This window comes from Muntiacus reevesi, chromosome 14 (assembly GCF_963930625.1).
Source record: "Muntiacus reevesi chromosome 14, mMunRee1.1, whole genome shotgun sequence".
NCBI lineage: Eukaryota > Metazoa > Chordata > Mammalia > Artiodactyla > Cervidae > Muntiacus > Muntiacus reevesi.
The window spans coordinates 31,181,031-31,253,119 of record NC_089262.1 but is presented as its reverse complement, the minus strand read 5'-3'; the positions used below and the strand labels follow the sequence as shown (position 1 = coordinate 31,253,119).

General features: G+C 41.7%; 1 protein-coding gene across 1 annotated transcript; it reads right to left on the bottom strand.

Moving 5' to 3' along the window:
- Window positions 1-22,186: 22,186 nt before the first annotated feature.
- On the bottom strand, window positions 22,187-59,808 carry LOC136146414 (sperm flagellar protein 2-like). The gene is made up of 7 exons (XM_065905300.1): window positions 59,715-59,808; window positions 58,432-58,614; window positions 51,593-51,685; window positions 44,475-44,654; window positions 36,702-36,941; window positions 36,387-36,509; window positions 22,187-22,753 (listed from the first exon to the last, which is right to left on the bottom strand). The coding sequence occupies exons 1-7, from the start codon at window positions 59,733-59,735 to the stop codon at window positions 22,187-22,189; spliced, it is 1,407 nt and encodes a 468-aa protein (XP_065761372.1). The 5' UTR covers window positions 59,736-59,808.
- Between the last annotated feature and the right edge of the window lie 12,281 nt (window positions 59,809-72,089).

The following is a 72,089-nucleotide window of genomic DNA, read 5'->3' as shown; positions in this document are numbered from 1 at the left end:
GAAGAACACATGTAGTAGTATCTTTCTCCACCTGTGGGACATGGAGTAGGCATCCCATCTTGGGATGAATGGATTCTAAATGACCTATCAGATGAGTGGACTTAGATCTAGACAGGGCAGAGCTTGCACTTGGTCTCTAGAGAAAGAAAACTTTAAGGCTCATATCAGGGCCATTTTCTCTAATTTCCAATTTTGGATCCCAAGAGACTCCAAAGAGAATCAGAAGTCTAAAACCAAGGTTCCAAATCTGTGTACTCCATGAATCTCCTAAAACTTGAAGTGGCAAAAGGTCTTTTCTTTTGCTAGAATCTCAAAGGTGTGAGTGATACAAAACTTTAAATTCCCCCACAGTGACCCAGAGGGGAACTCCATACTGAAGCAGTTGACCTGTCATCACGGGGACCCTGGGCTGTGAGAGGCTGGGCAGCCACGTCTGAGACTTGATTTGGGCTTCTGTGTACTGAGATCCTGCAGGATCCTGGCTGGTTCTTTCCCCTCCATCTTGGCAGGTGAAGGGAGGTAGGGACAAGAGTGCAACTCACGCATTGAGTGCGTGTGCTGGTCCTACCTTCCCTACTCAGGAGAGATGGCAGAAGACAGCCCTTTCTTATTCCAGCCCCATGACTGGAGGGAGGTTAGCCTTGCTCCTGGGGAAGCTTCTCACCATTTTCTCCTTTGTAAATGCTGCCTGTGCCTTTTCCAAAGCAACTGTCTTCCTCTCTACAAGCAGTATAAACTGTTCCCCAACTCTGCTCAAGTCCTGTGCTTCCTTAGCTACACTCTCTTCTCTGCCAGAAGCAGAAGGGAGGGAATTCCTCTCTGTTAAATGTAGAATAATAAAGTAACAGGGGCAGGCAGGGAACTAGTTTATATCAGTGCATATCTTGTACTTGTTTTTTCACTCAAAGGACTCTTTGCTTTGCCAGCTCTTTATGGGAATCTGAATTTTGCCTACACTGATCATTTTAGAGTGCCTTCCCCAAAAGAAAAGAATCTATTTTAAGTAGCATGCAGGTCACTGTGAGCAGTGTTTTGTGCCCACATTTGCAGCGTGCCCTTAAAGGACTTAGGAACCACCAGAATTTGTGGGAGGGAAGGGGTGGAGGCTGAGCCAGTATGCTGTGGGTCTAGCTCCAGTCTGGTGGTGTTTCGGAACTATTAATCACTGTCCTTCCCTACCCCTGTGCATGAGTTTTACTTCCTTTTTTTTTCTTCCTCTCATCCTCCACTTCTCATGCAAGAGCCAGGCACTCTGAACACTTGACTTGAGGAAGAAAGATGCCAGTTGAAAGCACTGATGAGAAAAATCTTCCAGGCATTTGAATTTCAAAAATCTGGAGACTTGGAGGTAGTTAAAGAGAAGAGTGGCATAAGTAGGGTGACAAAAGAAAGGTTTATCAACTTCTCTATAATACCATTCCATCCATTCCTCAGACTAGAAAAGGATTCATTTGGAGAGAAGTGAATGGAGAGAGGATGGGAAAAGATGGCAGATTCCTAGGCCAAGAGGGAGAATCTAGAGGGGATCAGATAGCAAGTGATGGGGCCCAGGGATGCAAAGTATCCACCTTTATCTAGAGCCTCCTTACCAGGAGCGCCAGACCTCCATCTCTCCACTCTGGGGTCTCCGCACACCACATAACTCAGAGCTCTGCCATCTGTCGTTCCCATGGGTCCAATGAAGAGTCTACTTCAACATAGCAGGTGGTCTGATTTTTCTCCCAAAAAAGTTTCAGGAAGTTGCAAAGTCCCAAGAAGAAGAAAAGTACAACCTTGGACATTGAAAAGAGACTAGAAATAGGGAAAAGAGAATCCCCCTCTAGTAAAGGGAACCCTTTTACAGTATTGGTTGGAATATAAATGGATACAGCCACTATGGAGAACAGTATGGAGGTTCCATAAAAAACTAAAAATAGAGCAGCCATATGATTCAGCAATTCTACTTCTGAGCATATAGCAGAGAAAACCATAATTCAAAGAAATACTTGCACCCCAATGTTCATTGCAGCACCATTTACAATAGATAGGACATGGAAGCAACCTAAATGTCCATCAACAGAGGAATGGGTAAAGAAGATAATGTACATGTACAATGGAATATTAATTAGCCACAAAAAGGAATGAAATTGTGTCATTTGCAGAGATGTGGATGGACCTAGAGACTCTCATACAGAGTGAAGTAAGTCAGAAAGAGAAATATTAACACATTTATGTGGAATCTAGAAAAATGGTATAGATGAACTTACTTGCAAAGCAAAAATAGAGACACAGACATAGAAAACAAATGTATGGATACCAAGGAGGGAAGAGGGGTGGGATGAATTGGGATACTGGGATTGACATGTATACATTACAATGAAAAATAGATTACTAATGAGAACCTACTGTGCTGCAGAGGAAACTCCACCCAGTGCTCTGTGGTGACTAACTGGGAAAGAAATAAAAAAAGAGGGAATATATGTATACATACAGCTGATTCTCTTTGCTGTAAGCAGAAACATACACAGCATTGTCATGGAACTATTCTACAATACAAGAAGAAAAGAAAGTCTCCCTCTTTTATCCTCACCATGAACCTATACTTGAAGAACTGACAAAAATAATGTCAGAGTGCTCTGAGACAGAATGGTAACCTTCCTCCTGCACAAAAGACTGTTTCATAGTATAGTTCTCTGTGTAGGATCTTGTTTGAAAAATAAAGGAGTTCCACTGCTTAGAATTTAAAAATCTCTGAGTTCTAGTAAATAGCGCACATGCTTGGAATCATGCTTGGGTTCTGATTCTGTCCCTGGCAGTCCTGTCTACCTGCACTTGCCTAATCTGCAAAATGGGACATTAGTATCTGATTCTGAGGGTTGCTCTGTTGTTGAAGCACATGGTTCCCTGCCTGTCACACAAGTATTCCGTGCATATAAGTTTTCCTCACCATCTGCTTTAGTCAAGAAGGTAACAAATGTGGCAAATGATACTGTAAAATGTTAAACCATGTGTCTCTTCCCCATTAACTTAAAAAAAAAGCTTTTTAATTTATATTTGAGTATAACTGATTAACAATGTTTTGATCATTTCAGGTGGATAGCAAAGGGACTCAGTCATACATATACATGTATACATTCTCCCCCGATCCAGGCTGCCACATGACCTTGAGCAGAGATCTCTGTGCCATACAGTAGGACCTTTTTGGTTATCCATTTTAAATATGTCAGTGTGTACATGTTGATTCCCAGCTCCCTAACTGTCTCATCCCCCCATTCTTCCCTGACAACCATAAGTTTGTTCTCTAAGTCTGTGAGTCTGTTTCTGTTCTGCAGATAATTTCATTTGCATCATTTCTTTTTAGATTCTGCATGTAAGGGATGTCATACAATATTTCTTCCTCTCTGTCTGACTTTACTCAGTATGACAATCTCCAGGTCCACCCATGTTGCAGCAAATGGCATCATTTCATTCTTTTTAATGTTTGATTAATATTCCAAGGTATGTATGTATCACATGTTCTTTACCCATTCATCTGTTGATGGACATTTAGGTTGCTTTCATGTCTTGGTTATTGTCAATAGTGCTGCAATGAACACTTTCTCAATTAAATTTTAGCCCTTCCTCCCACAGTTCTCTAATGCCCCAAGTGAAAATTGTGATACTAGAAAATAGAGACTTTAAATTCCTGGTTTTCCATTTCATAAGCCACATTCCGTAAGACAAGAAAGATTTGCAACAATTGTTTGTCAGGCAAGACACTTCTCCCTTCCCTCCCTCATCCTAAGCCAATCCACTTCTCTCTCTCTCAACTAAATACAGGGACTCTAACTGGAAAGGGGGAGGAGAAAAGACCGGAATATAGAGAGTTGCATGCTGATGAACATTTATGAGAAGAAGTCTAGAATCCCAACACCTCCCTGCACTGGGCAATAAGTCCAAGGAGAAGGAGAAGCAAGCTTGGGGGATGTAAGAGTAGAGGGAACCTATGCTCCAATTCTCACTTGCATGCTGGAATTTGGACCACCCATAGGTTTCCCTAAACCATCAGGGTGTTGGGGAAGAGAGTAGAGATGGGTGCCAAGGGTGCTAATGCAGAGAGGCTCGAGCTTATCTCAGAGTCTCTGTGTGTCCCAAAGTCCCAGGAAGAGCCTGAGATTTCTCTCAGTGTTTCTGACAGCTCTGTGGATATGACACTGAGATGCTCTGGGGTGAGGGACTATTGTCAACAGATTTCATAAGCATGGAAGTGTTGGGGACCAGGTAGGATCTCAGACACCTCTGCAGATGCCACTGGGAGAGATAATCTGCATGATATCTGGGTAAAATAACACATTCTAGAGGATTCCAGAAAGGGGAAAGACACTTTTGAAGGCCCATGGGCTCAAGGGCTAATCCTCTGATGACATGACAATCCAAAACTATCAATGTCAAACCCCAGACAAAACTAAAAGTCAGCCATAGAAGAAGAGCAGGGAAAAGAGAAAATCCCAAATGAATCATTGCAGCTGAACGGTAGAATTTCAAAACTGGAAGTGGGACACGATGTGTTTAGGAGACTGTTTACATGGATCCTTTCTTACTAGAGAGAAGTAAAATAAAGGAAGTCTAAGTTTAAATGCTTGTCTAAAGAATTGGCTTCAGCAAATCAAAGTGGAACTCCTTTAATTGCTGCAAGAAAACGATTTTGGATGTTACCTGAAATTGTTTTGGTTCAGTGAGACCTGGCAAGCAAGAGATTCCTGATGAGTTCCGCTGAGCATTGTATGCTGTGCCAATTCTACTGCAACTTGTCTTTGTTTGTATCCATGTGGAGTTACAAAGAATGCTTTGATATTCAAGAGATGTTTATTTTTGTAACTCAATTTTGTTTTTTTTCTTACTTTTCTCTGTAGTTTTAAGTTTAAAAGTCTTACACTCTTTTTTTTGTTGTTGCTGTTCTTATTTTTATTCCAAAATATTTTAATGTTTTTGATGGTCTTGTGCATCAAAGACTCATCTGCTTAATTTCCTTTTCATATTGTTAATTGCTTAATTGTAAAAATATAATTGCTTTCAGAATATTGATTGAATATCCTGCAATCTCTTTGAACTCATTAGCTATTATAGTTAATTTTTTTCTTGTGGATTTATAAAGATTTGATAATACAAAATCATATCATTGATATATAGGTGGTTTTACTTTTCTCTTTCTAGTCTGGAATACTGTTATTTCTTTTGTTTTACTAATTGCCTCTGTTAAAATCTCCAGTACAATGCTGAATAGAACTGAAGAGAGTGGACATCCTTGTTTTGTTCCCAACTATAGATAGAAAGCATTCAGTCTTACATCATTATGCATGACCTTAATTACAGCTTTTTCATAAATAATCTTTATCAGGTTGAGTAATTTTCTTCTGATTGCTACTTTGTTGAGTACTTTAATCATGAAAGCAAGTTGTGCTTTGTCAAATGCTTTTTTTAAAAAAAGTTATTGAGGTGATTATGTGTGTTTTGTCTTTTATTTTACTAATATGATTTATTATTTTTATTAATTTTTAGATGTTAAACTAAACTTGCATTCCTTGATCATGGCCCAATTATGGGGCTGGATTCAAGTTTCCTAGTATTTTGCTAAGGAATTTTGCATACATATTCATACAAAACATTGTCTGTAGTTTTCTTGCAATGTGTTTGTTTGGTTTTGGTATAGGGTAATACTGGCATCATAGAATAAATTGAAAAATCTTCCATCCTCTTCTGTTTTGGGGGAATAGTTTGTGAGGAGTTAGCACTAAATCTTTAAATGTTTGGTAGAATTTATCAGTGAAGCCTTAAATTTACCATTTAAGACTGGGCTTTTCATTGTGTGAAGTTTTAAAATTACTAATTCAATCTCTTATATAGGGTTATTCAGATTTTCTATTTCTCCTTGAGTCAGTTTTGGTATTTTGCATCTTTCTAGGAATTTGTCCACCATCTACATTGTCTAATTTATTGGCATACAGTTGTTGACAGCATTCCCCTTATGATTCTTTTCATTGTTGTAAGATCAGTAGTGATGTCTCTGATTTCATTCCTGATTTTAGTAATTTGAATTTTTCCTGGTCTAGTTAAAAGTCTGTGTAAATTTTGTTGATCTTGTCAAATGTTTTTCTAATTTACCATATCTATATATTTTAAGAGAATAGTTGAGAGGAGAAAAGAGGAGAGGATATTCTGTAAAGTTCCATTCTCATATTGACTAGGTAAAGTATTACTAACGAGAGAGTCACAGTTTAATATTCTAGTCTGATTAGCTAGAATCACAGCACAAATACAGGAAGAGATGAGTCATAGTTAAGATGATGTGATTTGAAGAATTATATATTGTTCATGGGACTCCAATGAGAATGACTGAAAATCTCTCCTTTCACATTAAGTGATAGAGCTCACAGAGGTTCATGGAGAATGGGGGCCTCTCTTCTTTCAAACTGCATTTTATTTCATGGTGGCCACAAGCGTGCTGGAAAGCATACTGGACTGATAGGCCCCTGATGTGTTCTCTTTGGGCCTGAGAAATTGGACAGGATTAGTGTGTGGTTGAGAGAATGGTGACTGGTTCTCCAGGGCTTGGGTCACAGGCATGGTGATGCCATGCGGCTGAGAACCAGGTGTTAGTATTGGTGGACAGCTGACTTGCTCTGTTTTACTTTAAAAAATAAATGGCTGCTGTGTGTATAGGAGAAAACATGGGCATGGATGTGGAGAACTTAAGCAGCTGGAGAAGAGAAGGGGATGAGTGATGAAGGACAGAGACACATTGAGCTGATGTGACAACCACCATATGGCAGAGACCTTTGGATTAATTGAGAATCTTAGGCTATGCTATGGCATTTTGTAGCATATAATAGCTCTGCTCCAAATTCCTAATAAATCTTCAGTAAAATTTATTTTTTATATTCTTTTTTTCAAATTATTTTGCCATTTAGATTATTACAGAATATTGAGCAGACTTCCCTGTGCTGTAGAGTGGATCCTTGTTGGGTATCTATTTTACATATAGCAATGTGTACATGTTGATATCAAACTCCCAGTCTATCCCTCCCCCCACCTTCCCCCACTGATAACCATAAGTTCATTCTCAAAGTCTGTGAGTCTTTTCTTCTTTTGTAGATAAATTCATTTGTATCACTTTTTAAAAAAAGATTCTTCTTATAAATGATACCATATGACATCTTTCATATGATTTGTCTTTCTCTGTCTGACTTACTTCACTTTTACTGTGGTGTGTGAGTGTGTGTGCATGCAGTGCCACGAGGTTTAGACTGGCTGGCAGGAACAAAGTTATGAAAGTATTTGATGGCTTTTACAGAGTTCTACGCCTCTGTGGAGGTCCTCAGCAGACCTGGGAAGAGTATAGCGCCAGCACCACCTGCTTCCTCTGTAATTAGTACAGGTCCCCTATTAGTTTTTTTGATATACTGGAACTCCTTTTACAACGTGAAGAGCAAATTTCATTCTTAAGAGCTTTTGACTGAAAAACAAGGAAGTAGATGATCTCCAAAGTCATTGCCGTAGAGTTACAGAAAAAATGTGAACACCTTAAAGAAAGAAATCAGAAGATACATCTGAACTTTTGAATTTTCTAGCACTTTTGTTATTAGCAATAGTAAGGGAGAAACAGAGGGGGGCAGTGAACACTCAAGAGAGACAATCTAAAGTCTTAAAGAGGTGAGATTTATTTCTGTAATTTATTTATCCTGTGCCTCCATTCTTTGGACTCCCTTCTTGTCTAGTTGAAGCTTTGACACTGCCTACATCTTCCCATCTGCCTTCTTTTGCATCTTGTTATTCAACATGAAACTCAGGAGGCACAGCAGTATCAATAATCTGATAAACTGATCCAACAAGGTAAAACTAAGCTGTCTGCTCTTCTTTTGACTGGAGTGTTTAATACGTTCTGTCCTAGGCTGTGTGCAAAGAGAGGGAACCGACTGTAATAACAACCTTGTATAACAGGTGCTTCCCATAACTGACTCTTCAGATTAACCAATGGTTTTTGCAAACACATACTGTAAATCCATACACTCCTCTATAAACACATACTTGGGGCACACTGACCACTCCAGAAATCCTACTTTGATCAGCAGAGCTGTTTATTTACTGAAGATAAATTGTATTTGTCTGCCACCTTGTTTGTGTCAGATGTACTTCTTGTAATTACACAGATTAGTTAGAATGTTACATAAACTGATGAACTATTAATGTAATATACAAACAGTTACTTCTAGGAAGACACATTCGGATTATTTGAAAAAGAACTTAATTCATCCATTGCATTGAAATATTTCGGTCAAGTTAGGTGTGAGACAACTAATAATGATCTCAAGGAAAATTCATAAACATTTAACCATATTCTTCACTCAGTTTCACAAGTAGCATTAGTGTATTAGTCCATTTAAAAGAAATATAAACTCGAAATTATTGGATGAAGCCTTGGGTGTGTACGTGGAAAACAACACTGATCTCCAATAGTGAAACTGCACAACTCAGATTGGGTCTTGAACCCACTGCCTTTTAACTGAAGTCACACACCTGGTCTCAGGACTTAAGGAAGCTCAAATTCTTTATGTCTCATCACAGAAAGAATTCAGCTAGAGATAAAGTGATAGGTAAGAAGTAGATTTATTTAGAGAGATACACATTCCACAGACAGAATGTGATCTGTCTCAAAAGGCAAGACAGCCTTGGAAGAAACACACTCCATAGACAGAGTGTGGGCCATCTCAGAAAGTGAGAGGCCCCCAAATATGGGTGGTTACTTTTTAATGGACTGGGTAATTTCATAGGCTAATGAGTGGGAGAATTATCCCAACTATTTTGGAGAAGAGGTAGGGATTTCCAGGAATTGGGCCACCACCCACTTTTTGGTCTTTCATAGGTAGCCTTGGAACTGTCATGGTGATGGGGGGTTGTGTGTCATTTAGCTCAGTAAAGTATTACAGTGAGTGTGTAATGAGTCTCAGGGGTTCGTGGAAGTAGAATCTCCTGCAATCTTGGACCTGGTTGGTTCTAACCAGTTTATGTTGTATCCTCAATGGGTGTGTCAAACTTTTAAAAGCTGTGCTCTGTCTTCTTCCCTCCTGTTTCAGTAAGAGGACATATACAAAAGAATAAAAAAACTTATAGTCTTTATATCAAGATATTGGTCTTATATCAAGATATTGGTAAATGGATACATATTAATTTAACTAAAAAAAAAGATTAGATTATGGGTTTTAAGTGATTCTACTCTCTATTATTTTTGAAACTGAACAGGACACTAGGGGTACCTTTTGGGTACAAATCCTTGTCTCATTTCTTGTTTGTAGGAACTAGTCTCTTTCAGCCTCTGAGAATTTTGCTGAGTTCCAAAGGGCAGATTCAAACAGCTTCTAATTAGGATAGTGAGGGGGTGCAAAAACAAAGGAGGAACAGTCAAGGAAAAAAAGAAAAAGAGCAGAGTCCTGATTCCTTCTCAAGGAATATGCGTAACAGTATATCCTTGAATGTATCCAAAGTGTATCTATAGGAGCAGTATATATTTGAATGTATCCAAAGTATATTTATAGAAACAATATATCTTTGAATGTACCCAAAGTATGGCCATAGGAACAGTATATCTTTGAATATATCCAAAGTATATCTATAGGAACTAAGGCCCTTACCTAGGTGGAGGATGGTAATTACATGCTGAGACCCTAGACTGGTTGGAACCAGAAAGCTGATGGTTGAGATTTCTGGAACACCTCCCTGTTATTTCACCACCAACCAACCAGAAGAAAGTCATGTCCCACGCAGCTCTCACCTCAAATTTTTCCTATACAAATTTTTCCCCTAAAACCATCAGAGTTCAGGTTTTTTGAGCAAAAGCCACCCATTCTCTTTGCTTGACCCTGCAATAAGCCTTTCTCTGCTCTAACCTCTAACATTTCAGTTTGTTTAGCCTCTCTGTGTGTCAGGTACACAAACTTGCCTCTGATAACAGATGCAACATTTAAGCATTGCCTCCTAGTGAACCTGACCCCACAATGCTGGAGGAGACTGGTAGCTGGGGAAGAAGGAACAAAGTTGCTCAGTGTCTGGAATGATTTTAGAAAATCATCTTTGACAGAAGGAGGGTATGGATTAAGCAGTCTTCACGATGGTCCACATTTATTTCAACACTTCATGGTAGACAAGTATTTCCTACATTTATCTTTTCTTCTTATATGAGTTTTTATTTGCTTCTCACTTGGCAAAATAGAGATGTTTTTGTATTGTCATACTGTTAGTTTTTATGAATGTAAATAGAGTTTTTTTTCCCCTTTAGTGTTCCCATCAATTTTTGTTCTCTGTTGCACAGAACATTTTCTCCTTTTTGGTCCTCGATGTGGTAATTCATCACCATTTTTCACATTCACAGAGAAATGGGATCCAAGAGTTTATTTCACTATGTTCACAGTTATAGTTATTTGGAAACTTTAAATTTCTTCACTTGGAAAATTTAATAAAAAATTTAATTAGTGAAAAAGAATGTAGGAAGTATGTGCTTAACGCTAACCACCAACTCCATTCAACTTGAATAGTATCGTTTCTTCAAAAGTTTAGTCATAAGGCATCACTTTCAGTCTTTCTCTGATTAACATTGAAAAAAGAAACTGGTACAACTACTCCTTTCCCTCAACTTTCTAGGTAGATGTTTTGCAATTATAAGAAGTGTTTGTTTATGAAGTATTTAAGGGGTTGACTGTGAGGCAAAGTAAAAATCCTTTATGAATGCTAGCAGACAGGGATCACTGAGATTATAATTGAGGGTGGAGAATCACGAGGACTTTTATCAAAAGAAAAGTCTGAAAGTTCTGAAAAGTGAGTGGAAAGAACTCCAGGCAGGAGAGAGAAATACAGCTCATAGTAGGAAAACTACCAGTGAAAAAGCAATGCCCTGATCGGCGACATTGTAGTGAGGAAGGGCAACTCTTAGCAGGCTTGCAAATAGCAATGAGAGCCAAATTAGCATGTGCCTATGCGCCAGGTTCACTTTCCTATATCATCTTCATTGTCATCAGCAGGATCATTGCTAGTATGTGGTAAGCACCTTATTTTATTTCATTTAATTTTTATAGCCTTATTTAGCAGGGGACTGGGACTTTGAGATGTTAAAGAACCTCCCAGGACCACACTGCTATTTTTAGGAGAATGCAAATCTGTATGATTTCAAACCCATTCTCTTCAGTGCTATACTAATATGTCCCAAAGTACACAACTTAGAGATGTGGTATACCTTGGAATGAACCAAACTCTGAAAGTTAGTTTAGACCTAGAAAGATTCTGAAAACCATCCCAGTAAGGGAAAACTGAATTCTATCTCAGAAAAATAGACTCCATAAGCTTCTTTGACTCCAATGCTAGACAATCCTTTTGTACTGGGCAAAAACACTCTTTAATTGTCCCTCTGTTGCATTCCCATTGCCTCCTAAGTGCTCATGGTTATGGGGAGTGATGACTTGTTCATTGATCAGTGTCCTTCAGTAAGTGGGAAGTTTCTGAAAAAAAGCTTGATGCCATGTCCATTTCCACAGTACCATCATAGTATCTGGTACAAGACTGGTACTCAATAAATATTGACAAGACAAATGGATTGGTGAATATTTGTAGTTTTTGTTGTGAAGCAGGAGTCCCAGAACTGTATCCATATGGAACTTCATTAGAAATCTTCTAGTTTATTTCCTTATGAAAAGTTCCCTAAGTAACGAAAGCTCTTGTACGCTAAGCTCATTCCTTCATGCAGTAGTTTAGGCTTACTTTGTTTTCCTGAAGTCAGTAAACATCAAGAATTACTACTCATTGGTTTTTGGATAAGCCTTTACATATATGAAGAAAATAACTAAAGGATGCACAAATCTTAAATCCTTTGTATTTTTATTGCTGTGTCATCTGCATTAGGGCTTCCCTAGTGGCTTAGTGGTTAAAAAACCTACCGTCCAATGCAGGAGCCTCAGGAGACACGGATTTGATCCCTGGGTCAGGAAGGTCTCCTGGAGGAAGAAATGGCAATCCATCCCAGTATTCATGTCTGGAGAGAATCCCATGGACAGAGGAGCCTGACAAGCTACAGTCCATGGGGTCCCAAACAGTCGGACATGAGTGAGCAACTGAGCATGCACACACGCACATCTCCATTAGCTCTCTGAATGGTTTTCTAATGACTCTACAAATTCTTCTGCCTGGTTTAAGATCACAGAATGGGATTTGGAATGTCAGTAAATGCCCATTAGCACTGAGTCTCTTGAAAGTCCTACCATATTTGCTATAATCTGAAAAAATACTCCTGTACCTTCCATGAGGGCAAATGCATATGTTGATATTATTTCAATGAAATAAATAGAAAAGAACAATTTTTCCATTTTTTTTAGGGAAAAGAAGTTTTTTTATATAAAGACTTTAATATTAAAATAAATGGATTGACTTTGAGTTTAAAAAGAAATTTGTTAACCAACCCAGTTCAGTATGCCCTCTCATTCTTATTTCAATCAATAAAAACAAGTCATAATCTTAAACATATTTTTGCTCCTCTTTCTTTCTCTTTGTCCCTTTCCTGCTTTTTTTTTTTTTTTTTTTGCTGATAACACACAATTGACTTGTCTGATTGGCTACAACTATTCCTGTCTTGTTATCTTGCTACGAGTTACTAAATTGCTACATAAAAAAGCAAAATCTCAACCATTGCTGGCAGCATCTTGATTTACCAACACGATTGCTGAACAACAACAAAAGGTGTTCAGGTAGGAAGTTTTAGAGACTTTAGGTTTTCCTGTTTACGAAGTTTAGACAACAGTTCTATCTTGACACATCGGCTTTTATTTTTGTGATGTACCAGCAGTTGATTTGAAGTAGTGGCATGCTGTGAGCCTGAGTTCAAAGATATGGATTTGATCTTGTTTACCAAGCAATGAAAACAATAAAAATCCTGAGCCAATTTTGAGTTGAAATGAAAATGATTCTCCACACTTTACGGCTGCTTGGTTTTTGAAGCCCAGTTAATCCTAAACTGTTTATTTCGTAGACTCATTACCTTTTCAGCCGTTAACCAGCATCTCTCTTAAGTCAGCAGCTTGGGTCAGAACCACACTGATGCCAAGTTTTGCTTACGGATACAAATTGTTCTTGAACAAACTGCGGGAACAAAGAGTTTGTTTAATCTGACACTCTGCTTGTGGTTTATAGGTGTTAGAAACATTTTCCCCAATAAGGGAACACCCAAAATGCATGTAAAATAACACTTTGGTAATTATATAATAAAAATGAATGGATGGATGATTTATCTGGGTAATTCTAGAATTTACAAACACTAGATCCTCCAAAAGCTTAATCTAGTACTATTTTGAGTTGTATTTCCATGTGGCCTAAGTAGAGAATATTTTATGTGCTGCAGTATTCAGGATGAAAATAGTGATATTCAGGCAATATCTGACATGATACTAAAAAAAACCCCAAAAACAAAAACACTGCCAGATAATTTGATCAAGTCCTGTAAGCAGCTTTTTAATACTTGGATTAAATAAATTTGTTCTGCCATGAGTCATCCTTCCAGCAAGATGAATTAAACTGGTCAATTAAGAGGAGGTAAAAGCTGTCTACAGGAGCAATTTGGTTCCTAAGGATAATTCTTAATGAATCATTAGGAATACATAAGGAAGGAAGAAAAAGAACACAGAAAAGATGCTGACATCTGAATAACCGAGTAGAAGAGGCTTTGATAGTAGCATTTTCTGTCATTTTGCTTCTGTCTGATTGAAGAGGAAATTCCATAATGATTTTAATCCATATGCCTTGTAAGTGTTCCAGAGAAGCCTTATATAATTGGAAAGAGGTCAGCCAGTGACGATAAGTGAAATGCACAGGTACGACCCACTCCCATCAAAGTAGGTCAGGCCAGCGTCCTGATGAGCACAATGCTACTTGTATAAGCAGGAGCTCAGCTCTCACAACAAAATCTATGTAATGTTTGAAAACAAGGAAGAATAAAGTTAGAGTTATACAGCTCTTCTTCTACAGTGATGCAGCATGAGTTGTAATCCAGTCAATGAATTTGAGTAGAATGACCTGACCAGTAAGGCTTCAAGCCAAGATGGAAAGAGAGAGACAACCATAATAACAGAAAAATTACCTTTAAAGGAAAATATCTTTAGTGTGGCACCAAATATTTCAAAACGTTGGTCAATTATGTAAGCTAGAAGGATGTTTAATGAGCTGCTATCAATAAATAAAATATTTCCTAGGTTAATATTTTTAAAAGAAAAAACCAAAAAATCCTGAGATGGTATAATTAAGAGAACCACAAATTTTACAAATATTTACAATTGCTTTAGAATCGAAAACATTCATATGTGAATTTGGAATTAATTATTGCAATTCACCAAATCTAGATGACATTATTTAGAAGGTTCATGCCAATTTCATAGATGTTAACTTGTGGGGGAAAAAGTTAATCTTTTAAAAACTGTCCTTTGATCAGGAAGCACTTTTGTCCCCCCAGTTACTGTAAATGTTTGTCTTTAATATTTGTGAACTATAGAATGGTACTGCTTGGAGAGTATCATATTTCTTATTCTTGTTCTTAATTCAGAGAGGATGCCATATTAATTCATACAAATTACTATGTACCATGCCATGAAGTTGTAAGACAAGGTGCACTCAAGTTGTAAACTCATATGTGTCAAGTTTGACTCATATGTGCCAAAACTTATGTCTTATCAGGAGTTGCCCCTCTCAACCCATGGATCACCCTATTGTCCCCTGAAATACTGTTGGACTGCATTTCCAGGAACTAGCAACAGGTCTAGAACTCCGACTTCCCAATTGACTTTAATGTTCTTAAGGTGATGGGGAAGAGTCAGAGTGGGACTTTGTCTCCCTGGTGCGTTCTTAATCTATGAAGGCTAATGTTCTGTTGGAAGGGGTGGTCCCAGATCCTTACCGCATGGGGGTAGTTCAGTCTGTGGCTGGAAGGGAAAGTTATAATGAGTCAGAGGCTATGGTTCTTCCAGTTGCCTTGCCGATGGCCCCCATCATCTCATTCAGACAAGCGTGGGGACTCTTTGTCTACATGATATTTCCCATGGATGGAGGGAAGGTCCCAAAGGTATTTGCCAAGGAAGACTAAATGTTTACTGATGGTAGGTATCTGAAGCCCTCAGAACATCAACTTTTGAGGACTTGCCTTAACAATCTGTAAGTAAACAGCATGGTATCCATCAGCATTACTGTGAGAAAAGTTAATGCAGGTGACAAGAAAAATGAGACAAGGAAGACTACCTTTGTCCTAATCTTTTACTTCATGTAGGAAGCTTCTCAGAAAAATAAGGAAGCAGATAGCAGATGTTTTAGATGTCTGGTCTAGATGTCTTAGTACTTTTCAATTTGCTATAAAAATAAACATTTGGGGTGCTAATAACTGAATATATCAGATTACATGTTTGTTTAGGTCTAATGGCTTTTTATTTTAAAAAAAATGTTGCTTATTTTAGCCAGACTGAATCTTTGCTGCAGCACAGTCTCAGTAATTGTTGCACATGGGCTTAGTTGCCCCAAGGCATGAGGGATCTTAGTTCGCTGACCAGGGATGGAACTCATGTCCCTTGCATTGGAAGGTAGATTCTTAACCACTGGACCACCAGAGAAGTCCAGATTTAATGGTTTTGCCATTGAAATGGAGTTAAAATGTGTTCTACATTTTGGAAGGATGAAGGGACTAGAAATCTATACATTGCTTCATTTCTGAAACGGTTAAAGCATTGCCCTGGATTCTAAAACCAGGACTGTGGCTTGGAAACAATCTTTGATATTATCTGAAAATCTTCAAAACAAAATGCAAGTGTGGCCGTATTTTTTTTTCTAGCTGATCTGCTGTACGCATGTTTTAGGTGTCTGTCTGATTGCACTCAGATGTGGGTAAGTGGTGGGGAGGAAAAAATAATGTTTCTTAACTCTGAGGATAAAAAGACCTGAAATTAGATGCACTTCACATGCTTTGGTAATCTGCCCCACATTCTGCGCCATGATGTGGGATAGATGCTGCTAATTCGGTGTTTATTTCTTTGGGGGAAAACAAACTTTGAAAAAAGCACAGTTACAGATAGGTGACAACTTCTGTGCTCTATGAAGAGAACCTAATGATACTGCTTGGTGAAAACTTCAACGGGATTTAATCAGTTATGGAGTCTACCCTTCGGAGCTATTGATTTTGGGAATCCCAAATCACATCCTCTCTGGTCATTACTGATGTATCAATCTTCACTATGATGTTTTCTTTTTTTCGTCTGGAAGCAACCAAACTGGAAAGTACCATGTAATCACCAGCGAGCTAAGAAAAGCTTCTTGAACATTCATATGAAAGTCATTTTGAAGTAATTAAGACAAGAAGACCATGTTCTAAATATATCAGAGACTCCTATCTTATAATTTATTCCTTCTTGTCTAGAGCCTCAGAATGGCATTGTTGGGTTGAAGACTTCTAATACTTCTAATTTTAATAAATTTTGTCAGATCACTTTACAAAAAGTAATTCATGTTTCTACCAGGATGTATTAGAGTCAATATAATGTTTTAAATACTTGCTACTCAATGTGTGATCCAAGGACCAGCAGCCTTGACATCACCTCAAAACTTGTTAGAAGTACAGAATCTTAGCCCTACTCAAGTCTGACTCAGTCAGAATCTGCATTTTATTAAGATGCCTGGATGATTCATATATACTTGACCATTAGAAAATTTGTTTTTAATCATTTGCAATCTGTGTTAAATTGACAGGGGTTGTATTGATGAAATATCTTCTCTGGAAGGAGAATTAAGAAATTGGTAGTGGTAATTGACTCTTGGGTGGAGCATTGTGGGACTGGCACAGAGAACTGAGATGGAAACTTGGTCATCACCATATAGTCTCATAAGCTTTGAACTTTTCCATGTGCATGTATGATCTAAATGAAGAATATTTAAGAACACCTTCTTACAAATATAGCGATTACTTTCCACCCACAAATCTCCAGGGAGATGGTTGCCCAGTGGTTCCACGTTTATTCCTCACACCCTCCTGCTGACTTTGTCTTGTTAGTGGCCTCCAGTTTAACAGCATGGTGGAAGAGAAAAACTTTCCAAGCCACACAACTTGCTCTTTGAGGATATGAAAATGTAATGATGTCAGTGGGGGTTTATCTGACAAGGGAAACCTCGACAGGGAAGACAGAGTGAGTCAGTGTCATGGGGGCACCTTTGAACTTTTTCTGTAACATCCCCATAGTCTGAACTGTCATCATCATCCCAGTGTTCATGTTGCAATAGTATATAATTCCCCAACAAGAGAAAATTGCACTTAAAGTGTTGTGACTGATTTAACTTCTTGAAATATAAGAATTGTTGGGTTTCTTATAAATCAAGGGAGCTGGCAAACTGGTTTGGAACATCTCAGAGTTCACACTGGATCTGCTGACACCGGGATGGCCGCAGGCTTCAAGGAGAATGGGAGGCAGCTTCACCTTGGGAGGTTAGAAATGGACCATCCTCACTGCCCTCTTGGTGCCTGGAATCTTCTTATGACAAGAATCCCCCTTTCCCTCAATGATCCATTGTATATAGTGCAATATGTTTTTGGGAAATGTTTCATATAGGCTACAGTGAAAATATATGGAAGTGTTACACAGACTCTGAAGGTTAAAATATATGAATCTTCTCCAGATGTTTCTCCAGATGTCGCCACCTTGTGGGTCTAACTGGCTTTATAATAAGCATGGTAATTCAAAGTTCTCTGGCCCTTGAATCCACCTACTCTCTCAGGACCACCAGCCTCCTGAAAAATGTTGCCCAGGTATTTTGGAGAACTTCTGGGAGGGTGGTGGTGGTTTTTACATATGCTCACAAGTAAGCCAGGTGAGCCACCAAAAATTTTCCATTTTTTAATTTTCATTGACTTTGACTCCTTCCTCTGAGCATCACCACTCGTCAGGAATTTCTTTCTTTTATTTTTTTCTGCAGACAGTAAGTTCAGAAGGCTTTCCTCATAGCTCAGTTGGTAAAGAATCCACCTGCAATGCAGGAGACCCTGGTTCAATTGCTGGGTTGGGAAGATCTGCTGGAGAAGGGAAAGGCTACCCACTCCAGTCTTCTTGGGCTTCCCTTGTGGCTTAGCTGGTAAAGAATCTGCCTGTAATGTGGGAGACCTGGGTTTGATCCCTGGGTTGGGAAGATCCCCTGGAGAAGGGAAAGGCTACCCACTCTATTATTATGGCCTGGAGAATTCCATGGACTGTAGTCTATGGGGTCACAAAGAGTTGGACACAACTGAGTGACTTTCACTTTCACAGTAAGTCTCTTACATATGCACAAGTTCTGTTCTGAGTGTGCATTTGCAAGTCCAATTTCTTTGTAAGTTAGCTCGGGTACCCAACTAACACCACTGGCTATATACTTCTGTACTGTAATAAGTTTATAATACTTTTCACACAAACAATACATACATGGAAAACAAACACAAAAAATAAAGAAAACAATTCTAATCTTGGAGTACAGTACCTTTAAAAGTACAGTCATACAGTACAACAGCTGACCTACAGGGACTGGCACACATGTTCGAATCTTTGAAAGTTTGCATCTTTGAAAATCACAACTTGAAGGTTCGTAGATAGGGGACTTACTGTATCTCTTTTCTCCTAGTGGGCATCTGTCTCCAGATGTATCTGGGACACTGGAGCCCTTGCAAGTGTGGGGAGTGGAAGGGGTTGAGGCTGCAGGCTTTTCTTCTGGATGGGAGCAAAGAACTCAGACTTCTTTTAGTGTTAGTCTCCCTTAGAGGCCCTGTGTCCCAGGGTTCTTGTGAAACAGCCCTTTTAGATGTCCTTACAGTTCCCTCTGTCTTGAGTTCATGGCCATTTCACTGTTATTGAATCTAGCTTCTCTAGCTCTTTCTATGTTCCACGTACATTGTTGTCTTAGGATTTTATCTTCTGCCAATGGGTTTCTGCCTCCCAGAAACCCAAGTTTATGTTGGGATTCTGGCTATATCCTCAGTGGAAACTCTAGGTTCATGAGAAACAATGGTTTATTGCCAAGACCTTTCTGGGATTTGGCATCTAAATAAGAGGTTTCCATGGCCAAAGAGATGCCACCTACTCAGTTCTCCAGGAGTTTCTGGGGTAGGGGGCCATCCAGCTGTTCAGTCATGGACTTCATGGCAAGGCCAGTTCTTCCTACTCTTCAGCCACTTCTCTTGCCCTCTCTAGCATGGAAGTGGAGATGTTCCATCCTGTGTGGGAGAGAAGTGCCTCACTGCCTCGTAGAGAAGCTGAGGGAGGAGAGACTGTGCTTTTCTCTGGGCCCACAATGCTTCAGAGCTGCTGCTGTGTGTTCAGCTCAGCGGTGGGGATGTTTGGTGTTGGTGGGTGGATGCGTGGGTGCTGGGGTGGAGGTGAGGAACCAGAGGATGGGAGGAGAACGGGGGAGTACCTTTGCCCACAGCGCCCCTGAAATTCATAATGAGCTTTTCAAAGGATATGTTTTATTTTTATACAGTATTATTTAATTTCCCCAAAGAGTGAAGGTGGTGGCAATAAAAGGGGACAGGGTGACATGGTGGGCGTGGAGAATACATCTCCCGACCCTGCTCTTCTGTCTTTGGGAATTTCTGTGAAAAGAAGGGGGCGCCTTACAAAGTGAGTCTGCAGCCAGTTTCGGGAGAGACCCACAAGCTGTGGTTTCCGGAACGATAGTGTGATCACAATTGATACCTGCGTTGTAGTAATCACCACTTCAGTGGCCTTGCCTGTTCCTAGACATAGGGGGAGGGGTGGCGACAGGAAGCGGTGTTGGTTCTTCCATCTAGATTCAGTCTTGCAGGTGAAGTTGAGAGTTAGGTAAGAGGTGCACGGCTAAACCACCCCCTAATCAAAGGAACTTGTGGGCAAATGCTGGGGAAGATGGCTGGAGGCTTTTGTGCTGCTTCTCAGACCTGCCCTAGTTCACCACCTCCAGGTCTCCTCAAGGCTCAGCCTCATCTGTCTCATGCATGTTTCTCTTCCACCATTCCATGTCTAGCACGGACAGGAGATGCAGGCGACAAGAAGATGGGCTGCAGAGAGGGTTGTACCTCTGATCTTGGTCTAGCCACGCACTCCTAGCTTCCCAAAGGGTCAAATGTCTGGTAGCCCAGGACTTGCAGAAGGACCAGCTGGAGAACCTTCGCCCACTTACTGTCTTCCTCCTTCAGATTATTTTATCTTTTCATCCATATGGTTGGAGTGTCCACACAAGCTGGCTGAGACCGTGTCAAGGCAGCTGTGTACAGTTGGGCAGTTTGTACACTGTGAAAATGCAACCAGCTGAGAGGAGAATGGGGGCTGGGCTCCATTAGCCCTGAACTAGGCCTGCCATGAAGCTGTATCAGGCTGCAGGAAGGGACGTCTCCTGCACGGGGACTGGTGGAGTCCGATGAAGGTGCTGTCACGAGTTAGTGGTGGCCCTCTGTGTGGGGTTTAATGGAAACTGTGAAGTGTTGAGTTTGGTAGCAACCTCCATTCTTGCTGCCACAACCAACCCTCTGATGTGCTTGGAGAGACTGTCTCTAGAAAACCTGATGGTGGAAAACTGAGGCCACGGACCACACACATAGCCCATGAGTGTAACCATTCAGCTTATACAAAATTGGCCCACACCATGTTTTAAATTATTGAATTAATGTCAATATTTACAATGCAAGAGATTTTGCATGAGGATCAGAATTCCTGCCTTCCCATGGCACAGCCAGCTGACATGTGGTTGCAGGCAGTTAGGGTGTGACAGTCCTCACGGTTTCCCATGGACTCTCCAGCACTGAGGATGAGACTTAACTGATGTTTATCATAGTACTTGTGCTCTGTTTTCTTGTAGTAGAATTAAGAGACAAGTAAAATCTATCCTGGACTGTCTTTGAAAAGCGGGAACGTTAAAGGTAGACTAAGAAGCCACTTTAAAAAAATTCTGTTGATACATTTTTTAAATACCTGCCAAGTCCCTCTGGCATTAGTGGTTCCACCCTGCATTGTCATGTGAAATCATCTCATAAACACATAGTAGAAAAAATTGGAGAAGTTCCCTTAAAGCCCTCACTCCTTCCTTGGACTGTTATATTAAGCGACTAGGCTGACAGAAGAATCTTGGCTTATCATGACTCCTCTGCAGTGAAGAGTTTAGTTTGGGAGATGTGTTTGGGGGATCTACCTGTCACCCTGATGGCAGCTGGATGGCATCACCAACTGGATGGACATGAGTTTGAGCAAGCTTTGGGAGTTGGTGATGGACAGGGAAGTTTTGCGTGCTGCAGTCCATGGAGTCACAAAGAGTTGGACACGACTGAGTGACTGAACTGAATTGACCTGTCCCTCTGCTCTCAGTGTTTGCCAGGACAGAGGGTTTTCACCCTCTTGCTGAGCTGTGGGGCTAGCTGATGAGTGGAACACACAAGGCCAGGCCAAGTGTCAGATAGAAAGATACTGTGATCAGATATATGGAATCTAAATGGTGGGGCGGGGAAGGACAGAGAAAATTTTAACACAGGTAAGACAAGTCAGGTGGCCACAAAAAAATCAGGTATCTAGGTCAATGGTGTCAGATTTCATAAGCCCTGATGGCCAAGTTCTGTCTGTAGGGAGGCGATGCTCAAAGGGCAGAGGGTTGAAGTGACCAGTCCTTAGCTGAGGGGACCACTGGGAATTTGTCACCTATGTTCATACCTTGTGTTGCCTCTACCTGACCCACACATGGCAGAGAAGTGGTGTGGTCCAAGGGTCGAGGGCAAAGACCCTGAAAACAGATTCCTTCCCTCCCAGGTAGGAATCCTAGCCTCTCACTTAGCAATGCGAGTTCGGTGAGCTCCTTACCCTTTTTGTCCCTTATTTCACCTGCTTTATAATGAGGATAGGTACATATCTATTTTATAAGGTTACCTATAGATGAGAATTGAGTTAATTCTTAGAAAGTGCTTAGAAGAGTGGCTGGCACATGTCAAATACCCAAGAAGCACTTATTACCACCAGCTTGCTGTCTTTCCCACCTACCTTAGGAAAATGCAATATTCAGAAACACGGTTAATCAGCTTGGAGGAAGTCACCCACTGAAAGAAATGAGAGCAGCGTATATTCAGAGTCACTCCATTCAGAAAGGAGACGAAGTTCTTCTGGAGAGTGAGAAGCTAGGAGATGGCTTCCTATTCGGGGCATTCTTCCTGCAGACACTTATGCAAGGAGACTGGGGGCAAAGCCTCTCCTTGATTTACAGGAGCTTTACCACGAAAGGGGCTCAAACGTGGCGACACGGGTGGGAGACGACTCAGCCCTCGCCCGCGCGAGGGCACGGCTCGGTCTGCCCTACGCAGAGCACAAGGATGCTGTGGTTTCAGCCTGGTTTGTGGGGGCACAGCCGGGTGAAGCTGCTTCAGACGGTGCTGTGTTGCTGTCTCCCTGCGGTTAGCATGAAGTGAGCAAAGACACAACTGCCTGTGCTTGGAGCTCAAGAGCTTGGGGTGCTGCTTTTGAGCCCCATGCGGCCCTTCTGGGGCTTTGAACTGCGGCCACAAGACGCTAGTGGCATCTCTTTCCAGATTTGTTTTGACGCTCACTCGAAAACAAGATTTCACTCTGTCCTTCTGAAAAGAATCGACAGGGAGTGTGCTTGTAGATTTGTTTAGCCCTGGCGCGACAGGGTCTCTGGTGATGCCTTGAGCAATGGAGGATGCTCTACGTCTGTGCGGAGAAAACTTTGGAGGCAGAAGGACCTGTTCCAACAGGCAATGTACATTCGTTAGTAAGTCCAGTTTGCCAGCAAAGTAGAAGAGGAGACAGAATTAAGGTGCAAAAGGTGTTGGAAGCAGATTTAGGAAGTTTTTTGTTTAGAGAAAAAAAGGAGTAGGAATGGGGGAGGGGCCTGAAGGAGCGCAGATGGCGGCGGGCGGGGTGGGGCGGCGGTGCGCATTGCTGGGCTGATGTGCTTGGGTTAGACTAGGCTCCCAGTGCTAGAAGGAGCCGATTATAATAGAAGTCCTGGTTCTCATTAGTTTCCAGAGTCATTAGGCCTCTAGCAGATGTACCCTGATGTCAAGTAGCCTCCCTCCTCCAGAGCTGTAGGGGGCCACTTGAGGAAGAGGAAAGCGACCCTTACACACACACACACACACACACACACACACACACACACACACACACACACACACACACACACACATACACTACTGACAAGATGATGAAATCGGTTCTCTCCACAGATCTAGAATAGGGAACATATAAGATTATAGGAGGGCTTCCTAGGTGGCACAATGGTCAAGAATCCACCTGCCAATGCAGAAGGTCCAAGAGATGTGAATTCGATCCCTGGGTCCAGAAGATACCCTGGAGGAGGAAATGGCAACCTAGTCAAGTATTTTTGCCTGGAGAATCCCATGGAGAGAGGAGCCTGGTGGGCTACTGTCCATGGGGTCGCAAAGACTTATACACGACTGACCACGCACCCAAGCAAGATTATGGGAATATCTTTACTGCAAAAAGTTACTCTCCACTTGCTAGAATTTCTGTTAAAGGAGACACTCCTCTTCATTCATTAATCCATTTCATATTTATTGAGTATCTAATATTTATTGTCTCATACAAATAAGTTTGAGAAATTATGTTAAGGGAAGCTGTGTAAAATTGAGTAGAAAAAGATGATAAGCATAGAGAGATAGAATCAGACTCTAAATAGCATCCTAAGAAATGTGGAATTTATTTGATAGTAAGGAGTCAGGGGGAAAGTTTTTAAGCAAAAATGAGACATGCTTAAGTAAAGATTCAGAAAGGTTGGTTTGGGAATAATGTAGAGGCTGGGTTTGGATTGAACAATGGAGGTTTTGGGAGAAGATATGAAAATAGGGGGTCAAATGAGTGCTATTTCTAGAGTCTAGAAGAAGGATTTGGAGGGATTTTGAAATAGGGTGGTGAGTGCGCACTGAAAGGAAAGGAGAGATGTGTGAAATGCTTGTAAGAAGTGATAGGTAGGGGGAGGAGAATGAGAAGGGAAGGATGGAGCCCCAGTTCTGAGAATGGGAGTCATCTTTCTGGGAGATGGAAGTTGGAGTAGTAGAGCTGAGAAATAGAAAGAGAAATTGAGGAGTAGAAAGAGAATTGCAGTTAGGGTAGGTCAAAGGGATCAAATTCTAAGTTCCTGCCGTAGCCGTCAACTTCCCCGCTTCATGGTACCCTTCATGGTCAACACTTCTTGTAATAGGGAGCTTGTAGTTTCTCATGGTCAGCTGAAATCTGCCACTAGTATTGGTTCATCCCTGGGGACCACAGAAAAGCTACTTCATCTGGACAGCTTTTCATATAGTTTGGAAATGGCTCCTTTGTCCCTTACATTGGAAGTTTTCTACTCAAGGCTAAAGCTACAGGGCCTTGAATTTCCTCCCTTCTGAGCATATATATCAGTTACTCTGCATAAATAAATGGTGCATATATTCAAGTGCATGGCTACAAACTGCACACAGAATTGCAAGTGAGGTCTAACCAGCTCTGATCAGAGGAAAATCAGCATCTGCCTTCCTACCTCTGATGCTCTGTGGACACCAGATTATTCCAGGGACTCATCACACAGCAAATTAGATGCAATTTACTTTGACTGAAAACCTTCTGCTTTTTATTTTTAAACACTGATAAGTCATACTTCCTCCATCCTGGGCTTGTGCAATTGGATATTTGTACTCTAGTTGAGCAAACTAGGTAAGACAATGGCCTTGGGAGTTCATATTAGGTTCCTAATCTATGTCTATAATTTACAAGCTTGTGACTTTGGGAAAGTTAAATGATCTCTCTAGTTGTCATTTTCATTATGTACAAATGTACATCTTAAGAGTACTTACTTCACAGTTATGAGACTAAATGAGATAATGCCTTTAAATCACTCATCACTGTACCTGACTCACAGAACATTTTCAATAATATTAGCTATTATTATCTATTATTACCATTATTATTATTCTAACTTTGTTATTGGTTCCTCTTTTTCTTATGAAGCATGTATGTCTGTGTGTATGCTCAGTCATGTATAATTCTCTGCAACCCTTTGGACTATAGCCTGCTAGGCTACTCTGTCCGTGGGACTTTTCAGGCAAGAATACTGGAGTGGGTTGCCATTTCCTTCTAGAGGGGAGCTTCCTGGCCCAGAGATCAAACTCACATCTCCTGTATTTTAGGCATATTCTTCACCCACTGAGCCATCAAGGAAGCTTATTAAGCATTATTCAACTCAAATTTCCTCAAACACTGTGTCAACCACAATTATAATTAATCTGAATTCTCTCTCTTTGTATTTCTTTGTTGATACTTTGTATCACAGAAGTGAGTAAGAGAGACATGGTCAGTTTCTCCTATATCTAACTAGTCCTAGTCCACCGAGGGAGAGGGAAAATGAATAATTCATGTTATGAATCTTCTGTGTTCACTAAACTCACTCCACAATTACACATTCACTTGTCATTCAGTCCTTATTTGTTTACCTTGTTCCCGAGGATATCATGAAGATATCATGGAGAATCCTGTAAAACGCCACATTGTTATCCAGAGGAGAGCAACTGGGAAAAGATTCAGATTCATCTCATGGAAGCTAGAGTTGGAGGACAGAGTACTATTTAGTGCCAAAAAAGAGGAGATAGTATAAATGTAGATACCGAAGAGGGTGACAGTTTGGTGGGTGAGTTGGATGAGGATGGAGAGAAGGTGGGCCTGGGTGGCATGAACATCCAACGAGGCCAGTCTTACTGTGGCAGGAAATGATCTTGGAAGTAGCTATTTTAGCAGTCCATGCCGATACCTCCTTGACCTACAATTTGTAAGAAATGGTAGCCCCCTTTCATGTTTTTCCCATAAATTAATCTAAAATATCAATTTTTGTAAAGAGAAGGAAATGGATCTTTGAAATAAGTGGACATGGACAGCTAGGCAAGAAAGAGGAAGCTATCCAATCAGGGGAAGAAAGAGAAGAGAAACTATGGTCAAGTAGCGGACTTTCCCAGCTTCTCTGCCGTCATTCATGTTAGATGTGTGGAAACCAATGGAAGTGGTGAAGGAGGCATTTTATGATTGTACCATAGGTTAACAGTCATTCTGTTTCCTTTACCATCTTTAATCCAGCTGATTCCTTCACTGAGACATCACTAGTGCAATATTTATTTTAGAAGAGAACAGCATCAGCTTCCCTGCCTTTTCATAGGAAATACTATAACATTATTTTTTAGACTGTTTTAAAATGGGTGATCCCTGGATTTTGTCATCTAACTTACAGGAAAAGTGCAGTGATGTACATAAGAACCGTTGCCTGGTAGAAAGGTTGGCTCAGCTGTTCATCATGTGACAGATGGCTTCTTGAAGGTTGGCTTTTCAAGACTGGTGTTTGGGTTGAATGTTCAGAGTCCTGAAATGGAGAGCCTCCTTTGGGAGATTTAAAATCAAATGAACTCTTTAGTTTTGAATTAGATGAGGACTTGCAGGGCAGCACAGGTTCTATCATGGGAGACAAAAAACCATGAATTTCCCAGGAGGAAGAGTGAAGAGCCTTCCTGACTCAGGGTCCCGAGACCAGGACATGTTATGTCACCTTTTAAGTGGACAAAATCCTTGTACTATATGGTAGGACTACATTGGAAACTGTCTTCTAACACCTTGACAACAGAATACAAGAGCATATGTTAGAGATGAATTTAATAGGATTATGTAAAAATACCTGTACTTCAGTTTTGTTTTTTTTTTCTTTAATGTGGGCTCTGTTAAGATAGGTGAAAAGGTGGTTAAACTAAAGCACATGAAACAAGAACTTAGAAGTTTTAGTTACTTGTAAATTTAATATAAGTCATCAGTTTCTTTTGGTCATCATAGGCTCCTGGTGTGTGTGTGTGTGTGTGTGAGTGAGTGTGTGTGTGTGTGCATGCACACGCGCACATCCATACACAATGGCTTTGACACTCGGGTGCATTAAGAGGGATGCCATGGTGGTGTATCCAGAAGAGAGCAACCCAGATCAGAGACTTCAGAGACATCTCAGGAAAGCAATAGCTGGGGGACATGGTGATGTGGAAAGCAAAAGCGATACCAGATGGTTTGAAGACGGTTGGGCATTCACTAGAATTATGAGACCTGAAAGGCCCTCGGGGAGATGAACTCCTAGAACATTTTTTTTTCTCTGGCAGAATCCCGTGCAGCCTCTGGTTTGAACGTGAAGTTCCGCCCTTACCTGCTCTGGAATCTGCACAATGCAAGAGCTCTGTTTACATCCATCTTCCTGGGGATGGATGGTCCCCAGGAAGTCTGGATGGTCCTCTGTTTTCATCCATCCCCTTCCTGGGGAGGTCATCTTCCTCCCCAGGTCCGCTCAATCCTGATGATGATTGGAGTCTCACATGGTGGCAAATGCCCACCTGGGAGACCTTTGTGGGGGTTGCTCTCCCACTGTTTAGATGAGATAATTGGCCTCAGGAGGGGAATTCTGCCATTTCCTCCTTTACACTGTGCAAGAACATTATTACAGCAAGAAATTAAAAGGAAATAAACAAGGAATTGCTACAGAGCCATTGTCTCTGCTTTTCATTTCTTTCCATTGCAATATAATGTTGCCTTGTCTAATTTAATCATTAATAAAAAGTGGACTAGTTGACTGCTTGTGTCCTTATCACATTATGTTATTTGTTTGAATCCTATTTGCAGATACTCTTCCATTTCCTTCTCTAGAATAACTAGAACTACATTTGGACCAACTAAATTTAAATTGTGAAATCTTTAGGTGGGTTTCCTCTCCACCTCCCAAGCTTCTGTGTCACCACCCTCACCCCCATAATCCTGAAGGCAAGGGTTCTGGGAATAGAACTGACAAGAAGCAGATTTAGGCAATGTGTCACTCTCCAGAAATAGAATACCATTCTCACTGATAATTGAAATCAACATTGGATCACTCATTGTTTTGGTGACCAATCAAAATGTGATCTGCCTACACGTTTTGCACAAGTGTATTCTAATGAAACTTAAAGTTGGCTATGCTTTTAGTCTTAGGTTTGGGAGCATAGCAATAAAGAAAATTCACAACATCCCTGATTTCATGGAACTTAAACCTAGTGGAGTGATAGACAAACAAGAGTAAACATACAATTTGTCAGTTGTTGATAAGCACAACAGAAAAAAAAATTAAAGTGGGTTTGAGATATATGGGGATGGTAGGTTATTTCTATTTTGTATTATGTGTTGAGGAAAGGCCTTACTGACATGGGGATAAGCCATGAAGATATCTGGGAGAAAATCACTCCAGGCAGAGAGAAAAGCAAGTGCAAAGGCCCTGAGGCAGGCATGTGTCCGCTGTGTTCCAAAATAAACAATGTGTACTTGTTGCTTATGAAGAGTGAGTTGTGGGGAGAAGAATGGGAAATGAGATCAGAGAGGCAGCAAGGGGTAAGATCCGGGTGAGGACTTGGATGAACCTCTGCATGACATGGGGCTCTAGTAAAAGGTTAGAGCAGTGGGGTGGCTTGAAGACTCCCTCTCCTTGGCTTGGCTGTGTTGAGTCTGTGATGATGATAAGCCATCCAGGTGGTAATCAAGTCCACAGCAAGAGAGAAGTCTGGATTTCGGGGAAAGAAGATGGGAATAGAAATTTCAACTTTGGCCTCATAAAGTCTTGGAGAAGGATGAGTCTTCCAGGAATTGACTGTGGATAGAGGAGGCTGAGTGCTGGGGCCTTCAACTCTTAGGGGCTGAATAGAAGAGGTGTGTGTGTGAGGTCCAGCAAAGATTCTCAGAAGAAGTAGCCAGGGAGGGGACCCAGAAGGGTTTCAAAGAGGCACAGCCACTGAAAAGAACATTATTGTTCACTTTGCAGCAATATGGATGGCCCTAGAGGTTGTCACATGGAGTGAAGTCAGGCAGGCAGAGAAGGAGAAATACTGCATGACATCCCTTACATGTGGAATCTAAAAGAAATGATACAAAGGAACTTATTTACAAAATAGAAACAGACTGGCAGACTTAGAGAATGCACTTATGGTCGCCAGAGGGGAAGGGATAGTTGGGGAGTTTGGGATGGACATGTACACACTGCTACGCTTAAAATGGATAGCCAACATGGTCCTACTGGATGGCACAGGGAACACTGCTCGATGTGGCAGCCTGGATAGGAAGGGACTTTGGGGGATAATAGAGACATGTGTATATATGGCTGAGTCCCTTTGCTGTCCACCTGAAACTGGCACAATATTGTTAATGGCTATATAGTAATAAAATAGGAAGCTAAAAAATACAACAAAACAAAAGCACTTTCTTGAGATAAGTATCACTGAATTAGATTCACTAATTCACACAAGAGCTATCACTGTACATCAATCTCTACAAGACACATATTCTATTAATAAAGGATTATGAATAGATAACAGGATCATGACTATACCCGCAGCTGAGACAAAAGCCTTCTCCTTGACTGATGAGACACACCTTGGGATTTTACGGAGCAAGAACTATTAATACAAACTGTATGAAGCCCTGCTGCCCTGATTTGAGCTTTGGGGGAATTTTTAATGTATCTGCCTAATGCAGATACTTCTCACAGGGACACAACATGACATATGTGCTTGCTTATTTTTCAGAATATTGTTTTGCTGTCTTCTGTTTTCAGAATCACTTCAAAATGCATGCCTTCTTACTTTGGATTTTGGCTCAGAAATTTAAGGTTTATTACAGAATATTCTTTGAGTTAAGTAAGGAAGACTCCCTTTACAGTGCCCCTCATATACTGGTAGGGGCCATCTCTTCACTTACAATGACAATGTATACAACAAACACCATGTTTACATGGGTTGTTTGGAAGATTCATTGCCCCCCCCCCCACCCCGTGCCTTCATTTCTTTTCCTCTGTAAGTCTTGAAGGAGACCTCTCTTCATCACTTCCTTGTACATGCTCACTCCTTTGGAGAATTATCTTAACATCCTAAGAGAAGAGATTCAAAGAGAAGTTACAACTCTTAATAAATGAATTAGAAGTAATGATTATTAATAATATGGGCTTCAATATGTGGCAGTGATTAAACAGTGAGTTTTTGTTTTTTCCTTTGATAAAACTGTTCTCTATTTAGTGTGAATCCTGCCTTGCAACTTATTAATTTTGCCAGTGGACAGAGATCAAAGATCTTAGAGATTTCATTTCCCCATCTAATAAGATCTAACAATAGAGTTGCCATATTAGATTAATTAGATAACATTTGTAAAAGCAATTACACAGTTCTTGTTTAGTTGCTAAGTCATGTCTGACTCGTTTGTGATCCCCGGGACTGTAGCCCACCAGGCTTCTCTGTCCATGGAATTCTCCAGGCAAAAATACTGGAGTGGGCTGCCATTTCCTTCTCTGGCAATTACACAGAGTTTGGCACAAAACAGGCAAGGCAAAACATTATTTCCCTATTAATCAATAAAAAACAATATTCACCTTCTATTAAGGGAAAATTCTAATGCTAAATTAATCATGTTTACAGATTTGTAGAATTTTAGAACAGTAGATTATTTTGAGGTGGGGAATTATCTCTTTTCTGTTTTTTTTAATATTAGGGATAGAATGATCATTTTTTTGTCCACTTAAAATATCCAACTAGGCTACATTTTAAATCACAGATGCTTATGAAATAAATTTAAGATATTATCACAATGTATTAATAGAAGGGGTACTAGCATAAGGGGAAAACGTAAAATTATATTTATTCAGTTTCCAGGTTTTTTTTTTTAGGGAACTCTTTAAGAATATAAGCTTCTTTACTTCAGAGCTGAGTTCCAAAGTTTCTATTTGACTGTAGTCACTTTACTCATGAAAACATGAGTTAGTTCAGCATCTGAACAGAGCCCTGCTGAGTGACACCCACATGGCTGTATCAGTCACTGCCAGGAAACACAGTGAATCATTTTCTTGAAGGAGCTTGTTCTTTGAAAATATAGATCTCCCACAGCTGAAGGGCAATCTTGGGCAAGTTAAGTGAAAAAGAACAGCTGCTTGCCATTGACCTTTCTGGTCCTACCCTCCACAGTACTTACTGACAGGTCTCCTTTGCAGAGAATATTATTTGTAACAGCTATTGCTGACTAATGACCATTTACTTGGGGATTAAGGAATGAGTTGACCTGTGATTATTTGACACTCCATAGCATGGGGGAAAATTATAAGTTCTAGATATTTCAATCAGTCCTGGCTAGATTTAAAGCTGAAATCAAGGGCCATAATTTTAAGCAACAGTTAGTGGAGAAAAGACTGAGAGAGTCTAGAAATGTTTGGCATGGGTGCCTTGAAAACACAAAGTGCTGAAGCAGCCACTGTATTTTGTTATAAACATAATGGAGGTGGTTGGAGTGTATCTTAAAGTCAGATACCTTGAAGACTGTGTCCCTTCCACTTACATTTATATTTATAGGTACTTTGCCCTCATGTAATCAGGTCCTGACTCATTTGTTTCTAAGAAATTCTCCTGTGACATTCTGACTTTAACACTGAAAGATTTATTTTTATCTCCTAGTGAATGGAACCCTTAATATTAAGGCTATCTGCTGGAGGTACAGGTTTTGTTAAAAGAGACTCACATTTATGCAGCATATGTGTGCATCACAAGAAACTACATTTGGTGAGTTGGTGCAGAAAATCCAACATCCACTTACACTTGTAAATCTACTTATTGGAGGAAACTGACTTTCTTCACTAACCACCCACTGACGGTGTCCTCAATGATCTTGTTACGTTTAAGCAAAGCATTTTCTTAAGAATTTAGGAAGCTTCCTTGAAAATAACCTCTCTATATAATAATCTATGAAAGAAGAAGTTAAATAAATGAGCTTGAGTTGAATAACTATAAAATGCAAAACAAAACATGGGTCTTCTGAGTTGGAATTGACCGCATGTGGATTCCTGGGACTTTGGTTCGAACCCCCTTGTCATCATGACACTCTCCAGTGAAAGTCTCCTTTCTTTCCAGAGAACAGACACTGAGTCCGGCAGATGAAACGCCAGCTTTTAGTTCATCTGTGTAAATTTTGCACTGTTCAGAAATATTCCTTATGCACTGGAACCACCAACAGACCAGCAGTAATAGCAACAGTAATAATAATTACTATGTACTGTTAGTCGCTCAGTCGTGTCTGACTCTTTGCGACCCCATGGGCTATAGTCTGCCAGGCTCCTCTGTCTGTGGAATTCTCCAGGCAAGAATACTGGAGTGATCCAGGGGATCTTCCAGACCCAGGAATCAAACCGGGTCTCCTGCACTGCAGGCAGATTCTTTACCATCTGAGCCATCAGGGAAGCCCCTACTACGTAGTGAAGGCTTTCTATCTGCCAAGAACAGAGCTAAACACTTTGCATGGATTAAGTCATTTAATCTGTACAAGGACCTTGAGAGGCATGTTTGAGAATTAACCCTATTTTACAGATGGGGAAACCAAGGCACGATGGGGTCACTTGCCCAAGGTCACACAGTTAGTAGCTATGAACCCAATCAATCAACATGGCTCCTGAGTCTGCTCTCCTAACCACAAAGCCAGGCCACCTTGCCACAGGAGCAAAAAATAACACATATCAAAATGATTACCCAAACTGGCCTTTTTCATATGTATTTTTAAATGTTTGCTAGTTCCAAACATGAATCTTGTAAACACAGAGCTGTTGGGTGACAACCTTTACTTCCCACTGTTTATAACAGCAAACAACATTTTAACCCGAAAAACCACACTCTAGTTTTTGCTCTACTTATCTTGAAAGATCTTCAAACAACATCACTGTGGTTAAAGTTCATTTTAAAAATGTGATCTATTTACTTGCACATGGATATCTGGAGCAAAAAAATTGATGACAGGATGAGAGTGTTAGTAACTGAGTCTTCAGAGATTTTTTTTTCTTTTCCTTTCTTCTTTTTCTTTATTTGCTTAGCAAAAATGAGAATAGAGCATCTTACTGGAAAGGGAACCTCTTTCCTTTTCAAGCATCACATTTAGTTTTTTCAGGTCAAAGGCTCAACTCTTGTCGGAACGGTGCCCTGACTAGATTCTAGCAGGTGGTTCAAGGTCCTCTCGTCAGATTCCAGGGTGGAGTAATGACAGGGAGGAGAGATGAAGGACCGGGATGGTGGAGGGTTGAAGAAGCTGACTTGGCAGAAGTACTCTGGCAATGAAGGAACGAACCATCGGACCGCTAGACAGACTGACAAGCTCTCTTTCTACTATTAGGGTGCCAGGTGACATTCATGCTCTGAAGCTGGAGGTCAGAACAAGCTCCAGCTGCGGGGTGGGGTGGGAGGGAGGTGGGTGCCCTCAACCCGAGGGGTCTGTGCACCAAGCAGGATTTGGGGAACGTGCAGAGATCTTTTCGGTCATCAAAGCATCAAGGTGCTCCTGGAATATAGTGGGCAGCAACTCAGAATGTTAGACGTTCTGCCATGCCAGAGTCAGTCCTGCGCTATTCAAAATGCCAAGAGTACTTCAGCTGGGGTGCACGCTAATAAAAACTCCTTCCTAAATCAGAGAAATGTACGAAGTGACAAGCACCCTGCTGACTCCAACTTTCCCTGAGGATCAGAGTCCATCTTCAGGGGGTTGACTTTCGAAGGCAGTCAGTCATCTGTTGACGGAGTTTTTTCTTCAGGAACATGCCAGATAGAATCGTCTCTGCAAAAGTCAGTAATAGTTAGACATTCTGGCCAGGGTAAAAATGTTCCCCAAGTCGTCCTGACTTTGCAGGGAGTTCTTCTACCATAATAGGAGAAAGTGATGGTGGCATTATTTTAGGGTCCTAGTTGTTGTTGGTAAGATAAGGTAAACCCTATTGCACATTATTCTAAGGATTTGAAAATTATTTTGCTGTTTTAAAATAGGGAGATTGTTCCCTGAAATGTGGAACAGAATGTGTAGGATGAAATGCAGTCTAAAGAGATGGGCTTCTGGAACCCACCTCACAGAATTATGGTTGCCCAGAGGACAGCAAAGGCAGGGAGACCTCACAATTGGCAGACTGCCCCCCATTCTGCCTGTGACCACCATGCATCTACCCACCCACCTCTCTCCACCCCTTTGTCTAGTTCTGATGTGTGCTGTTCCCATTAATTCCAGGGTGACACTGATTTATCCCAGTCTCATCTTAAGTGAGGAAGAAAGCTGGTCTTTATGAGTGAAAGTAGGGTGAAAGTAGGAAGTGTAAGATGCTGAAAAGGGACCTGTGACATATGAGTTTCATTGTGAAGAGTAAATGTTTGTGGGATGTATGAGTACAATTACTTGGAATACTGCCAACCACATATCCAAGTATTTTGGGCCTCTTTAAATAAAGAGACACAAATAATTTTACAAAGAGGATGGTTAAATGTAGAGAGATAATTATGTGATATGGTTAAGAGGGCTTCCCTGGTAGCTCAGTGGTAAAGAAACCATCTGCCAATGCAAGAGACACACGGGTTTGATCCCTGGGTTGGGAAGATCCTCTGACGAACCCACTCTAGTATTCTTGTCTGGGAAATCCCATGGACAGAGGAGCCTGGCGGGCTACAGATCATGGGGTCGCAAAAGAGTAGGACACGACTGAGCAACTAAGCAACAACAACAACAACAACGGTTAGAGATAAGGAAACACGTCAGATCAGTTCAGTTCAGTCGCTCAGTCGTGTCCAACTCTTTGCGACTCCATGGACCACAGCACACCAGGCTTCCCTGTCCATCACCAACTCCCGGAGCTTGCTCAAACTCATGTCCATCACGTCTGTGATGCCATCCAACCATCTCATCCTGTCATCCCCTTCTCCTCCTGTCTTCAATCTTTCCCAGCATCAGGATCTTTTCTGATGAGTCAGCTCTTCGCATCAGGTGGCCAAAGTATTGGAGAAGTCAGCTTTAGCATCAGTCCTTCCAATGAATATTCAGGACTGATTTCCTTTAGGATTGATTGGTTTGATCTCCTTGCAGACCAAGGGACTCGCAAGAGTCTTCTCAAACACCACAGTTCAAAAGCATCAATTCTTCAGCGCTCAGCTTTAGATCACTTGCATCTTATCAAAGTGAAAGTGCTTTTATCGAAAACTCGGCTAACTCTCTGTAGTCCAATAAACAATTAGCAGGGGCCAAATAGGGAGACTGCATACTATGAAGTGTGTGAGGATTGTGAGAAAGTTGTAGCAAACTGCCACATTCTGAAAGGTGGTCACCCCCAGCCTTCCGTAGCCCTTGCTGTTGGGGACCCGGCACTTGCCAGGTAGATGCACATTCAGCATGTGTGGTTGATGTGCGAGGTGATGGTGTGAGCTCTGAGCCCCAGCTCTTCCTCTCTTCCTTCCTTTATTCTGCTGACTTGGTCCAGCCTCTCTGGGTCCTCAGTGTTCCCACCCTGAACAGTTTCTCTGATGGAACCCTTATCCTTTCTTTCAGAAGTGCGGCCACTGCACAAGTTACAGCAACAATGTGTATCGTGATGAGAGTATGGTGAATAAATCAGCGCTTGGCTGGGGATCAGGGTCTCCTTTGTCCTCTTGGGCAGGGGGATTCTATTCCCCATGCTCTTCAATCATAGGCCAGGGTCATTCGATGGCTGGAATAATGGAGAACACGAATATAGCCACCCATTCAGCTTTTACTGCCATCTACCTCCAGCCTTCTGTGGGAGACTCAAGGCCTCAGAGTCCTGGTGGGGCAGCTCTATGGTATTATCCGTAGTACTGCGGTCCTATTGGCGGTACTAATCATGTTACCCACATACTGATAGTGCTAACTATCATGGTACCCATGTACTGGTGTGGTGTACTAATAGTCACTTCTACTCTGCCTGAACTCACTGCCCTTGTGGTACTGAGGGCTGGCCTTTTTGGCCTGATGCTGTTACCAGCTTAGCTTCCCGAGATCCTGGTCAAGCCTAGTCCAGCTTCTTCCCTCCCTCACTTCCTCCACGTTTGTGTTATCCCACCAAGCCCTGAACCTGAATTCAACTACGTTAAGACAATCAAGAGAAACAGTCCTGATGAACCTATTTACAGGGAAGAAATGGAGACGCAGACACAGAGAATGGACTTGTGGACACAGTGGGGGAAGAAGAGGGTAGGATAAATTGATAAAGTAGCATTGACATATGTACACTATCATGTGTAAAATAGATAACTAGTGGGAAGCTACTACATAACAGACAGCCCAGCCTGGCGCTGTCTGATGACTTAGAGGGGTGGGAGGCAATGCGGGAGGGAGGCTCACAAGGGAAGGGATATACATATATATATGCACATATATTTGTATATAATATATACAGAACAATGCAACATTTATAAAGCAATTATCCTCCAATAAAAATAAAATAAAATTGTAATGACAATTTTAAAACAGACTGTATTAGGATCTTTGGGTAATACTCACAGGTATCTTATAGTCTGGATAACTTGAAATCAGGTCTTGAATAAAAGGATGCTTCAGAAGAACAGCAATTTCAACCGGCTCGAGGTTCTTGGAACCTAGGTCCTGAAACACTTTTATGAAGTTCTTAAAAGGAAAAAAAAAATAAGTTTAATTAAATCTATGATCCTGATGCTGTTAAAAATGATTTTATTTCCTAAAGGATCATAATTTCTACACGTTGAGACATTTCAGGAGAAATTCTATGACCATACACTCAAAACTGACGGAAATTTTCTTGGGTATAGGTTGTCCCTTTAATGAGAGAACCCAACCAACCTCTAAATAAATGTTCTCAATCTTTTGGTGGTTGGCAAATCTGTTAGCGTCCAGTACTTCATTTCCTCCTCGGAACACTCGGAGTAATGTTTGCATGGAAATCATTTCAGTATTCGCATTTTCAGGGAGTTCTTCTTCCTTTTCCTCCCCGTCCTCTTGTAATTCCCTTTCCTCACTCATAAAATTGTCCTCGAGTTCAGGATATTCCTCAATGGGACTCATATCAGTCAAGGAAGAGGTCTGTGCAATTAAATAAAGAGAAGATGAAGTCTTTTCAGTAATAGAGATATTTAGAAAACACCAATTTCATCCCGAACTTTTTATGCCCCGAGATAGTAATGTCTACTGGTGTGCTACAGTCCATGAGGTTGCAGAGAGCTGAACATGACTTAGTGACAGAGCAACAACCACAGACTAGCTAAACAAGTCTAAAGATAGAATATGCTAGACAATAAGACAAGTCTTTCTTCCTTCTCCAACTCAGAAACAACAGCAAGAAGAAGCAAAAGTGGTACCAACTGGGAAGGGTTGGGGAGGGGTAAATTAGGAGTTTGTAATTAACACATACACATGAATACATCTATAAAATAGATAACCAATGTCCTACTGTACACTCAATACTTTGTAATAATCTATGAGGGAAATGAATCCGAAAAATATATATGTATGTATAACTGAATCACTTTGCTGTATGCCTGAAACTAACACAGCATTGTAGATCAATTATACTTCAATAAAAAATAATAAATAAAAAGAATAAAAAGAAGTAGAATACGCCAGCTGCACTGGAAATCATGTCGAAAGTCTAGACCAATTCTGCTGGTACTTGACAGAGGCCTTAAAGTGGGGTGAGTTTTATTTACTTTCATACATGCTTTTGCTTATCACTCTTCCAGATAACACTGTATGCACTCATATGCATATGCACACATTGTATGCATACACTTATGCACCCTAAGTCCCCTCAGTCATGTCCCATTCTTTTGTCCATGGGATTTTCCAGGCAAGAATACTGGAGTGGGCTGCCATTTCCTTCTCCAGGCGATCTTCTCCATCCAACTCCTCCAGAATCCCCGTCTCTCCTGCAGGCAGGTTTTTCACCACTAGTGTCACCTGGGAAGCCCCAGGTACACTGTATTACTCAATAAAAGAACACTGAAATGAATTTTGTGACTTCTGTCAAACTTTTTCACATGAATCTAGATTTTTGACAGGATTTGCTTTGGAAACTACCCGCAGTCTAGAGGTTGTGGCAGGTTAATTTCTCAAGTTCGATAGATTCTGAGAAACGTTGACAGCCTTTGTTTGGATACTGGATATTAAATTCAATGAAGCATTCAGAAGGTAAAACAGAAAACAGATTGAATACAGACAGACTGGGGTTCATATTGTTGCTCTTTGAAACTTGGCCAAGAGCCATGAACTTAGACACTGGCATTCTCAGCATGGGAAAAAGTAAATTGTTTTTGATGTAGTTTCTTATGTATCAAAAGTCTGAAAAATATGCCTACCTTTTGACCCAGTATTTACTGATCTAGGAACTGATTCTAAAGAAATATTCAGGTGCACCAAATATTTTGTATATGGATGTTCATTCTGTGTTACTTACAGCAAAAGTAAAAAGCCTATGATTCCGACAACTGGAAATGGTGACATCAATGATAGTATTGGTTTCTGATGGAATGCTATGCTGCTGAAAGCTTTTTAGCTTAGAAGGATACCAAACGACAGTGAAAAAACAATCATGGGATAAGTGCAAAAAGGGAACAAAACACAAATAATAAATACACCAGGATCCTCATTTCCTTATATATCTAATACTTATTAAAGAAAAAGAAGAGAAACCGATACATTAAAGAACTGACAGTAGTTAGCTCTCATTGCTCAAACAGGTGATTTGCTTTTCACTTTATTTTGTACTTTGCAAGTTCTCTACAGTAGATTTGCATTTATAATATTTATAGTAAAAAATGTGTGCGTGTGTTTCTGATGATGAGGTAATAGATATTCAATTATTTGCCATAGAAAAATGAGCGTTTTCAGAATGTTGACTGGCCCAATGTCATAGAACACCTGAGGACTGGTTCTCTTTTATTCTGAGGAAGGAAAAATGCTAATTTAGGCTTAAAATTAGAAGAGGGTGCCATTGCTTGTAAATACTCAATTCAGTAGAAGCATTAAGTGCATAGATCACACAAATTCTTTCCAAATAGCCACTGAAGTCCCAAGTGTAAAAGGACTATACCATGGCACAGAATTAAGCCTCTGGTCATCGTAAGCCCCTCTGAAGGATGTGCAGGGGTGGAGGGTGGTGCAGTGGAGACAGGTTGCATTTGCCTTAGTTCTGTGTGGTCACCTTGCTTTAGTTGAGTTTCTGTATCCTTTGCTAAATTGGAAACTTAATCTAATCTTGAAGTTTTGGGAATTGAATATACCTATCTATCTAGTCTTTCTTGTTTATCTATCTACCTACCTATCCAGTTAGCCTCTTATCCATTTTAAACAATTACAATATTGATTTACTTGACAGAAATGTGAAACTGACTTTTTTGTCTCTACCTAGGAAGCTTGGGAATCATCACACTGGCTTCCCATCAATAATTCCCCAGAGTGACAGAACATTGAGTGTGGTGAAAAGAACACCATTGAGACATAGAACATCTTGCTGATAGAATGAAGAATGAGTGAATTCTCTATTCAGACAGAACCTATGGGTGAGTGCACGATGAGCTGGGCTGGATGAGCAGACGATACCAAAATTAAAGAGCAAGAGCTTTCACCATTCTCTTCACCATTTCCGGAACTAGAGAGGGCCCAACGACTCAAAGACTTGACATTATCTTCATGAGATAAATGGATTTTTTGTTTTGGCCAAAAGATAACGCGTTAAACATTTGAATGAAGAATGTCATTCAAATGGCATTATGTTATTAGGTATTACTAGGTCAGAGGATGCTTTATAAGCATTTGCTAGCTTTGCTCTCTAGGGGGTTGGAGAGACTAGACTTAGTGGTTCAGTGGGAAGGGAGGGAGCGGAAGGAGGCCGAGATCAGGGCCAAGGAACCAGATCAGCCTCCTGGAGGGACAGCAGGGTGTGCGCGGGACGGGGGCGCTCTCCAACAGGCTGCAATTGCGGATGTAGATGTATGGACAAAACCAGGCATGCCAGTTTGGAGAAAAGCCAGGGCTTTTGAATGAGCAGTTATTAATGGCATCAAAACTCTGTGTGAGTCACATTATCTTCTAAGCAGTAGGCAGACTGTGAGGCTGACAAACACTGTCTCTCAGAGACACTCTCAGAGGCATCCCTTGAAGATTCCCAGCAACATGTGTTCGGAATGGTGCCTGAGTGTGCATTTCTACCATTCAGCCTGTTTAGTTCCCCACATCTCAGAGGCAGAAGTTCAGTCCTCGGGACTAATGTGAACAAAGCATCAAAGAGCAGAATGGGAGGAACATTTAAATTATTTGAACCCCAAGGCCTCAACCCACCTGTCAAGATGCCTTAACAAGATTCTCAAAATGTGGGCGGTTCAAGCTCATAATTTACTAAATTCCAATATCATAACCCCGAATTCCATAGACTAGGATGAACAAACATCAGCTTCTTTGATGTTTCAAGTTGACTACTGCCTGCCCATGAGTGCTTGGCCCTTGAACTTCTTTTAAATTACCCAAAGAATCTGAATTTAAACAGGAGGTCTGTGCCACAATGAATAAACCAGCGTGTAAGGAAGGAGAGCGTGAGGAAGAATGAAACAAATGGGAGATTTCCAGTTGTTTATTTGGAAAGCAAAAACCGAGATCTGATTAAATGTCTTGGGAGTAAACACAGACCTGTTAGAGGTATTGCTTCTGAGCAGGTTCACTTTAACTTCCTGGGATCAGGTTGCCCAGGAAACTGGAACACAGTTGAAAGGGCACAGGGAGGCAGTGGGATAATTGGAGCCTGGATGGTGAGAGCTAGGAGGAGGCAAGAATGGGGGAGGTGGTGGGTCCTGTATATCAAAAGCTCCCATGCATCACTCCCAGCCAGGAGCGGGCTTGTGTGTGTGGCGTGTGACAGACCTGCCCCTACCCTGGCTTCTTCGCTGCTGTGCAGTGGTTGTGGGAGAATTCTTGCCCAGTGTCCTTGGAATTTAAAAGAGCTCTTGTGAGAAGCAACCCAGGGAGCTTGTCCAATCCTGGGCGAGCACTAGCTCAGGGGTCAAGGCCAGAAGGGATGCAGCCTCTTACGGTGCTGGTGCTAGCTGGCCTGGCTGCTACCCACCCAGACAGCTGTCTGTTGCTACGGCAACCGTTCTAGCACAGGCTGCCTTTTCCTGGTTTTTTCCTGGTGACTCACTGCAGCCTCCGGGAGAAGGAAATGGCAACCCACTCCAGTATTCTTGCCTGGAGAATCCCAGGGACGGAGGAGCCTGGTGGGCTGCCATCTATGGGGTCGCACAGAGTCGGACACGACTGACGCGACAGCAGCAGCAGTGCAGCCTCCGAACCTGCCATTGCCTCTGCCTCTGGAATGTCTGCTCTCCTCCTCTCTGCCTCAGAGATGGGAGTCCACCCCTTCCTTCTCTCTTCCACTCTTTCTTCCCTTTTACCAACACTCCTGGAGAACTTGTTATGTGCATTGTTGAGCGCCTGCCACTTTAGAGGATGCAAACAGGGTAACAAGCTGTCTCCAGTGCACAGGAGGAGTCAATAGATAAACCACTCCCTGCATGCATCACTAGTCCTCCTCCCTGCCGTGCTCCCTGCAGTCTGTTCTCTACGGGCATGAAATGACCCTGCTTCAGCGCCTTCTCATCTCCTCTCTCGGCACAGCGAAAGCCAAGGTCCCTCCAGGGGCCCTTGGAGTCCTCTCCCCATCACTGCCCTTTCCTGCTGCTCTCCTCCAGCTCAGCGCTCTGCAAGTGCTGACTTGCGGCTCTTTGGGATACTCCAGGCATGGCCCCATGTGAGGTTTTTCGCATCCACTGTGGTCTTCATTTAAATGCTCTTCCTCCAGAGGTCTATCTGCAAGGCTCTCTCCCGTACCTCTCTGGGCCTTTGCCTATATGTCTTTTCACAGAGACACCTTCTGTGACGACCCTATTTAACACTGCAACTCCTTCCCAGACTCCTGCATTTTTCCCTATCTTCTTTTTCACCCGTGGCTTTTATCACCATTTGATTTAAGTCTTCACTTTACTTGCTTTATTCCCAAGTCTAGGGTAGTTCCCACATCACCAAGGTGCTGGATAAGTAATTGGGTAAATGCCTGGGATGATTCTGAGTCTTGCCAGAGAGGATCTGGATAAAATTGGGGCTCAGGTGAGGGAGCGCTCAGGGTGTCAGGTGGAGCTTCATGAATGAGCTGGTGTAGGAAATAGGCCTTGGATACTGGGGAGGTCTTGAACCTTTCAGGATGAGCTGGCAGATGCTCTAGGTGGAGGTAACAGCAAGAGCAAAGACACAGAGGGGGCAAAAAAGAAGGTAAAGTCCCCTCTTCGGATCAGTAAGGCCCCATCCTAATCTGTCTTTTATTCTGCGTCCCCTCCGTGTTTGGGCCATCATTCCCTCATCCTCCCATTCTTTCTTGTATAGTGAAAGTGAAAGTGTCAGTCACTCAGCTGTGTCCTCTGTCCATGAGATCTTCCAGGCAAGAATACTGGAGTGGGCAGCCATTTCCTTCTCCAGGGGACCTTCCTGACCTAGGAATTGAACCTGGGTCTCTTGCATTGCAGGGAAATTCTTTACAGTCTGAGCCACCAGGGAAGCCCTGTTTGGATATGAGCAACTGGATTTGTAACCCTTGCAGATCACAGGACTACACAAAGGGTATAATTTACAAAGCTAATTATGAGTTAATTGATTGTCCCACTCAATGAAATGCCTTTACTGAGCTCTGTAGCAGTAATTCAGGTTCAGGAATGCAGGTTTGGGGATGCAGAACAAGACAGATGGCCCTTCTCTGACCACCTGGGGCCCAGAGCCCAGAATGGAAGCTGACCATGTAAAGTAGTTATCTGTGAGGGTTACCGTGAGGGGGGAAGTGCAGAGAGCTATGGGAACACAGGCAGGGTGCGGCCACCACTCCAGGTCAGGGAAGGTCTCCTAGAGGACAGACATTCCATAGAGACCTCAGGTAGGTCATGATCCACGCCAGAGATGGGAGAAGGAGGCCCAATCCATACAGAGATGCAGAAACACCCCTGTGTGTGTGCGTGCTGTCATTTCAGTTGTGTCCAACTCTTTGTGACCCCATGGACTGTAGCCCGCAAGGCTCCTCTGTCCATGGGGTTTCACAGACAAAAATACTGCAGTGGGTTGCCATTTCCTCCTCCACGGGATCAACCCAGGGATCAAATCCGCAGCATCTCTATCTCTTATGTCTCCTGCATTGGCAGACAGGTTCCGTATCATTAGCGCCACCTGGGAAGCCCTGGGAAAGTGGCAAAAGCAGTCCCAAGTAAAGGCAGTCAGCATCTGGCTTGTCATTTATTTGGGAAAATGTAAGTGGTCCTTCTGTGGTCTAGCAAGACAGCATTCTTGAGTGGGAATAACAATAATTCGCTGCTGACTTTGTGTTGTTGAGTCAGGGTTAATGCTGCATTGACAGAGCACTGGGGTGAAGAGCCCTGAGCTGTCAGCTTCCTAGACAACAGTCCAGCCTCACCCTGGTCCTGATGGAAGGGGTAGCACACCCTCCTGGCCATCTGCTCAGGGCTGACATTTGGAGATGAGAGGGTTTATGTCTTTGGGGATGTGAAAGCTATCACAGGAGCTTCCCATTTTTACTCAGAGAACCCAGCATAACCAAGATGATGTTAGTCAGACCAGTGAAGACCACTTTGAAGATGACTCTTAGAGATGACTATGCTGTTTCTGCATGTAACCCCCCCCCCCCGACTCTGTCTATAAAAGCTCCCACTCCTTGCTTGTCACAGGGGGAGTCAGACTTTAGACAGATGTCCGCCACACACCCCACCCCTCACAGTTGCCGGCATCTGAAATAAAGCAAGCTTCTCTTTCCACCAAAAAAAAAAAAAAAAAAAAAGATAGGAGAAGAATTGCGTCTGGGATATCTGAGGAGTCTGGACGCATAGTATCCCTCTGCCCTCCGTGTCCACAAAGAAGAACAGAGGAAAGCGTTCCACCATGAGGGTCACAGCTCACCTCACAAGGTCTACTGCAGGCTAAATAGTCAGACCAGTGGGCACCTCATAAGTTAGTACCCTGTTAGTACCCTGTTCTGAGACTTTTCTATCTGCCCCGCCACACCCACCAAAGCCAGGGAATGTTAACCCTTTATAAATCTACGGTGGGATGTGAGGTTTTACTGGACATTAAGGTTTTCTGTCCCTGGAGGCAGATGACACAAAGCTTGCCCATGCATCTTAGGTGGCCAAGTTTGGGCCGGAAACCCTATCAAGAGTTACAAATCTGAGGTATATGTTCGAAGGTTGAACTTGTTTTGCATAGAATTTCCACACAGTGTGACAAACAGCCTGGATTAATACCCAGTTTGTTCTCATTTATCAGGATTAGCACTTCATGCAAAATAAAGACTGTCTCTGACAGAGAAATTTTGGTTCCACTGAGAAACTTTGAGCAAATTTTGGATTTTACTATCAAAGCATTTTTTTTTTTGGAGAGTTGACCCTAAGTTCTTAATCCAGCTGAGTACAGCCAAGTCTATCCAAGACCTAGTAAAGCATTATGTGAGGAAAAGTTCAGGATCTTCTGGGATCCCCTCCAGACCCCAACGCTAGTCCATTTCTGGAACAAAATTACCTTTTCTGCAACAGGATTAGGCATTTCAATTGGCTGGAAGACATGAGTCCCAATGGCCACGCTGAGAGCCCTGTAGACCCCTTCTGTACTGTCTGGATGGCAAACAAAATAAAGCAGCATCTGTGTGTAGTCAAGCTGGGGTGGATCCTTCTCGCAGTCAGCAAACAACCTAAAGAAAAACTGTCACACAAAAAAGAATTTCAGCCAGAGAGAAAATGCAAACCATCGGGTAGACAGTGGATGAACAGGCAATGAAGAATCTCTCCAGGAGTTTTGGAATAAGGTCATTTTCTGAGGACTGAATTACTAAAACTAACATGTAATGAATGGTATTAACTGAAAAGTAAGCTAAATATTAAAAAAAAAATAGGGTTCTAAAAATTCTGATGTTCTAATGAGGCGGATGAACCTAGAGCTTATTAGACAGAATGAAGTAAGTCAGAAACAGGAAGACAAATATTCATGTGTGTGACTGTGTGTATATATACATGTGTGTGTGTTTGTGTGTGTGTGTGTGTGTGTGTGTGTATACATATCTCGCCTGCAATACAGGAGACACAAGAGATGAAGGTTTGATCCCTGGGTCAGGAAGATCCCCTGGAGTAGGAAATGGCAACCCACTCCAGTATTTTTGCCTGGAGAATCCCATGGATAGAGGAGCCCAGTAAGCTACAGTCCCTGGGCTTGAAAAGAGACAGACAAGATGCATGTACTAATTAAAGTGGTGCATATTAGGTAGAAAAAGAGAGCAAGGACCCTTCTGTCCATCCTCAACTCCATCCTGACACACTGGCCCTGACTCCCAATCATGAAACTTCTGGTGGGAAGTGGGGAGAGGGAAGGGCATGATGCCCAAAGCCACTGGGACTCCAGCCATTAGCCTCCTTGTTTCAGCCAGTTGACTCCAAACTCCCTAATCTGTTGATGTAATGTGACTCCTTCCAGTGAGGACTCTCAGAGGAAGAGTGTGCTCATCACTGAATACCAGCTTTTTCAGCAGGTCTCTCCCACATCCTGAATGACTGAGCTTCCAGTCAGTTCTAGACGCATTGTCTCATGCATTTGACAGTGTGAAGGTTTGGTGCTTGGGGATCTAATATCACCCTCTGGGACCCAGCAAAGCCCAGGCCAAACCCTGGGACACAGGCCACACCTAAATACCTGGGGACTTCTGTTCTGGGAGGCGACTGGCTCTTCTCAAACATGTGTGTTTAGTTACCTTTCAAAAATGTAGACTCTAATTAAGTAGATTGTTCTGGATGTTCGCGGGAGACCCCCATTCGATTCCTGGGTCGGGAAGATACCCTGGAGAAAGGATAGACTACCCACTCCAATATTCTTGGGCTTCCCTTCTGACTCAGCTGAGAAAGAATCTCCCTGCAATGTGGGAGACCTGGGTTTGATCCCTGGGTTGGGAAGATCCCCTGGAGAAGGGAAAGGCTACCCACTCCAGTATTCTGGCATGGGTCGCAAAGAGTCAGACACAACTGAGTGACTTTCACATTTTCTTTCTATCTTTTCTGGATGTTTAGTAGATGGCCTAAGTTTCTTCATGTTTAGCAAGCTCCTAGGTGATTCCAAAACTGCTGATTCTGACCTACACTTTGAGAAGCAAGTGTCTAGATCTAGAGATAGCATGTCATTCTTAAAAAAAAAAATTTAACTGGAGTATGATCGCTTTACAACTTTGTGTTAGTTTATTCCGTGCAACAGTGTGAGTCAGCTGTACGCCCTCTCCCTTGAGCCTCCCTCCCACCCCTCCACCCCACTCTTCTAGGTCATCACAGAGCACCAAGCTGAGTTCCTTATACTACACAGCAGATTCCCACTAGCTCTCTGTTTTACACATGGTGTCGTTCCTTATTACTAGCAATCTTTACAACTATTAGCAAATTCAATTAGACATCCATGATGAATTGGAAAAATAAATTCCTGATATTTGACAAATCTAATACAAATTTAGTTAAAAATAACTTTAATAGGAAGACACTAAAGTCTAAAGCATAGCACAAACTAAACTTCATAGCATAACTTATAAGCAGAAAAGAATTTTTGAGGTCAATGGGCTCTGTAAGCTCAATCATTCAGTCATATCTTAATCAGAAGTTTACTGAGTATTTGCTATAAGCAGGCACAGAGCCAGGCTCAGATGGTCAGCCAGCCTTAGATTTTTCAAGAGTCACGATCCAGCATTTGGGTTCCTTCAGGATCTTGTATTTATTTCCTCTTCCCACTTGTCATTGGAAGTCCTCAGGGATTTCCAGCAGGACATGGGGTAGAAAGGTGTTGACACCAATAGATAACCACAGCATTGTCCTTTCATGCTTATCTTCCATTTCTTTCATATGAATCCTTGACTTTTGGTATTATTTCCACTGAAATGCTCTTGAAAATGCTATGTAGGTACAACACATTATTTCTATTAACAAAGAGACTGAATATGATATATTGAAGGAAGATGAGAAAAAATGAAGAGAACTGATATGTGAACTTCTTCTCTAATTACACAGGCTTGATTTTAAATCAGTGGATGAGCCATGTTAAAAAGGTAAGGCCTGCTATATTCTTAAGATCATTTAAAATGTTGTTATGGGAAGAATTCTAAGAAGGCTTTGAAGCTTCCCGCCCCGCTGGAGTACCCCCTTGAATACATATCTTGTATAATCCCTTCCCCATGAGTGTGAGGGATTTTAAATGTGATGAGAAAGTCATTCCCAGGAGTAAAGGCAAAGAGATTCTGCAGACAATTAAGGTACTTAATCAGTGGGTTTTGTGTTAATCAAAAGAGACCCCAAACTTGGGCCCTGATTTAATCATGTGAAAGGTGTTTTAAAAAGGACTCTTTTTAAGGAAGGGCTTAAGGAAGAGATTAGAGATTTGAAGCCAATGAGATGCTCTCCTGCTGGTGAAGAAGCAAATCTCAAACTGTAAAAAGGCCATCTGGCAGGGAACAACAGGTAGCCTCTCGGAGCTGCAGTTCTCAGTCCTACAAGATAATTCTGCCAGTAGCCAGTCCTGGAGCCAATCAACCCTGTGTTTTGACGGTAGAACTACTAAGGCTTCCTAAAGGATTGGATGTGAGATTTTGGGGAAAAAAAAAAGGGAAAAGAACTGGGGATGACTTTTAGGGTTTTGGCCTGACCAACAGGAAGGTCATAACGTCCGCTGACCAAGATAGAGAGAGCTCTAGGTGAAGACAGGGCAACAGGGTGGTGACTTGGATGCAGTAAGTCTGAAATGTCTACTAGGACATCCAAGTGGAGATGTCCAATAAGCAGCTATGTTTAGGAGTCTAATGTTTGGGAGAGAGATTTGGGGTTGAAATAGACTCTTGGGATTTGTTAGCAAATAGATTGTATTTCAAAACACAAGCCTGGCTTCAACAAATGGTAATAGTCCAAGGTCCACTGGAGGGTGAAGTGGAAGACTACTTCAGTATTTCTGAACCCCATAAACAGTAGGAAAAGGCAAAAGAAATGACACCAGAAAATGAACCCTCAGGTTGGCAGGTGTCCAAAATGCTTCTGGGGAAGAGAGGAGAAATAGCTCCAGAGAGAATGAAGAGGCTGAACCAAAGTGGATATAATGCCCAGTTGTGGATGTGTTAGGTGGTGAAAAAAAAGTGATGCGGTAAAGAATGATATTGCATAGGAAACTGGAATGTTAGGTCAATTATAAATTCCAAGGTAAATTGGAAGTGGTCAAACAGAGATGGCAAGAGTGAACACTGACATTTTAGGAGTCAGTGAACTAAAATGGATGGGAATGGATGAATTTAATTCAGATGATCATTATATCTACTACTGTGGGCAAGAATCCCTTAGAAGAAATGGAACTGCCCTCATAATCAACAAAAGAATCCCAAATGCAGTACTTGGGTGCAATCTCAAAAATGACAGAATGATCTTGGTTCATTCCCAAGCCAAATCATTCAACATCACAGTAATCCAAGTCTAACGCCCCAACTACTGATGCTGAAGAAGCTGAAGTTGACCAGATTCTATGAAGATCTACAAGACCTTCTAGAACTAACATTAAAAAAAAGATGTCTTTTTCATCAGAGGGGATTGGAATACAAAAATAGAAAGTCAAGAGATACTTGGAGTAACAGATAAGCTTGGCCTTGGAGTACAAAATGAAGTAGGCCAAAGGCTAACAGAGTTTTGCCAAGAGAATGCACTGGTCATAGCAAACTCCCTCTTTCAACAACCCAAGAGACAACTCTACACATGGACATCATCTGATGGTCAATACCAAAAACAGATTGATTACATTCTTTGTAGCCAAAGATAGAGAAGCTGTATACAGTCAGCAAAAACAAGACCTAGAGCTCACTGTGGTGAGCCATCGGCTTCAGTGAGATCATCAGCTTCTCATTATGGAAGATGTGGAGAAGAGATCATGACCAAAAAATGTGTGAATTTGAGTATGATGAACTAAACTGCCTTTTCTCAGGATATCCCTATAGATTTTTTAAAACACTTGGTATTGTGTGGCCAGCTGGGAAGCCAGGACATGACTGAACCTCATCAGTTATAAGGAAATGCACTGTCACTGTCAGGAGACAACAATGTGACTACAACACAGATGTTTCTCAGGGATCCTTTTTTGGATGTAAAGAGACATTTTACCCAGCGCATGGGACTCATCCGAACTCATGGACAGTGATAATGACCTATCTCCAGGAGCCCTGCCAGTCCTGGATCATAGAGAATACAGGTGACAAAGCAGGAGAGCTGGGTGTGGCCCTAGACTGTAGGCCAAGCCCTCTACTTAAGCCCTCTTAAGAGGATGTAGAGGCCCTGGCAGGTGAAAGAACCTACAGTTCAAGGTCCTACAGTGATTCCTGGTAGAATTGGAACAGAGCCCAGGGATCCCGATGCTTAGAATTCCTCTTTATGGGGTGTTTTCCCCCAATTTGGTCTTTACTGTTCTAATAATGGCCAAAAAGTAAACTTATTATATTGTTTTATGTTTTCCCTTTGTGCAACTTCTTTAGGATATTAACCATTAAGGCGTTGTTTCACCATGTAGGGTTAGCGTGTTTAGCTTCTGTTTAGCTGACACTTACATAGGGCTTACTGTGTGCAGACCACTGTTCTTAAAGGACCACACATATGAACTCATGCTGTACAACAACCCCAGCAGCAAAGGATGAAAATAAAACCATGGCACAGAGAGGTTGGGTAACTCCATCAAGACCTCACAGCTTTGTCAGCCACGGCAATCTGTGCTTTCAGTCCCAGTTGATGGGTATTGAGATTTATGAAATGTAGAGCATCCAGTCTGTGGGACAGAGAGGCATGGAAAACTCCACTCCCTTCTGTCTTATGGACACTACACACACACTCTCACACACATCTGTCAGCCATCCTTTGCCCCATTATTGTTCAGCTACTAAGTTACATCCGATTCTTTTCGATCCCATGGACTGCAGCATGCCAGGCTTCCCTGTCCTTCAAAAAGTTTGCTCAGACTCATTGTCGATTGAGTTAGTGATGCTCTTTAACCATTTCATCCTCTTTGCCCCTTTTTTCTCCTGCCCACAATTTTTCCCAGCATCAGGGTCTTCTCCAATGAATCTGCCTCATAGAGCACATCTTTCTCAGACTTTGTGGTCCTGCCTCTACCCTCCCCCGCACACTTTGTTCTAGCAGTTTGGGCAGCAGGAGATGGGGGCCATACCCCTCCTTTGCACCCAGAGGCCTCTCTGAATTCCCTGCCTTGCAGTCCTCAGGGCTGACCAGCATAGGCTGCTCCTGCTTTCAGTAGCTCTGTGAGCAACTGAAAGGCTCTGCTGTGATGGACATTTCTAACAACTTCTCGCAGAAAAGGAAAGTGCTTTGTACTTGACATTCTATTTAGACTACTGGCCTCTTCCCATGGAATGAAGAACATATTTACATATAGATACGCTTTCCAAAGCTTTACAGGAGAATTGAATTCAGTCCTCCGGTTATAAAACAATCAACAACAACCAAAACAAAAAGCTGCCCCACAAGTGCCAGCCTAGTGTTTCGAACTTTTTTGGTAATTCCCTGACCCCTTTATTTCACCTGTTCTCCTGCTAGCATCTAGCAGATATGCTTGAAATATGTGTCCAATGGAAGAGAATTGCTTACTTTCATGTTACAACAAGTCATGTTCAATTTTGCATTGCAATTACACTAATGGCTGGCTGAATTGATTAATCAATACACATAGCTTACTCTTATGTCTAAATCTACCACTCAATGTTTCTCATATCTTATCGAACTTTATTGTGTTGGATATAGTTTCATATTTGTAACATTTATACTAAAGTCAGAATAGTTTTCAGATTTTAAGATCTTATATACTATTGTGGCCTCAGGGATACAAGTTAATGATAGAAGTTAATGACCAAAGTGTTCGTTCAGGTTTTTCCATAACATGATATGAAAAGCCCAAATGAATTTTTTGGCCAACCCAAAAATGATGATGATATTTTTGATGATAGCAATAATCTGATAGGTATGCAAACTCTTGGAATGTAACACGAGTTAGTCAAAATCAAAGAGAATGAACAAAGGCATATATTGGTAAAAGGCAGTTCTTATCCAAAGCTTTTACAGTTACAAGGAATTGAAGAATATGCTCAGTAACAGCTGATTTGCTAGATGAGAAAAGCGAAGCCCAGAGAGCTTAAGGATATTGTCCAAGATCACACAGGGAGTTAACAGGAGGACTGTTTAAGATTTTGACCTCTGCCTCCTCTCCAGACTCCTCTATACTGCCGCCTTGTACTCAGTTGCTCAGTCTTGTTTGACTCTTTGTGATCCCGTGGACTGTAGCCCACCAGGCTCCTCTGTCTATGGAATTTTCCACGCAAGAATACTAGAGTGGGTTGGGCATTTCCTTCTACAGGGGATCTTCCCAACCCAGGGATTGAACCTGAGTCTCCTGTGTCTCCTGCATTGGCAGGCAGATTCTTAATCACTAGTGCCACCTGGGTGAATATTAAACTATGCACTTTGGGAATACATTAAAGGAGCAGGGATGGGGATGGAGTCTAAGACTGATTACACAAGAAATTGATCAATGTTACCGTGATATGGTGCTACATACATACACTTTTTAAAAAATACCTCAGTCATTACCTCTATAAGATGCTCCTGCCTATTGAATGGCAGGGGTTCAAGAGGATTTTCTGGAATTTTGATATCTTCATCTCCTGTAAACCACAGGCCAGCCTACACAAAAAACAAAAATGAGAATCATTAAAGTTATGCTGAGATGTAATTGCTGCTCTCAGAGCCACAAAGGTTGAATTGGTCTTTGCAAGGTGTCTAGAGCCGAGGTCCACAAAGTAAGGTGCAGAAACCATGGGAGTGCTGAAGCAAATTCTAGAAATTCCATTCACGTATGTGAGATCTCATTGTTTTGTAATTTTTTTTTTAATTGACAATGTATAGAATGCATTAGTGCAATAGTACACATGAATGATTTATAAATGAAAACTCACAGGCCAGGACGTCAGCTACACTATGACTATACTGTAGCTGTTGGAACGTGCAATGAAGTTTGGAGGTCCTCACCCTGTATGTGGATTGCACAGCAATATCGTGGCTCAGACAGTAAAGAATTCACCTGCAATGCAGGAGACCTGGGTTTGATCCCTGGGTGGGAAGATCCCCTGGAGGAGGGCATGGCAACCCACTCCAGTATTCTTGCGTGGAGAATCCTATGAACAGAGGAGCCTGGCGAGCTACAGTCCATGGGGTTGAAAAGAGTTGGACACAACTGAGCGACTAAGCACACTCTACTGGTGTCTGTGTCCCCCATCACATTGCACGTGTCCTGTCTGTGTTTGTATGTGTCTTGGAGACTAGTGTCTTGCTGGGGCGTGTTGTTGGTGTTGGAAATCTTGGCTGAGTGAGTGATTGACTGACTCAAGAGCTCAAGGACTGATTTTGAAAAGACAGAGCACTTGTCCTCAGCCCATGTCTGACACTAATTACCAAACCCCTTGATTGCCATCTGGGGATGCCTTGCCCCTCTCTCCTTTTCCCCCACCCCACTGCTCCCATGCTGGTGTAGAGCCCTATTGCCTCCATCATGAGCTGCTGGTGCAGCTTTCAAGCTGTCTTCATTTCCAGTCTCCCTTTTGTTTGTTTCAACTCAGACTATTCGACCATATCAATTTTCCCTAAACTTGATTCTTGCCATGTCAGCCTCTACTCAGAACCATTTCCTTCTCTTGCTGTCTTGCTCACATCATTCCTCCTCCAGGTGATTACCTGTCCACCAATGTCAACCTGGTTATCTCACCAGACCCAGCTTAAATTACACCTCCTCAGAGAGGTCCTCTCTTCTTTGTTTTCTCCTTTAAACTCCAGTTTGACTTGTTTATATCACACATTTGGGCATTCAGTACATTTTGGGTGGCCTCATTCATATGTGCTATTAAACATCAGGTATTAATTCCTTGGGTTTGAAGAATGTGTCTTGCCAAGCTTACATATGGCAAGTACCTCCTTTTGTTCCTAGGTCTTGCTCCCTTGCTGTCTTCCACGCTGACAACCTACCCTTGGCACTGCCTACTGCCAAGAACCACTGGCAGGTCTAACCTGACTCTGGCCTATGCTCTGTGCCTTCTTTCTTTCTGAGAATTACCTGTGCTTGGAGAGAAGGCTGGAGTGGCACTGGGTAGCTTATAAGAGGATGCAGCCTCCAGAGGTGGAGACTGAGTTTTCATTTAGAACAGAGGAGTGCTGGGTGGGAGATTCTGGCCATGAATAAGCATGTGAGGGAGAAGATCCAGGAGAAGTGAGGGTCCAGCATGGGCTCAAGTTTTGAATGTAAGTGCTTTGCTTTGCCCAGTGGCTAAACTGTTGACAGTAAGTACCACTCCATGGGTGCTTCCCTGGTGGCTTAGATGGTAAAGGAACTGCCTGTAATGTGGGAGACCTGAGTTCAATCCCTGGGTCAGGAAGATCCCCTGGAGAAGGGCATGGCAACCCACTTCAGTATTCTTGCTTGGAGAATTCCATGGACAGAGGAGCCTGGCGGGCTACAGTGCACAGGATCAAAAAGAGTCAGACATGATTGAGTAACTAACACCTTCACCTTCACCATTCCATGAAGAATAGAGAGATGAGGAGCACAAGTTAAGAGTCATGCTTTGGAACACGATGGAGTGACAAAGCTCAGAATTACCCTCCTGCCTAAAAAAATAAGAAAAATGACCCCCCCCCACACACATATATATACATATATATATATAACATAATTATTTCAGACATTGGACAATAGGCAACACAGGACGGTGATTCCTGAAATAAGGAGAACAATGAGGAGCCCAACTATGGTTCAGGCTACAGCACCAGGGGAGGAATCCGAATCGAACTGGGATATCCTGCTGGGTTGAGAACATAGACTTGGATTTGAGGGAAGGGCAGCTTCACTGGTAGCTTAGTTGGTAAAGAAGCTGCCTGCAGTGTAGGAGACCTGGGTTCGATCCCTGGGTTGGGAAGATCCCCTGGAGAAGGAAGTGGCGACCCACTCCAGTGTTCTTGCCTGGAGAATCCTATGGACAGAGGAAGCTGGTGGGCTACAGTCCATGGGGTCGCAAAGAGTCAGGCACGATTTAGCGACTAAGCCACCAAACGACCACCACCATCATGACTATTGGGCCTCCCTGGTGTCTCAGACAGTAAAGTGTCTGCCTGCAATGCCAGAGACCTGGGTTGGGAAGACCCCTGGGAGAAGGGAATGGCAACCCACTCCAGTATTATTGCCTGGAGAATTCCATGGACAGTGTAGCCTGGAAGGCTACACTCCATGGGGTTGCAGAGTCAGAGACAACTGAGCCATTAACAACACTAACCACTATGATGATTAATTAATAGAATTTAGGGCAAAACACTAGAGGTGCACTGAAAGAGAAGGTGAGACCTAAAGATGTGCAGAAAGATCTCCTTAAGTCTTGGTTGAGAGCTGACTTGTGCAGATGTGTATGGAAAATACCAGAAGTGGGAGAAAGAAAATCACAGGAAGGGAGTAAGCTTAACAATTCCTAAAACTTATATAGGGCTGGGACTGTATTACCACCAGGGAAAATGTGACTACCAGGCAGGGAAGGGCCTTCTGATACACAAGGTATTGGGTAGTGTCCCCAGGAAGATACTGCCCGAGTAGTCGGGCCAGATTGTTGTTATTTAGCGGCCCAGTCGTGTCTGACTCTTTTGTGACCCCATGGACTATATAGCCTGCCAGGCTCCTCTGTCGATGGGATTCTCCAGGCAAGAATACTGGAGTGAGTAGCCATACCATCCTCCAGGGGATCTTCCCAAGCCAGGGATCAAACCTGTGTCTCCTGCAGGTTTGGTAGGCAGATTCTTTACTGTTGAGCCACCTGGGAAACCAGGGCCCAATTAGCCCTATGATACAAGGCTGTTCTGGGCCCACCCTTACCAATCTTAATGTAACCTTGAAAGGATAAAACTGATTGCAAATAACATTATTGCATGCCCAACAATACTTAAGGGCATATAAAATTGGGTGCCCAGCCATATAAAATTTGTAACATGTGGCATTCCATACAAAGGCATTCAAAAAAGCTAGAAAATATAACCCATAGTCAGAAGAAACATCAATCAATAGGAACAAACACAGCAATACACAGACAAGGATGTTCATTTAGCTCTTCTAAATAAATTTCATTTGTTTAAGGAGATAGAGGGAAAGATGCATTTGATGAAGAGAGAAATGAAGGATATAAAAAAGACCCAACTTAAACTTCAAGAAATAAAAGTATATTTCCAATAAAAACACACTGGATTGTATTAATCACAGATTTGGTGCTACAGAGGAAATGATCAGTGAATGGGAAAAATGGAGGAGTAGAAATGAATACAAAATTGAATCAGAGAGAAAAAAAATTGAAAAAAAAAAAAAGAATCCAGGATCAGCAACTTTGGGACACACATGTGATTGGATTTTGAAAATGATAGTGGGGGGAGTATGGAAAAAAAAAAAAAAACTTCTGAAAAATTTCCAAATTTGACAAAAACTACAAACCCACAGATTCAAGAAGCTCAGTGAACCCCAAGCAAAATAAATGTGAAGAAAACCACACCGAGGGACACAATAATCAAATAGCTGAAAACTAGCAATAAAGAGGAAATGTTAAAAGAAGGATTCAGTTTCATCCCCAATTTCTCTACTGTCAATTCCACATCCAGTTGTTTCAACACACAGGAATTTCCCCCTGATTTTTAAAACCAAGAATTCATTCAGTCACATACAAAAAAAATATAACAGATGTATTTTAAAAATTAGGAAGCTGTTTCAAAGTGTTTCACACAACAAGAGCGCCACGGAAGAAAGAACTTAATTAGAGAACAACTTGTACTTTTTAAAAAGTCACCCAAGAAAATTTTGCCGTGGGAAATGGTACACGTGAACTGTATGGCTGGGTTTAAATTGATCAAGCAGGGTTCAGTCAACCACATCCTGCCCCACTGGATAATCAGGGGCTTTCTCCTTGAAATGTGGAAATATCCCTCTGTACTTTCTTGCTAAAATATGGCCAAGGATTTGAGGTTTACTTTTCCTTAGAGATTAAGTGCTGTGCTGTTTGGACCCTAGGACATCTGACTCACTAAGCCTGTGATAACATGCATTCTCCCTGACAGAAGGTGAGCCGAGAGAGTTCGCCATCAAAGCATTCAGCGCGTGACCAGGCACCCACACATGACAGAGGCCAGCGTGTCACGGCTGCCCGGGGGCTGGGAGCAGAGACAAGGCACTTTCACGCTCGCGTGGCTCAGCCCAGGTACACAGTCAGAGCAGCTTCACAAGCCCTGTGTCTTATTCCATTTTAGAAGCTGGGGAAGTCAACACATTCTCAAGTGGTGGTTGCGGTGAATGTGCAATTAGTCAAGAAAAGAAAAAAACAAAACAAAACAAAATAAAAAGCAGAGTAGAGAGCCTCTTCCTCCCATCCCCCAGAGAACTTCATTTCAGCAATGCAGCTGTACTATTTGGCTATTCTAAGGTGACATTTTCCACAAATCATAACATATTGCTGAAGGTGCTGTTTTGACATTCCCATAAAAGAACTCTGTATTGTGGTGTGATCTGGCAAGTGCTGGGAATCTGTAAGTCACGTGGGGAGGTCAAGTAGGCCTCTCCAATGGCTTCTTTGTCATGGGCTTTCTGAGGAGTGGGCACTGGGTGAGCCAGGGGAGAGGGAAGAGCTCAGAAATCAACTGCTCCCCAAACCCAGCTGGTGATCTGATACGTATATTTGAGTTTCTGTTTTATGCAGCAATCAACTTTCTCTAAGAAATTCACACCTTTGGTGAAGGAGCTTTCTGGTTTTGCTCAGCACTTGTTGGTACAATTTACCAACACCTATGTTCATCTCATGTTTGTGCAAAAAGATGTTTAAATTGATATCCTGTGTTCACTGGCACATACTTCACAAAGAGTGAAGGTTGGTACTTTTGTGACTGCACACTTGCTAAAATCTTAAGCCAACAAGTTTTGCTCTGCTGTTTGTGTTTTTACACAAAATCATCTTTAGAAGTTGTAAGTCCAGGTCCAGAACAGTGAAAGAATTCACAAATTGCTCTACTTGGGAAGTGAGTCAGCCCAGTCAGTTATATGTCTTTCTTCATCAGCCTTGAAGAACCTCTTCAATGTGTCAGTGCTGTTTCCTCTGGCTCAGCTGTCTGAGTGTGGGAATGTCAGGGTTGTCTATGAGCACATCATCCATTAATTGAGGAAGAAAAGAAGCAGGAAGAGATGTGATCTTTCAGTGGTGAAATACACAGGAGATACAGGCACTGAGAGATTATCACCCTGATTCAAAATCAGCACCTTATGAACTCTTCATGTCTATCAGCTACGTGAAGTGGTGGGCACTAAGATAAATTTCTTTGTTGTTCAGTTGCTCAGCCGTGTCTGACTCTTTTGAAATCCCATGAACTGTAACCCGCTAGGCTCCTCTGTCCATGGGATTTCCAGGCAAGAATACTGGAGTGGGTTGCCATTTCTTTCTCCAGGGGATCTTCCTGATTCAGGGATTGAACCCCGTGTCTCTTACATTGGTAGGCGGATTCTTTGCCACTTTAGGGAACCTTAAATTCCATTAGCAGACACAAAATAAGTCATTTACACCCTTCTTAGTTACGGTATTTCATCCTAACTCACTCTCTTCTTACTCAAACTTCTCAAAAGATGAATCGACTGTCTTATCTTCACTTCCTAAAGAACCATTTATTCCATCAATCCTCTGCAATCTAGATTCTGTACTCTCTCCAAATTGTTCTGGTGAGGGTCACAGTTACATCCTATCTGCAAATCCATTGGCCAGGTACCATGTTACTGGATTACCCATGACTTTACACACTTCCCTTGGGTGATCTCATCCATTCATAACTTCAACATTTGCCTAGATGATAGTGACTGGCTTCTGCATCTGCCATGTCAGATGGGACATTTCTGCCTGCATTTCCCACAGACATTTCAAAGTCAACTTGTCAAAAACCATCTCATCATTCAGCATGCTCAAGACCAAAGAAAAAAAAAAAAAAAACCTACCCTTTCCCTGTCTGTGTTCTCTGTAACTGTTGTTGCTACTCACAGAGTATTGGGTATTGGGCATTGGGCTGATTAAAATCTCTGCAGGCAAGTCTAATGAAAAGTCAAGGTTAAGAAGTTGGGAGGAGGACAATGATGTTTCCTGTGATTTCCTTAAGAGCCCTTAGCTCTGCAAGCAGTTTGGACTTTTTCAGACCCTCCCTTTCCCAGGGGGTGAGGTGGGGGTAGGTGGGAGCAGACGTCTGTCTAGGACCTGGGCAGTACCTGTGTTGCCTTTGGGAGCCTAAACATGGGCCATGAGATCTGGCATGGTAAGATCAGGGAGTAATACACTTCTTAGGTCAAAAGTACTCTGATAGGATTAGTGCCGCCAGGGGCCGGGAGTGACCTGCTTATACTGTTTGTAAGTGATGGTGCCCAGCTGCTCCACATCCAGGGCCTTGAACCTCTGCAGGGTCTCCAGGAGCTCCTCCTCCAGGGGGATGGGCCAAGGCAGCGCGGCTACTAACAAGAATTTCCGCCAGTCCACGGACTCTGAGTTTGTTACCAACAAAGATGCCAACTCCTGCAACTAGAAGAAAACAGGAAATGCCATTGGGATATTTGCATGATTCTCTTGTGACATTCCACCTGCATGCATTTCATAGTGAGAGGTTCTGGTGAAGGAAGTAAGATTTTCAGCTTAGGTAACACAGTCAGAGCTGATTTGCTCCCTCAGATTCTACCAAGCAATCCATGCCAGACAGAATCTAGAAAGTGTTTCTATTCTTGCTTCCTTGACATTTGTAGGTTTTGCTTACTGTTACACAAGGAATTGGATTTCCCAGGTGGCATTAGTGGTAAAGAAACCACCTGCCAATGCAGGAGACGCAAGAGATGTGGGTCTGATCCCTGGGTTGGGAAGATCCCCTGGAGTAGGGCATGGTACCCCACTCCAGCATTCTTGCCTGGAGAATCCCATGGACAGAGGAGCCTTACAGGCTGCAGTCCATGGGGTCACAAAGAGTTGGACATGATTGAAGTGACTTAGCACACACACACACAAGGAATTAACGCTTGTGACCACAGTACACTTTGTACCTTTCCAACAGAGGAGGAATAAAGATGATATGAATGTGGGAGGGCTTGACAGCTTGTAGGGAAATATTCTTTAACCATCTTGTTTTCTTAAGGAGCAGAATATGATGAAAGCAAGCCTGAATCATCTACTGTTACTCATTAGGATCACTCCATCTGGTAGTAACAGAAACAAACTCATTGGCTGACCCTCACAGTCTCTGTAAGGTTTCACCGACTGTCAGCATCATCACTCATTTTTGAATACTGTGTGTGAACATACTACATGTCTTAACTTGAAGTTCTTTCATTTGTTCATTCAAGTTTATTGACTGCCTACAAGGCGGGAGACCCGGGTTCGACCCCTGGGTCGGGAAGATCCCCTGGAGAAGGAAATGGCAACCCACTCCAGTATTCTTGCCTGGAAAATCGCATGGACGGAGAAGCCTGGTAGGTTACAATCCATCGGGTCACAAAGAGTCGGACACGACTGAGTGACTTCACTTTCGGCTAAATGTCAGATACCATGCATGGATGGTTATTTTAAAACAATTGACTTATCGATCAAAGAAGAGAATTCTCAAGGCTTGAAACCCAAACAAAATTGAAGCTTACTTCAGGTTGAGTGAGGTGCATCCAACTACTAGGAAAGCTGTTTGTCCCAAGGTTCAGGGTTACTAAATCCAGCAGAATGTCAGCAAATGCTCTATTTCCTATTATACCTACAATACAAGGAGAAATATTTTTGGTATTATTATATGAACTGTTTCTTTTGCTAAAAATGGAATAAATAATGGATATTTGTATAATCATTTTATTCATTTTATTTAAAACTGCAACTTTTAGAGAAACATTAAACATTCTGAAAATACAAAAATATTAATCAATTTCCTGATTCTTTTTCATGGTTGTTTCTTGTCTAAGTCAACATGTCTTTTTTGGCTTAGTAATAACTCATTCCAGACTGGGTAAAATACTGGGACTTTGTATTTTGGTTTGGAGTCTTCTTTGACCTTTTATTCAGAATAGGTTGAATTAAAAAATAGTCCATTATTCCTATCATTATTTATATTATTAAAATGAATACTATTATTATTTACAGTAATATTCCTGTTATGCAGTAGGGCACTAGAATACAACATTTTGGCAAATATGGGATAAAGGTGTTTCAAATGCATGCATATCACCACTGTGATCAAATAACACATTTATCCTCATTTTGCTTTTTTTAGATCAGAATATATTTGTTTGGATTAAATTTAGGGATATTTGAATTACTAAATTACTGGGTTGGAAGTGCTAATTTAGTTATCTAATTGGCTCAAACATTCTGATATATTTTATAAAAGGTCACTAATATGTCAAAGGCTTTTGCTCTTACACATGAATCTACTTTACTATGAGATGTTTGCTTAGTCTGTTGCTCACTTCAAATTGCATGCACATGCATTAAAAAAGAAGTAGGAAAGCAAAAATAAGTGTATTTGCTTAAAATATGTCTAACTCCCATTGCAGAGGTACCTTCTAGAGCCAGGAGACACTCCTGTATGTATTCGGGTAACTGTCAGGTCCAGAGTATACAGCTATTCTTCTTTGTTTAGGAATAAAAAGAGTGAAACAGGTGTAGAGTCTCACATTTTTCTTCCTATATCTAAGTTTTTAGCATTTCTCAAGTCCAACATGAGCTTTATTATTTCCTCTAACCTTTGGGGAAATGTAGTAGTCATTTTAAAATTTCAGTGGTTCAAATAAAATACACAAGGTTCAGATTTGGAAGGTAATTTCCTGTGTAGCAAGAGTAGAATATGTCTTTATTTGATGTGACTGGCCATTCAGCAAGTTGTTCAGAAACAAATTCTCTATTCTTTTTGACCAAACCTGAATATCCAATTTTACAGAAGTGAGAATAACTTTCCCAGGTAGTGGAATTTTTGGTAAAATGAGCTTTGTATGTGATACTACATTGGTTTTCAGATAAGTTAGAAATAAATCATTCATGTTCCTTAAAATGAAACCAGAAATAAACTCAATTGAAGCCATGAAGAGGCTCAAAGTATTTAAAATTTCTGGTAGATTTGTAAAATAGTTCCACTGTCTCTAATACTTATGGCACAAGCAAAGTGTTCTAAGAAAATACTTTCAGTTCACATAGGGTTTATTTATCTTTGGACTTTAGTGTGAAATGCAAAAACTATTTTGATCTTTGGCCTTCTTTTTTAAATGACCAAGGCATATAATAATATGATCTTCACAAATAATGCAGTAATAGAAATAGATAAGCTTACACATTTTGTTTATAGATTAAAAAAAGTTCTTTCTATTTGGCCCTAAGTTACTTATCTAATGCAGCCATCCAATAGAATTATCCAGGAAAAACAGTTAATTGTAAGCCAGGCCTAAAGGCGCTCTTGGTCATAATTATAGTCTCGTTACCCTTAGCAATAACTCTCACAAAGATGATGTAAAGATAGTACCATTGCTTAGGTATACACTTCACCCAAAGAGTGTGAAAGAATGTGTGAATATAGAACTAGAATTAGAAGGTTATAGGAAAACCCATCTTTGGATTTTTGCTTTGTATGTCTGGATGATGCCAAATGCCTTTTGTGTTTGATGTGAGGACTGGTGACTTTTAAATTTCAGGTTTTTGAAAACAGTTCTTTTTGCTAGGATCAATGATGAGGTCGATATTTATCACATTACTAGTCGCTTTCACCAAGGCTTTCTGAGTTTGATGAGCAATCTGAGTTAGGTCTTGTGTCATCAGTTGAGGATGGTGTTCTTGTATTCCATAAATGAATGGCTTTCCTAGGGTCAAAGTTGTTAATGTCCGGAGAATTCAACTGAATTATCAGGAGATCCGTCATGCTGTCAGCCTCGACCTTGGCATGCATTTGGGACCTGGTGCGCTTCATCTGACTAAAGCCGCGTCCTGCCTCAGCTGAACTTGCAGGTAGGCTCAGCACGAGGTCAATGAGTGTCAGGATGTTTGGATACTTGTGTAAATAAACAGAATTCACAAAATCCCAGGTCAGTTTGCGAATGTTCTGAAATCTAGGAGAAAAAAATGAAAACAGTGTGAAAGATGGAGACTTCTAAGTTTTATCCCTTTATAAATCAACTAGGTTACTTATGCTTACCTACAGTAGATCTCCAATTTCATCATGCTCCATTCTGTGTCTACTTGGTCAATTTTCACCTTGGCTGCCTCTAATACTGGTTCATAATGTGCAAGCAGGATGGCCACCTCTTTTTCTCCAAATTCTGCAATCAATATGCCAAAGAAAAAGTCACATATCTGATAGACACGTGTACAGACTTAAAGAACAGAATCAGAGCCAGTGCTCATGGGTTACCTTGATTTATTTTTGCTGGCCACAGTTTAAAGCTTCCAATCGTGGTTGCCTTCACCACATCTTGGTTGGCATCTCTGAAACAGCTTCGCAGCCTCTTGATAAGATGTGTTAAAACCGTGTTTCTCACGTCAGAAATGTTTCCCTTTCCTTCCAGGCAGTTACCATGAAAGTGTGTGACTGAATCCACCCCACGTTCTTTCGGCCCTGGTCTGGGAGGGGTGAAAAAATGCCCCAAGAGATGATTACATGTAAAAGCCTCTGGCAAATGGTTTCCCAAGTCCAGCTGTCTGGTTTTGATAGACTCTCAGATCATCCCAGACTCCTCACCTTGTCTGATAAATTCGGAGTATTTCCAGTGTTGACTCTAAGGTGGCAAATATATCAGCAATTGAGGAATTTCTGTTCTGATTGACGTGGGACAGTATGCTAAGGACATTGACGACATCTACCAAGAAGTGGACAAATTTGACAACATCTGCCTGGAGGAGAGACTCCAGGAGTTCTTTGGCCTTCTGATAACTGCTGTCACTTCTGCTTTCTTCTGCCTGCGACACAGGTTGGGAATAAAACAGTGGTTTATCTTTCTCAAAATTATCTCAACTTGCTCAATAAAAGTATTTTTTTTTTAAATTCTGAAAATCTGAAATAGTACCATATTTCAAAATTACTTACTGAAAGCAGCTGCTGGACAATTGCTGGATATCCCTTGAGAAAGTTCTGGAGGGCAGCCTGCAATCCCTGAAGCCACCTCCGGCCTCTGACTTGAGAGGGCATCACAGGTCGAAGGTGGAGGCCCTTGAAAGCAGTGACCAGAGCGCTCCTGTGAGCAGGAGAATCGTGATAGAAGCGGTACATACTATGAAGAAGGTCTTTCACATGGTTGTAGAGGGGAACGCTCCGGAACACCGCCTGGTAAGACAGTTCGAGGTGATGGGCAAAGCAGTATACAGACAGCACACCTGGCTGGATTTCCCTTAAGAGCAGGGCCACCTCGCCACCGTCTTCTCCCTCTGAACCCGGAGCTCCATCACTTCCGAAACCCACCAGTTTCTTTGCCCAGTCTTGGTTCGACAGTCGAAGTTGAAGATTTCTCTCTAGAGTTTTCTCGATGGCACGTTTTATCGCCCGGGGCTCCTTCTTCTCCACGGTCTGTACCCCGACGATTTGGCAGTGCACTCTCCCTGCGCGTGCAAACTGCACATATACCAGTTCAGCTTCCTCAACGGAACTGTCTGCGACCCCATCACTGAGGACCGAGAAGAACTGACTTTTTTCTAACTTCTCTCTTAGAGTTCTCCGTTCCACTTCAGCAATAAAGTAGGTAAAAGTTCTGGCAGATTTACTGGTTCTGAACACGGGGCCGATATCAACGCCCTTCATATCGTCCAGCGAACACATCCAGAGGAAGTCTTTGAGGGGACGTCCGGTCTTGGCGATGGCGTGGCAAGACCGGAACAGGTTCTCCACCCGGCCGAGAGTCACCTTGCTCATGGTCCTCACCATCAGCTCCGTGGTCGCTCTGCTCCCTGGAGAACCACTCGTGGCTTCCATGAGGGACGCCTTGGCGTGAGCCTCGCTCAGATGATGCGCGTTGAGAAATTCAGTCCTGAAGTTATCCGTGCCGTAAAAAAAACTCACCTGATTTCCCTTTGATGTCACTCCATGTTTACGACACAGGCCGCAGAACATAAGATTTAGTATCTCATCGTATACAAGCCAAGGGTATTTTTTAAGCCAAATTTTCAAAAATTGATTGCTCCTCTTTGGGAGGTAATGGTCAAGCTTCCGAGGCCTTTTCTGCTTCTTGGTGAATCCACTCACATCGTCTGGAGGATTCCTGCCTTTAAAATAACTCCATGTTGTTATTTTAAGTGATTTCCGATGCCTACTGGCAATTTTAATTCTTGTCCCCCACTCCGAACTTATTATTTCTAGAACAATCCTAGGGAGGGCTTACCACTTACCAGGCATTTTGAGGAGTGCTCCAAGTGCTTTGTATCATTTACTTGTCATCACCCAGTTTCCCTAGTTTACATAGTTAAGAAAGTGGGTCAGTTACTAGTACTGATAGCCAGTTTGTGGATTAAAAAACCTAAGACACAGAGAGGGTAATTAATGTGTCCAGTGTCACAGTGGCCATCCATGGTGGAGTTGGGGTTCGCTAGCATGTGGTCTTACTTAGCCCCCCTCTGTTATACACTTCATATTACAGGTTCCTCCTGTGGGTAAAGGGTGTTATATGGTCTCCTTCTCCCCAGAATGTGTTTCTCCAGGCAGGAGAGGGGCAGGGTCTTTTGCTGTTATTGCCTTCTCTGGGTGAAAACACGAGACTCGCAGGACACGGAGGGCCTTGCCTCAGCAGGGTTTGCTTTGGACACTCTCCCCTCCCACCTCGGCCCCACCTTCGCCGGCATTGGTTGGCTGCTACAGATGGTGTGTGTCCTGGTGGGAAGCTGTCGTATAGCACAGGCAGCTCAGGTCAGTGCTCTGTGAGGACCCAGAGGTGGGCTGAGTGGAGGGGAGGTGGGTGTGGAAGGGAGGCTCAGGAGGGAGGGGGTATGTGTATACTCATCACCTTGTTGTCCAGCAGAAACCAACACAACACTGTAGAGCTGTTTATCCTCCAATCAAAAATAAATTAAAAAAATTTACTGATACTAAAAGAAGTTATACAGTTTAGATTTTACATTTAGATCTATAAGAAAAAGGGGGAGGGCATCCTTCCTAGATTATTTTGCAAAGGAGCTGTGCCTCATCTTTTTCCTTTCACTTAAGGTCTAATTTCTGACACTCATTTATCTGCCAGACAGAGGAATATGTATTTATCTGGACAGAAGGACAAAATAATTAAAATCACACAAAACTCCTAAAATACGTTTCTTCCTAAAGGCAGAGAGCCTAGACCAACATCTCTCTCTTCTCCTACAACTTCTGTGAAACTCCTGGTCATGAGATGACATTGTCCTATTTCACAGCACAATGAAACCTGGAACATGTGCTTGTGTGACTTGATATTAAAACGACTCACGTTGACACACACACTTGGTGTTTGCTTCAATTTAAGGCTTTAGGGTCCCAGGCTTTCCCTCTTCAACAGACAGAACCACCCTTCTTCTGTGCTTTGTCACATGCCAGATGACTGCTGAGCACTAGGGAGATGTTCAAGAAAATAAATCTCCTTTCCTAATTGATCTTTTGGAGCTCAAGTCTCTTAACATCTTTAAATTGAAAACCTTTGCACTCATGTCAGTCTGCTTCTGCCTCTTACTTTATTGACTTCTAATTTATATTTTGCCTTTTAACCAATACTTTTGCAGTTGTTGTTGTTAAAACAAATCCTTATTTATTTTTAGATCCTAAATTTTCCATTTTTCATTTAAACCTAGTCTCCTTATAGCTGGGACCCACTGCCTCCACTATCTTACCCGAAAGTTGGGTAACTTTTAAGCTTCCCACACTAGACCCTCAGCGCCATGCTGGGTGCCTGCTCTACACGCGTGAGAGTTGGTGAATACATAGACAGCTTCATGAAAAAAGCAGACTCTGGTTGTTGAATGAAAAGACTTTTAACTTTCTCTATTAATTTAGCTGGCTTTTACATCTTTAGCTTTCTGGCCAGATTTTACAGAAATGCTATCTTGAATTCTGAGCACACACTTTTTCACTGGCCTCACATAAATTCTCTGGTTTCATGAGACTACATTCCCCTTGAAGAGATACCTGGAACTGTGCCCACAGGCTATTCTACCAGGTCCAAAGGCTTCTAGATTTACCACTGCATTTCTGTTATGTGACTCTGAATGAGTGGAAGGAGTTTCCAGGCTGAGAGAAACATAGGGCTCCTGAGTGCCACACTCCTTCCTGCCTTAATCCCTAGGATTTGCCACCTGCTTAGATATTCCTATTAATAACATCAATCCTTTCTTTTACCTTTTCTAAGAAGCGTGAAAGTGTTAGTCGCTCAGTCGTCTCTGATTCTTTGCGACCCCATGGACTGTAGCCCACTAGGCTCCTCTGTCTGTGGATTTTTTCAGGCAAGAATACTGGAGAGGGTAGCCATTTCCTTCTCCACTTTGCTAAGAAAATTTTCTGTATTTCTTGATTTGAGTAAATGTCAGACTAATTTACTTTTCAGATCAAAATAGGGAGCTTACTTACCTGCAAAGTATGGTGTCATAGTTCTAGAATTTTCTCAAAGACCTGAGCCTTGGAAAACCCACACAACTGTCTAGTCCTTTCAGGGAATCACCAGGTACCCTTACTGTGCCTCTAGGGTAGCTGAGGCTTTCTAGCGAGACAGTAGTGTCTGCTGCTCTCAGACACAGTCTTATCCTCCCTCCAATCCAAACTTCACATCCTTTGACTCTAAATGTCTTCGATAATTCTCTCCAGTGTGGCCTTTGGGGGCAGGCTGAGGCTTCACGTGGGCTTCCCAGGTGGCGCAGTTGGAAAGAATCCGCCTGCCAATGCAGGAAATGAGGGTTCAATCCCTGGGCTGGGAAGATCCCCTGGAGGATAAAATGGCAACCCACTCCAGTATTCTTGCCTAGGAAATCCCTGACGGGCTATGGCCCATGTGGTTGCAAAGAGCCGGACATGACTGAGTGACTGATCACACAATCTTAAGATTTCACAACTTGACCACAAGCTCTTTGTGGCCCTTATTTCCTGGATGGTCTATTGCCCATTCCCTAAATAGGTCATGCAACTTCAAAATCTCAGTGTTGATTCCATTTTCTTCTGTGCCTAGAAGACTCTGCCCCTGCTTCTCTTCCTGTAAGCTTCTGTTCAGAAGTTTCCCGTGGACTACACTCTTTGCTGACCCACACAGGAGCAACAACTACTTCCTCTTGGATTCTTGTAAAAACCACGGAGCTGGGTGATATAGCTCGGCCACTACAGCCTAGACTTTCTGAATTTGTGCCCTGTCTCTGAGATCAGTCACTGAATCCAAGGGTCACCAAGAGGGGGTTGAGAGGAACACTTGTCATTTTTAAGAACGGAGTTGCAGGCCTTGAAAAACTAAGCACTGCCTCTCTTGAAGAAGGAGTTGAAGGTACAGAATTTGCTGAATTGTGTTTTCTCTGGATAGCCTCTGAGCAGAAATCAAAATAACTATGAACCGAATCTCTATAAGATATTACATCGAGTACTGATGAGTTTACCAAGAAAAGGTGTCCTTATGGCTTAAGTGGGGACATTGGAACACTGTTAAAGTGTTCTAGCTTCAACAGACTCCAAATTTCTTGCATTGGAGAAAGACTCTCTTCCTGATGTGCTTGGCACTTGATGTTTGGACAATATGTACTTACTCAGAGCTCACTCCATACAGAGCTGAGTGTTTTTGGTTTGGAGGCTTACAGTCCCCAGGGAGCTGCATACCTCATGGTTCAGCTCCACCCGGTGTTGTGAATTTTCTTTTCTTTTCTTTTTTCTTTCTGGAATCGTCCTAAGATAACACTGTGTTCCTATGTGTTCAGTCACTTAGTCGTGTCTGATTCTGTGACCCAATGGACTGTAGCCTGCCAGGCTCCTCTGTCCATGAGATTCTCCAGGCAAGAAATCTGGAGTGGACCGCCATACCCTTCTCCAGGGGATCTGGGGAATTGAAACTGCGTCTCCTGTGTCTCTTGCATTGAATATGTATTCTTTACCCGGTGAACCACTGGGAAAGCTCTGCAGGGACCTCTTAGGGCATGTGTGCCTTCAGGATACAGAGCTCACATTCTGGATAATAAGCAGAGAGTTTGTATCCATATTGCATCATGTTATATATTACCCAAGAATATAACATTACTGTAATTATATAATTAAGTGATAATGGCTTATATCACATCTGAATTGCACATTGAGTGTGCCAGACACTTTTAAAGCACTTTACAAACATTAATTACTTTAATGCTCATAACAGTGAAATATCCCATATTTCAGATGAGGAAACTGTGGCTAAAAGAGGTTAAATAATTTGCTCAAGATCATATTACAGTCATTTGACAAGAGGGGGAGTTGGAAAGAGCTGTCTGACCCTTCTTACCCACGGATGGGTCTTCTTCCTCATCCAGCCATGGGTAAGAAGTGAATTAACGTGGAGATGCTCGAGTAGGGGCTGACACATAAGGCTTGACACCATTCCAATATTGACTACTGTCATAATTCAGAAAATACCCATAAAATTCATTCTGTGCTGGGAGTATGCTCATGGGAATGATTCCTGGGACAGGCAGTGGAAAGAAGGTCCTGATGATTCAGGCTCTCTTACTGACTTAAGCTGCTCCTAAAATTTTAAGTATAGGTCTTTGTTGGGTGGCAATAAAAATGCTAGCATGACAAGTCCTTTAATTACATTTTGCATAATTTTGTATGATTATCACATATAAGATCTTTTTTCCCTGGAATATTTGTGACAATCAACAAATGGTATTTTATGTCTAATTACTGCCTTTATCAAAGGAGATATAGAAATATGACACATGCAGAATTTGATGAGGAAAGAAGGGCTGAATAACAGCATAACAGTATATGACACACTTTCAATTTTCCGTTATCTTCAGTAAGCACTATCTTAATGACTTAATTTTCATGTGGATAACCAGTACTCAGCAAAAACTCTTTAAGCTTTAGTTCTATTAATATTTTGATACTAGTTATTCACAAGTATTTATTCAGTCACTTGTTTTAATGAAAGATTATCCATTTTACTCAATAATTTTATTTATGTGGCATAATTAAAAGTAACAAAGTGAAGTTAATGACATTGATAGCCTTTGTAAATTTGCTAAAATACTCTTACTACAGGCCTAGTAACATAATGATTGTTACATGCAAATATGTATGTTTTTTTCCTAGAAAATATTAATCTATTCATCATATTTTAATGTATTTTAGTGAGCTTGATGCTTGCATCTTAAATATCATAGGTTTCATTGGACTATGTGAAATAGTATAAGAAAATGCTCACATTTCTTGGCTTAGATATAACAGCAATTTTCAAGTTCAAGCAGGAAGTTTTGTGGGAGTCCACATTTAGAAAGGTACTACTTACAGCCAGTTGCTCTATATTCAAAATGGTTATCACTTCAATTTATTACTCAGCCATTAAAAAGATGGTCTTTTTAAACTGTAGATTTTTAGGGTAAGTACCATGAGAGGTATCCTAAAAGATTTTCTAATTCTTGAAAAAAATACAACAAAAACTTAATGTAAAAGACAGATCGATGTGTATCCATTAATAATCACAAGAATCGAAGAAGAAAGACTTAAATCCGAGGATGTTTTGGGGGCCAAAGGAACTAGGAGAAAGGTCGAGTGGTAATTAACTTCTAAGATGTCATCAGAGAACCTCTAATTCTGTGACTCTGGGATGCAGGAAATAGATGATTATTATTTTGTATTACCTTTTATACATGAGCAAAATGACAACCATGAAAATTATTTCTGTTGATAGACCACCCGACTCTGTGCTAAGTATTTCACACGAACTTAAAAAGTGCCATATGCAACATATATTTTTTCAAATAGTATGACTGAGCTAATAACAAAGAAAGGGTTTAAACTTTTTGCTTATAGACCGTAACTCATTTTGAACTGAGATCTCCAAATCCCACAGTATTATACAGCTTTGTCAATTCTGTGTCAACTACAACTGTTATTCTTAAATCTGGATAATTCTCCAGCACAGGTGGGTGCAGGTGGTTCCACAGAAAGAGTTGATCTCTGTATCTGTATTCCTGCAGTTCACACAACTGGTGAAGGAGAAGCAGAGAAGTCCCTGACCTTTCCATGAGTATCTGTACTCAAGCCTCATAGCTCCACGGTTTCTGGTGACTGTTCCCCCAACTTTAAATATCCTCTGTATCCTTGCCATCTAGTCACTCTTTACTTCTTTCAGTTCCTCCCTCCAAGCTGTCTTTCTGCACAGTTTTCCTGATCAACCTCTTTGCACACTGATTCTCCCTTGTTTGCATTCTTGAGCACTTTTTTTGTTTTTTGTTTATCAAGTTCAGATTTTTGGAAAGAACCTAAACAGAAGTTTATATTTTCTTCTTCTTTGGATGCCTTTTCAAATTATGCTCTAAGTCCCTAGGGCAAGTGGTTTTCCTTTTACATCTACTTTAAAAAATATATATATTATATATAACTATCTCCTTCCTCCTCTACCTCCCTTTCTTTCTTCTCCCTTCCTTCCTCTTCCTACCATTCTCTGAAAATAGACAGTGAATCAGTTGATATCTTTTAGTCCAGTTTCTAGAGTTAATCTAAGACGTACACATGTCAAGTTATAACTGATATTTGTAATTTAATTTTTTTTTTTTTACATGTTGGCCACTCCTTGCAGCAGGAGTGGACCAGGGATTTGAACCAGCGCCCCCTGTGGTGAAAGTGCAGAGTCTTAGCCACTGGACCACTAGGGAAGTCCCTGTAATTTATTTTTAAACTTTTAGTTGAAATGCAAACTCTTGATTTTGAGTTTGGATTCAAGAATGTATTATGACTATCATCATAAATATAAAGTCTCTTCTGAAAGGACTATGAGTGGTTGATAATTTTCCACCTACTCAAATGTCCCCCAAAGCTTTAAATTTTGACCTGTTTCCAGTCACCTTCATTTAGGATTAAAGCAAATTATATTTCATCTTTGAATTTTTATAGCTCTGTCTTATTTTATATATAAATAATAGTCTGGATAAAATGAAAAGCAAAAGCAACTTTGAAGAAGGAAATATGTAATAAAAAGACATCGTAAGCCCACACAATGGCAAAGAGGCTGGAATCTGCTTGATAAGGACTGAAGGAATTTCATGTGCTGGCTGTATAAAATTGAGATTTTTTTTCCCCTGTAGCTGCTGATGGAAATATTTTGGGGCCTTCTGCCCCCTACTCAAATGCTGCCAACCTGAGTTACTATGCCCTTATATCCTGGAGGTGTAGACCCACTCAAGCTAATTAGATAAGGTGACACTTTCCAGGGTAGGGGACTACCCAGGGATACAGTGGTTACACCTATTTCACCCACCGGGCTTAGCAAGGAAGTCTTTAGGCTTAAAGTAAAGCAATACTCTCTTGACTAATGAGATCTAATGTGGTTTTCAGGAAATACTGAACTTAAAAAAAATATAAGTGAAGTACAACCATTAAAGTGACACTGTGTTAGTAATGGACAAAGGTCAGCTGATTATTCTCTAGGGAAAAGCAAATGATTTTCCAGTAAGTAGGAGACGTTGGAAGACAAACCTCTTTATGTGAGGCAACTTAGTTCAGTGAGAAGGGACAAGACCTTTGAACCTGAAGTGTCCTGAGGGATATGTGACCATAGGCACCACTCAGTATCCTGACCCGTAAAATGCAGATGATGACCCTCCATGTTCTGTCGGAATTACGTGTGCTGTCAATTGATGGCACTCACTGCTGAATATCTATATGTAGAAACACGCAAAACTTTTTAAAAAAAAACCTGTGTAGGTGCTAAATACAGAGTCCTAATAATAAAATGTGAAGGAAATCAAGAATTTGTGTGCAGAAAATAATGTGTACACTTACATGTGAACAGATTAATTAATCAATTGATTAGGCGAGTATGTGTTAACAAAGGTTCTGCTCTTGGTCTACAAAATATTGAAGGAAAAGGCATACATAA

What these genes read in the sequence shown, in the direction of transcription:
- LOC136146414 (XM_065905300.1), bottom strand. Translation starts at nt 59,735, where the DNA reads ATGCACCTCACTCAACCTGAA. An exon ending in CTTACAAACAGTATAAGCAG is followed by an intron (nt 51,686 to 58,431) that starts GTCACTCCCGGC and finishes TTTTTTGTGTAG; the next exon opens with GCTGGCCTGTGGTTTACAGG. An exon ending in GGCAGGAGCATCTTATAGAG is followed by an intron (nt 44,655 to 51,592) that starts GTAATGACTGAG and finishes TTTGTGTGACAG; the next exon opens with TTTTTCTTTAGGTTGTTTGC.